Source organism: Nomascus leucogenys, chromosome 7b (genome assembly GCF_006542625.1).
Source record: "Nomascus leucogenys isolate Asia chromosome 7b, Asia_NLE_v1, whole genome shotgun sequence".
NCBI classification, from domain to species: domain Eukaryota; kingdom Metazoa; phylum Chordata; class Mammalia; order Primates; family Hylobatidae; genus Nomascus; species Nomascus leucogenys.
In genome coordinates this window covers 51,582,488-51,654,576 of record NC_044387.1, presented here as the reverse complement: position 1 = coordinate 51,654,576, position 72,089 = coordinate 51,582,488, and the positions used below count along the sequence as shown (strand labels likewise).

General features: G+C 42.5%; 1 protein-coding gene across 1 annotated transcript; it reads right to left on the bottom strand.

Annotated features, from left to right (window-relative positions):
- Positions 1–56,828: 56,828 nt before the first annotated feature.
- LOC100586938 (DNA topoisomerase 3-beta-1-like) lies at positions 56,829–67,489 on the bottom strand. Its single transcript, XM_030815203.1, is given in 11 exon segments — positions 56,829–57,139; positions 57,284–57,408; positions 57,410–57,428; positions 58,462–58,567; positions 58,700–58,854; positions 59,814–59,904; positions 62,437–62,550; positions 63,457–63,613; positions 65,025–65,221; positions 66,651–66,725; positions 67,388–67,489. Coding segments are annotated over 11 exon segments (1,368 nt in total). The 5' UTR covers positions 67,406–67,489.
- Positions 67,490–72,089: the final 4,600 nt, after the last annotated feature.

Genomic DNA, 72,089 nt, shown 5'->3' with positions numbered 1-72,089 from the left:
TTAAATTTAACATCACTGAGGGCATCCTATCCATTTCATTTCATGATTCCATTACATCATTTCAGTTAGATGAAATGATCAGATGACTTGAGATGAGATGAAATGATGAGACGAAATGACGAAAAGATGAGATGAGATGAGATGAAGTGTTGAGATGAAATGGTGAGTTGCAATGACAAGATGAAAGGACAAAATTGAAAAGAAATTGAAAGGAGATGAGATGAGATGAAATGAGATGAAATGAGATGATGGATAAAATGATGAAATGATGAGATGAAATGATGAGGTGAAATGAAATGAAATAATGAAATGATATGAAATAGTGAAATGAAATTGAAATGAGATGAGATGTAATAATGAGTTAAAATGATGAGATGAAATGAGATGAATGACGAGATGAAATGATGAGATGAGATGAGATGATAAGATGAAATGATGAGATGAAATGAGATGAAAAATGAGATGAAATGAGATGAAATGAAATGAAATAATGAAATGAGATGAAATGAAATGAAATAATGAAAGGAAATTATGAAATGTAATGATGAAATTGAAATGAAATTGAAATAAGATGAAATGATGAGATGAAATGATGAAATGAGATGAAATGAGATGAAATGATGAGATGAAATGAAATAATGAGATGAAATGTAATGAGATGAAATAAAATGACATAATGAAATGAAATAATGAAATGAGATGAAATGAAATAATGAAATGATGAAATAATGAAATGGAAATGAAATGGAAATGATGAGATGAGACGAAATGATGAGATGAAATGATGAAATGAGATGAGATGAAATGATGAGATGAAATGAGATTAAATGATGAGATTAAATGATGAGATGAGATGTGATGAAATGATTAGATGAAATGATGACATGATATGATGACATGAAATCAGATGAAACAATGAGATGAAATGACAAGATGAAATGATGAGATGAAATGATGAGATGAGATGAAATGAGATGAGATGAAATGACATAATGAAATGAAATAATGAAATGAAATGATGAAATGGAATAATGAAATGGAAATGAGATGAGATGAAATGAGTTGAAATGATGAGATGAAATGAGATGAAATGCTGAAATGATGAGATGAAATGAGATGAGATGTGATGAAATGATGACATGAAATGATGACATGAAATGATGAAATGATGAGATTGAAATAAGATGAAATGAGATGAGATGAAATGAGATGAGATGAAATGAAATGGTCAGATAAAATGATGATATGAAATGATGAGATGAATGATGAGATGAAATGATGAGATGAAATGAAATGAAATGATGAAATAATGAGATGAAATAATGAAATGAAATGAAATTGAAATAAAATTGAAATGAGATGAGATGAAATGATGAGATGAAATAATGAAATAGAATGATGAAATGAGATGTGATGAGATGAAATGAGATGAGATGAAATAATGAAATGAGATGAAATAATGAAATGAAAAAATTAAATGAAATTGAAATGAGATGAGAAGATATGAGATGAGATGAAATGATGAGATGAAATGATGAAATGAGTTGATGAGATGATGAGATGAAATGATGAGATGAAAAGAGATGATGAGATGAAATGAAATGATGATATGAAATGAGATGAAATGAAATTAGATGAAATGTAATGAGATGAAATGAAATGACATAATGAAATGAGGTGAAATTAAATGAGATGATGAAATTAGATGATTAAATGAAATAATGAAATGGAAATGATGAGATGAGATGAATGATGAGATGAAATGAGATGAAATGAAGAGATGAATGATGAGATGAAATGAGATGAGATGTAATGAGAGGAAGTGATGAGATGTAATGAAATGAGATGAAATGAAGTGAGATGAAATAATGAAAGGAAATTGAATTGAGATGAGATGAGATGAAATGAAATGATGAGATAAAATGATGAGATGAAATAAGAAGAAATGGTGAGATGAAATGATGAAATGCTGAGGTGAGATGAGATGAAATGATGAGAGGTAATGATGAGATGAAGTGATAAGATGAAATGATGAGATGATGTGATGAAATGAGATGAGATGAAATGATGAGATTGGTGAGATGAGATGAAATGATGAGATGAAATGAGATGAAATGGTGAAATGATGAGACGAAATAAGAAGAAATGATGAGATGAAATGAGATAAGATGAGATGAAATGATGAGATGAAATGAAATGAAATGAGATGAAACGAAATGAGGTGAAATGAAATGAAATAATGAAATGCAATTGAAATGAGATGAGATGAAATGAGATAAAATGATGAGATGAAATGATGAGAAGAAATGAGATGAAATGATGAAATGATGAGATGATGAGATGAAATGAGATGAAAAATGAAAGATGAAAAATGATGAGATGAAATGAGATGAAATAAAATGAAATAGTGAACTGAGATGAAATGAAATGGTGAAATGCAATGATGATATTGAAATGAAATTGAAAGATGAGATGAACCGATGAGATGAAATGATGAAATGTTGAAATGAAGTGATGAAATTAAGAGATGTGGTGAGATGAAATGATGAGACGAAATGAAATGAAATGAGATTAAATGATGAGATGAAAAATGATGAGATGAAATGATGAGATGAAATGAAATGAAATGAGATTAAATGATGAGATGAAAAATGAGATGAAATGATGAGATGAAATGATGAGATGAAGTAAGATGAGATGAAGTGAGATGAGATGAGATGAGATGAAATACGAGATATACCTAATGCTAAATGACGAGATATACCTAATGCTAAATGACGAGTTAATGGGTGCAGCAAACCAACATGGCACATGGATACATATGTAACAAACCTGCACATTGTGCACATGTACCCTAAAACCTAAAGTATAATAATAAAGTAAAATAAAATAAAGAAATAATGAAATTAGGTGAAATAATGAAATGAGATGAAATGAAATAATGAAATGAGATGAAATGATGAGATGAAATGTTGAAATGAAAGGATGAAATGATGAAATGAGGATATGAAATGATGAGATGAAATGAATTGAGATGAAATGAGATGAAAAATGATATGAAAAAGATGAGATGAAAAATATGAGATGAAATGAAATGAGATGATATGAAATGACACAATGAAATAATGAAATTAAATTAGATAAAATAGTGAAATGAAATGAAATAATGAAATGGAAATGAGATGAGATTTGATGAAATGATGAGATGAAATGAGATGATATGATGAAATGAGATGAGATGGGATGAGATGAAATGATGAGATAAAATGATGAGATGAAATGATGAAATGAGATGAAATGATGAGATGAAATGATGAAGTGAAGTGATGCACTGTGACATGTGTGTCTATTCATTTTCCAAACCGAAAAAAATTATAATTCATTAATTTTAATTTTATTATTTAAGAATATTCTTAAGAGTTGAAGGAAAAATAATATCTGTACATTATGGGTTACAATCTAAGTGTAAATAATACATAAATATATTAAAACATACACAGAATATGTTTTGGAATCGAATATACCATGCTTCTGTGATGACAGTTATTTCATGCTGGTTGTCACAATTTTACATGAAAAACTAATGAAAAAATGTTTTTAACTGTTTCTAAAAATAACAGTTTCCAAAACAGTTTTACATCCGAAATATGAAAAAGATGACTTTGTGTTCCTTAATCTGATGAGATTTTCACACTCTGCACAAGATAATTGTTAGATTTTTATTGTGTTGATAAATCGTATATCAAATAAAAAATGTTATTACCTCTTAAATTAGGATTTTTAGGTGATATAGGCAGAATGGAAGGCAAGTTTTTATAACTTTGTCTAAATGAACTTTCTAAATGCCTGAGTATTAAAAGATAGCTTGTCTATAAATCACAATGTATATATTACTGTATGACCTAGGACCAATCAAAACTGTTATCTCTGATAACAATATATTGTGCCCAATATAAAATAGATATAATGACACCTCAAACTTAAATCCAGGCATTGTCATTGAGTATCTTAAGAATACGCAGCGAAGGTGCTTTTAATAATACAAGCTAGTGATTGTACTAAATTTGTAAATCACATAGGATAGTGGGTCATTTTAAGAATATTATTTCAATCTATAAACGTGGATGTCTTTCCTTTTTTGTGCTTTCTTTAATTTCTTTCATTAATATTTGTCATTTTTGTTGTAGAAATCTTTTACTTCCTTGGCTAAATTTATTTCTAAGTACATTTTTGTAACTATTGTAAAAGGAATTGCTTTCTTGTTTCAGCTAGTTTACTATCAATATATAGAAATGCTACTGATTTTTGTATGTTGATTTATATCCTGCAACTTTATTCATTTCATTTATCACCCTAAGAAGCTTTTGGTAGAGTCTTATTTTTTTCCATGTATAAGATCGCATTGTCTTTAAACAGGGACAATTTGACTGTCTCCTTTCCAATTCAGATATCCTTTATTTCTTTCTCTAACCTAATTGTCCTGGCTAAGACTTTCACTATGTGAAATATGATTGGTGAAAACAGGCATCCTTTTCTTGTTCCAGTAAAATCTTTTTCTTGTTCACAGTAAAATCTTTCACCTTTTCCACATTCAGTATGATCTTAGCTGTAAATTTGTCTTTTATGTCCTTCTGTGTTAAGGCATATATTTTCTATACTAAATTGTTGAGAGGTTTTTTGTCATGTAAGAATATTTAATTTTGCCAAACGCTTTTATTGTGTTTATTAATTTAATCATATGGTTTTCAGTATATATCCAACGGAAAGAAAATCAGTATATCAAAGAGTTACCTGCACCCCCATGTTTATTACAGCACTATTCACAATAGCCAGGATATGGAATCAACATAAGTGTCCATCAACAGATGAATGGATAAAGAAATGTGACATACATATATAATGGAATATTATTTAGTCATAATAAAGAACAAAATCCTGTTATTTATGGCAACAAGAATGCAAGTGGAGGGCATTATGTTAGGTGAAATAAGCCTGGCATAGAAACATAAACACCACATAACTACATGTTCTCACGTATGGAAGTTAAAATTTTTAATCTCGTAGAAGTAGATAACGGTAGAGTTCTGGTTACCATATCCTGGAAAGAGTAGGAGAAACAAGAGTATAAGAAAAATGTGGTTAATATGTACAAAATTACAGCTGGAGAGAAGGAAGAAGTTCTAGTTCTCTACAGCACTATTGGGTGAATGTAGTTAACGGGAACTTATTTTGTGTTTTCAAATAACTAAAATAAAAGAATATTTGAATATTCTCACTGCAAAGAAATAATTCATGATTTAGGGAATGGATGTGATAATGACTCTGACTTGATCTTTACGCATTGCCTAAATATATCAAAATATCACTCTGTACCCCATGAGATGTACATCTATTATATGTCAATAAAAATAAATTTAAAAGAGAAAAAATGAGGTAAAGGTAAATGTACATAATTTAATTATGTTTTCTTCTATAAAACCCAAGAGTCAGTACCAAGAAGAGTCAATTTATTAGTTTTCTAAAATAAAAAAAATGACCAAGAAAGAGCAATATCCAAGAAAACGTTGAAAATGAAACACAACATTTAGTAAGGATAGAAAACTTGGCAACTGTATCACCCTGTTCCTAGATACCGATTTACTGATGGCCATTTAAATAGAATTTTATTCCATCTAATTCATATACACTCTCAGAGTTCAAAATTATGTTTTACCTACAATAAATGAGATAACATGTGTAAATAATATGGTACTCTACCTAACACACATTAATAACTCAATACATGTTAGCAATAAACTTTTAGTATAGTACTAAATAGCACTTTTAGTATAGTACTAAATAGCACTTTTAGTATAGTACTAAATAGTACTTTTTTAGTATAGTACTAAATAGTATAGTACTAAATAGTACTTTTAGTATAGTACTAAATAGTATAGTACTAAATAGTACTTTTAGTATAGTACTAACTAGTACTAAATTTACTGAATTTAGTCAAAGTACTAATTTCTCACATTGCAATTTCCTTCAAAGACATGAAAACAACCTTCTAATGACTCCTTGCTCATCAAGATACCTTTTCAAATTATTCTGTTTGTTTCATTCAGTTTATTATCTGTGTATACCGATATTACACTTTTTTTTTGAGATGGAATCTCATTCTGTTACTGACGCTGGAGTGAGGTGGCATGATCTCCGTTCACTGCAACCTCCACCTCCCAGGTTCAAGCGATTCTCCTGTCTCAGCCCCCCAAGTAGCTAGGACTACAGGTGCACACCACCATGCCTGGCTAATTTTTGTATTTTTAGTAGAGTCAGGGTTTCACCCTGTTGGCCAGGCTGGTCTAGAACTCCTGACCTCAGGTGATCCACCCACCATGGCCTCCCAAAGTGCTGGGATTACAGGCATAAGCCACCGCACCCAGCCTGATATTGCACTCTTGGATTTTGAACACTGAATACCTTTTTGAAAGATTGAACCTCTTTACCTCTTTGTGCTCCAGAAATTATTTTCCTTCAAGTGTTGTAAGAGTCTAATGAAGAATGAAGGTCATGTTTTATCACTTTTGTCCTTACAGATTTCAGACATGCTGAAACTGATTGAAGTATCATTTGCTACCAGATAGATTAATTATCTCTAGTTGTAGGAGTGGATACATCTTTAATGGTATATTTTGGGTTATTGTCTTATTTTTGATGCAGTATTCTATAAATAATTTATTAAACCTGGCATCCTTGGGTGAGCATAGATTTTTCAACTTTGGTGTTATATTGTGTTTGCTTTTAAAAACTGCTTTTGAGGCCGGGTATGGTGGCTCTTGCCAGTAATCCCAGCACTTTGGGAGGCCAAGGTGGGCGGATTACCTCAGGTCAGGAGTTCAAGACCAGCCTGGTCAACATGGCAAAACCACGTCTCTACTAAAAGCACAAAATTAGCCAGGCATGATGGTGCATGCTTGTAGTCCTAACCACTCGGGAGGCTGAGGCAAGAGAATCACCTGAACCTGGGAGGCGAAGGTTGCTAGGTTGCTGTGAGCCAAGTTCACACCATGGCACTCCAGCCTAGGTGAAAACAGCAAAATTCTGTCTCGAAAAAAAAAAAACCACCAAAAACTGCTTTTGAATGGAGTTGTAAACACAATTTTTTATGAAAAAAATTAGCAAGTGCATAAGTTCATAATAGAAAAACCAATAATATTCCAGGCACAAGTTAGTACTAAAAAAAATTAAATTATGTTGAATATTCTGTAATACAACATGCTTTTTCCCTTCATGAACAATTTGTGTTTTACTGAGAAGACTCACTGTTTATGGTAGACATTACACTACAGATGAATATGTACTTTAAACACTCTTAGTTGCTTTCTTAATTTTATATCTGCTGCTTTATGCTTCTGTTTATTTTCATTTTTCCAATGTCCACATTCTAGTAAATTTGAATATTTTAATCCAAGTTTATGTAGTATTTAATATTGCTTGTATAGTTTAGTATTTTTAAGACTCAAAAAGGTTTACAGAAAGAAGAAAAAGATCAACATGTTATTAATCATTTAAAAATCATTTTAATATCTTTGACCTTTATATTTTAATGAATAAAATGTTAGTAGTTATTAGTATAAAATAATTTATGTCTTTTGGACTTAGCCTCCAGCATTTCTTTTTTAATAAAGAAAATAATTATTCTCTTGCAATATACTATGTTTATCTGGGTTTTGAAAAATGATGTTTCGTAATATGAGAAAGCCATTTACATTTTTAAATCTACAAAGGCAAATGGAATGGTACTAAATTATTTCCATAATAATGTTTAGATGGTGGCCCTTATAACATTCTTTCTATACTTCCTACAGAGTTGGGGATATGCAATCCTAGAATATTTCTGGGAGCTAATCCTTTAGCTTGATGAATGAAACAAGACTTTTAAATAAAATTAAACTTTCAAATTATCCAGGTAATGGGCCTGTCTTTTAATTCAATGGATATGGAGCCTAATGAATTATCCCCTGTTCATTGGGTAGTAAGTTCTCATTCTTAACCTATAATACTCAAAATGTCCTTTAATTTTTAATTTTTGATAGTCATATCATTATCCCTAGGTATTTTAGCTTCTATCTTAAATTCTAAAATAATGTCGAAACAGGAGAAAGTATTCTTCATTACCATATGTATTAAACATCATGGTTTTCAAATTTAACTGCAAATGTATCTTTTCATTGCTTCTTGATGACACCCTTCACCCTATCCATATTGTCACTACCAAGTGGTGATTACTTTTCAGGTTCACATACTTGTTCTTTGGAAAAATATCTGTGCCTTATAAAGAATATGACTGTTGGCATTCAAAAGCCAGTGAAGTATACATTATTAGCCTGTTGCCTAACTCATTTCTTTAAAACTACACTAATTACCCACATACTCATGCTTTTATTTCCTCATTATTTCTGGAGAAAACAAATACTGCTAACACGATATTTGTAAGACAGAAAAAAGTCTTTTCTTGAAAAGTGCTGTCATTGTAGTATTAACTTATAGTATCAACTTCTTTATAAAATCATTATACACTTTTTATTCTGAGAGAAATAAAAAAGCTAAAAGTGAAATGAGTTTTTCTACTCTCCATATTATAAGCACCCATCTTGGTAATTTAGGGTCTTTATAGTTAGGGTAAGTTGTGTCATACCGAGGTTACAAAATAAAAAGTATTTTGTCTGGGCCTTTCCTTATTCAGTAATACTGTCAGTTTGGCTTTATTTGTAGGTCAACTTATTGATCTCAGTATTCTGAAATAATATGTTTCCTATCCTTTGATAAGCATTTAAAATATTAGATTTATTGTTACTCTTCTGCCTTTATTGGGCTGGAAGAATAATTGTTTCTCTCACTCCACAAAAGCCAAGTTGCAGAGAAAAACACATAGACATTCAACTACAAAGCAGAGAAACTTGACTATTTTCTGCAATTTTAAAGTGTATATTGAATAAATTAAACCATCTTTTTATCTTCTTTTTTGCTCACTGGCAAATATTAACAACATCAAGTGTGTTATTATAATGTTATCTAGTTAAAAATCTCAAAAAGTTTTCATAATTACCATTTTAAAATATATAAATAGGTGACCGAATGTTAATTTTTATTGTCTGAGACCATGTCTGTTATTTCACTCTTTAAATTCATTTGGTAATGCAGAACCTAGTACTTAGTAGATACTCAAAAATTATTTGCTGAATAAAAAAGATTAAATATGTAATATATACAAAATGTACCGGAAAAATATGCACCAAACAATTTTGCTACACCTGTTTAATGTAGAATATTGCCTTTAAAAGATATTACAGTTTTCAAATGTCTACAGTGACTTTGTAATATCTGTGCACATATAAAATAATATTTCCAAAAATGTAATCCAGTGACGGAATATAGTTTGTAAATTCTAGATTTATAATTTGGGGTTTAAATTATAAAATCATTAAATAAGATGCAAGTGAAATGTAGTCAAATATCCCCTTGGAAAAAATTAAGTGGCTTCTAAAGTGACGTATTGATATATGTAATTTTGCAATCATCTTCAGTTTGCTTTTGCTCTAACATTAGAACAGATTCTTGTTGTTTATTTGCTTTACATCAAAGGTAGATGTTTTTGTTCCTTTAAGGACATATTTAAAAATAAATTCAAATGTTTTACAATAGAATCATATTTAGTGATAAGCACATAGGGCATGAGGCCATCCGAAGTAAATGCAGAACCAAATCTCATTCATCTGCACTCAATCACATATGTTTATTGACAAAAGGTTAAGTGGAAAAACCTGAATTATGTAAATTTATCTCTCTCTTTTGCCTTTTTAAATATACATACAGTCAAACTCTTTGTGATTTACTAATGAACAAGTAATACTCCATTGCATATGTAATGAACTATGTGGCATAAAATCAATATTAATTGTAAAAAATCTATGGCAATAAGGTTAGAAGGAATGTGATATAGCAGTGATTATCCCATAGCCAAAAAGTATAGGTATTTTTGCCTTCTGATTTTTTCATTGTCTACATTTTCTACAAATAAGACAGATAGCTTTTGTAACATTTCATTCCAAATCCTTAAACATGAAAGATAAATTTTAAAATACTCATTTCATATACACACTGATTTTAGAAATATTTATTATGATTTCTCATGGAGTTTAGGAATATTCAAAATCTACTAAAAGTTATCGTGTCCTATGATAACTCTGTGTTGTTTTAAAAAGCAATCTTGACAATTTACAAGTATGCAGTGGGTATCCACCTGGGGCCTAGATATCCTCTTGGGGACCAATGTCAACCTGGAGGCTGATGTCCACCTGGGACTAGCTATTCAACTGTGGCAAGGTATCCACCTTGGGCCGAGTTTCCATTGGGACCTGATGTCTACCTCTGGCCAGGGTGTCCATCTGCGGCCTGATGTTCACCAGGCACCTAGGTATCAACTTGGGGCTTGATGTCTACCTATCTTCAGACTATTGGCCCCTAGGGGTCAGTGACCACGAGATCATTTTCAATACCATACGCTGGGCCCACCAGGGCACCTGGCACACAGGACTAATGCTAAGGGCAGAGTTGCTGAGTGAATAAATGGGAGGATGTCAAATGCCCTTTCCTGCTTATGGCCACCTCATAATGTGGAGATTATTCACAAGAACAGGAAATGCATGACCTCAGCATGACTCCCCTGGCTCCAGATGCATGAGCAAAGCTCAGTGGGTGCCAGGAACACAGAAGGCTGTCCTCCACCCACCCAGCCAGCATCAGCACCGCAGCCTCAGGCAGGAGCATCACAGAACAAAACAGGAAACTGCATTTAGGAGTCCTCAAGTTGGTGGCTCTCCAGGGTCCTAGGAGGCAAAGGAGCAGGATCTGCAGGCTCCAAGGGCAGTAAGAAGGACCTCAGCAGCCTCTCTTGTCCCCTCTTTGCCTCCAGCTCCTGGGGTGTGCAGTTCACTCTCAAGGCATCCTCACCTCAGCCAGGGCAGCAATTTTCCCCAACTTCCAAATGACGTTTGATCTTGTTCTAGGACTTTTGACACAGGGTCCAGTGCCTGGGCACATTCTGTCGTATCCCAAATCATTTACCCAAACCTCCAAGCCTCTCTCTGCCCTGAAGGACCCCCAGGAGTGAATAGCTTTTTACAAGTGTCTCAGCACAAATGGGATCATTCATAAAAAATCAAGGTCAACAGACACTTTCTGAGCATGTGGAACCCTGTAGTTTCATGCTCTAAGCACCTCACATTATATACAGGAGAAAAGGGAGGCTTATTTTCCTGTAGCCCCTGTCTACACTAGGGTAAGTGGGACTGTCCTAGTTCCAGGTGCCCACAGAGGTGGACTGCAGGACCCCAGTTCCGTCCTTTCAAGACTGTGCTGGGCAAGGCCCTGGCCCAAGCAGAACCCTGGGAAGCTTGTGGAATCTCCTGCACGTGCTCTGGTCCCTTGTCTGAGCCTTTCTCTAAAACTCAGCACATTGAATAGGACTTGCTGGCTACACGTAGGTCAAGGATGTAACCCACATATCTCTAATGCCTCTTAGAGTTCTCGCTATATTCTCCCACCCGCCCTGTTCTCAGACCTCTAGACTCAGAGAGGTGATGGGCTACTGCCTGGTAACTCTATCTGGATATCTAAGAGCATCCCCTACATAGCAAATTGTGCCAACACTCTGTACATCCACCACCCACAAACCCATGCCAGTCATAATGCACATATGGAGATTGAATACTTGGATTGTCATGGCTGGTGTGTTCTCTCCGCAGTTCCATATGCAGAAAAAGGCAAATCATAAGCAAAAGATTATTAGGTTGGTGCAAAAGTAGTTGCAGTTTTTGACATTACTTTTAATGGCAAAAACCAGAATAACTTTTACACCAACCTAATAGGAGAGCGTGAAATGAACAGGTCTGGTTTGTTGTGCTTTTCTATTTTCTATTTGTTCTTGTTTGTTCCTTTCTGTTTATCTTTGATAGTTTGGAGGAATTTGTGAAAAGAACAGAAATAAACCTTTTTTCCTGCTATTTTAAGACCAAATTTTTTTATCTCTGTTACATCTCTAGTAATATCTTTTTCAAAATTCTGTGTTTCACTTATGTACCTTATGTTCTTAATTAGTGTTGCTGCTAATATCAAAAATTATTTTCTTATTTTAATTTTTGTTTTACGTTATTTCTTTAAGTAGTTTATATTTCTTAAATTTGTTATGCTTTTTGTTTATGCTTTTTCTAGGTTTTCAGGTGGATGATTTAGTCGTTTAATTAGATTTTCAGTTTTCTCTAAAAAACATACTTAAAGTTAGAAATATACCTCCAACTGGTGCTGGCTTTGAGGAATACAATATGATGTTGGTTATTTAGAAGTCATTGATTACTCCTTGGTTGTCTAATTCATGACCTACTTTTGAAAACATGACTAAATTCATATATTTTGTTGAATGTACATTTGTATACTTCTAGATAAAGCTTATTGACCATGTTATTTATACTTTTTTCAGCTTTTTTACTTTTGTCTTTCAATATTTCGGTACTAGTTAACTAAAGAACTAATTAAAATTAATTTTCCACCTATTTTCCCTATCCTATTTGTTTAAATTAAAATTTCAAAGTTATACTTTTAATTATATTTCTGTTACAGATTTTGATATTTTCTGGTCAATTTTTCTTTACCACTGTTCCTTATAAAGTCATTTTTGGTATCCTGTGATTGACCCTTCAAATGGTGGTGAACAGAAATAATAAAGCAAATGAAGCACGATGATAAGAAAAAATGAGAAGACAGAAACAAATCAATGTGTCCATTTACTTGAAACTTAACTGCATAAGAACAATGATAACAAAAAAAACCCCAGAGAGTTATTTTTCAAAACTATATAGAAAGTGAGATTACACACATGCACATACACACACACACACACACACACACACACACAGAGATACAGGCCCCAGGTAAAGACCAGGCTCCTCAAGAACTCAGGCCCTGGGTGGACACTGAACTCTCGGTGTATATCAGGCCCCGGGTTGACTCTCAGGCCCCAGATGGACACCAGACCCCAGGAAAGTAACCAGGCTCATGGTATATGGCTACCCAGGATCCAGGTAGAAATCAGGGACAAGTGGGCACCAGGCCCCAGAAGGATACCTAGGCCCCTAGTGACCTCAGGCCCCAGGAGGACAGTAGGCCACAGATGAACTCCAGTCTTCAGGTGGACATCAGGTCCCAAGGGAAATACAGGTCTTAGGTTGACCCCTAGGCCACAGGTGGACAGAGATCTTAGGTTTACCCCAAGGCCCCAGGTGGACACTGGCCCCAAGTGTCCAGTATACTTAAAGCTAAGGTGGGAAGCCCCACTGGGCACTGTGGCCAGGCCTGCCATGTCTCCTTGTTCAGCTGCCACATTCTGAGGGGGATGGTGGGAGGTGTTAGCCTACAATCTAGGTTTTTGTTACTTCATTTTGTTTCACCTCCACTGAGTGCTGACTCTCCTCTCACCTAACAGATTTACTGTCATCTGCAAGTGGTCCAAATGCGAAGGTTTATGGAAGATTTAAAGTTTTTTATCACAGTTGGGATGATATAAACTAACAGTACATGTTGCATTTTAAAACAATAACTCCCAGAGGATGTGTAGGTTGTGGAACAATGATAAATTTTCTTTGTCTTTTTTTTTAAATTTTATTATTATACTTTAGGTTTTAGGGTACATGTGCACAATGTGCAGGTTTGTTACATATGTATCCATGTGCCATGTTGGTTTGCTGCACCCATTAACTCGTCTTTTAGCATTAGGTATATCTCCTAATGCTGTCCCTCCCCCCTCCCCCCACCCCACAACAGTCTCCGGAGTGTGATGTTCCCCTTCCTGTGTCCATGAGTTCTCATTGTTCAGTTTCCACCTATGAGTGAGAACATGCGGTGTTTGGTTTTTTGTCCTTGCGAGTTTACTGAGAATGATGTGACATTGCCTCCCCTGTGTGCTGTTTCCAAATAAGAGATTTTTGATTCCCTACTGATGTCGGATGAAAAGTCTTGAGTGTGCAAGCGAAATATCATTTTTTTAAATAGGGGCCCGTTAGTGTCTTAAATATGCAGAGCTGAGTCTGCAGATGGAGGGTGAGGGGTTTTTTCAAAGCATGGTGGAGAGTGGTCTTGGATCTGACCTTCCGGCCCGTCCATCCTGTACCCTCTCAGCCCGGGTGCCCAAGCCCTACCTTAGGGTGCACCCCTTCACAGGGCCACATAGGCCCCAGTCCTCACCCATGGGGTCATCTCCAAATGCCGCAGCAACACCTTCTGTCCAGACCGAGGCCAGGGTCCCAGTATCTCCAGGGGAGCCTGGCATCCAGGCATTGTTGAGCCCCGGCCCGATGTCAGGGTCCAGGCTACCCTCTAGGACCTGGACATGGGGGACAGCTGCACGAGGACTCACGCCTGGCTTTATGTGTAGCACCAGGAAAGGCACTTTAATCATATTCATTTGTTGCTACACAAAACCTCTAAGGTGGGTGACTTCCCCATGTCACAGATGGGAACAACAAGACTTAATAAAGTTAAAGAGCATGCTGATGGTTGAATCCTGGTCAGGAAATCAGAATTGGAGTCTGTAGACCCCTATCTGTGACCTCTGTGGCCTGAGGACCCTCTCACACTGGGTTTGTGTTTGCAGCATGTCCTGTCCTTCCCTAAGGGTCTCAGGTTCTGAGGCATGGTGAGGGTGGCTGGAGCCCATCACTGAGCTGCAGAAGGAAATACTAAAGCTAGCCATGCCACCCTCCAGGCAGACACACGTGGGGTTGAAAATCGAGATGGGGCAGGGCTGCCAGGAGCAGAGGGAGGCAGGTGGAGAATAAGCCACCGAGGAGGGGCTTCCCTGCTACCGCTTTCCAAGGCCATTTCCACTTTCTGGGTGGCATATTGGGGCAGCTCACACAGTCCACCCACACAGCCAGTCCCCAGGGACACAATCCCCAGAGATTGTTCATCTTGGTGACAGGCCCTGTGCCTCTCCAGGAGTCTCTGTGTGTGGGTCCTGCCCAGGTAAGTGTGATATGTCCTTGCTGTCCTCAGCCCAGGGCCCTGCCAGCATCTTCCTTTCTGGCCAGGGTCAAATCTTTGTTGACCACCTGCAGGATAGGGTGGCCAGCTGGCCATTGGAGAGCCAGTCATTCCAGGTGACATGCCTTGGCTCTCCTGGCTGGGTGAGGGTTATTGAGGTGACCCACTGGCCCATCTAGCTCTCCTCAGAGATGCCTCATGTGCCTCTGGTGGAGGGCAGAATGCTCCATCCCCAGGCTGCTACCCTAGTCCTCCAGGCAGTGCGTGCCCTGGGCTGGCTGGAATACAGGTTGGCCTGGACCATCCATCTAGAAGGAGCACAGGCTAAGGGAACCCCTCTCGTCCTGCTGATTCCTGCCTCCACGATTCTGGGGGCCCCATCTTGTCAGACCCTGCATTGCCAGCTCTTCTCTAACAGGGACAGGACAGACAGCTCTCTCCTTTAGCCAATTCCTAAAGGGGGGGTTCCAGCACATTTTGAGGAAGGGGAGCAACCCCTGCCCTGGCTGCTGCTGGATCACCCTCCAAGAGAGATGGAGCGGAGCCCTTCTGTCTGGCACCCACTGTGGCAGGAGTTCCAAAAGCTCTAGCATCCGTGCTGCTTACTTACTCTGGGCTCTCCATTCAAGGAAGCAGCTCCTGCAGCAGGGAGGTTTGGGGGGTCCACTAGGTTCCTCCTCAGCCTACACCCTACCAAAGCTTCAGAAGCCAGTTTGCCTGGCCCTCTGTTCATGGTAAGGATGAAGGGATGAAAAGCAACATTTTTCTAACACCTTCCCACAAATGGCTGCCCAGTGGGAATAATTCTTTCTGGTAATATACTTGTAAAACATTTGGACATTACCACCCAGATAAGAGTGGATGGCAGGTCACAGACTAAAAATATCCACACCTGGGCCGTCAATTGTCTGGTGAATTGCTACCTTGGGTGGGCGTGTCCTGCCAAGAGCTTTATTTGTGGCCAACCTGCGGGCGCGTCCTTCATCCTCCTCCCTCTGCAACAGAGCAGCCTCATCCTTTGGCAGGGGCTGGGTGTCACATGCAAGGTGGGCTCCTAATCCCAGCACCCATGAGGTCCCCCCAGTTGTTCGAGGTGAGTGCATGCTTAAGGCAAGCTGGCCAAGGTGCGCTATAGCCAGGGGAAGCTCCTTTGAGGACTGGGCATGCCAGCTCTGCACAGGGTCCACTCATGACAGTGATATGACCCTGCTGCAGATGGACTAAGGACGCCTTCTTGAACAGAGGTGCCCCAGCCATCATCTTCCCCCAGTCACTGCATCCTGACCCCTCTGCTTCACTGAGCAAGGTCTTCTCAAAGAGGGTCCCTTGTCATGCAGGGCGGGGGTGTGACTCTAGCTCCTACTGGGAGGCCCTTTTTGGTGTCTGGTGCTGAGATATGGCCAGAGTTGATCTTTCTGGAAGGATGGTGTATGGAGACGCTGAGGGACCTGCAGCAGTGGCCGTTGTAAAAGCCCTTCCTTCAACAAGAACATCCACATCACAAGAGCTCAGTGCCTCCAAACTGCTTAGCCCACGTAGATAAAGTCATTTACTCCCACAGTCACTCTACAGGAGAGGAAACGGAGGCAAGGAGAGACGGTGTCTCATGTCCACCCTTGAAGGAAGGGGATGGGGATCTTAGCCCAGCCTTGACTTTGCTCTGACAGTGCCGGTCAGGGCTCAGGGCCCCTGGACCTCATTTCTCAGCAGTTTCTGGAGGCAGCCTCTTTGGGGGTCCTGCCTTGGACCCTGCTGAGAGATTTTCCAGCTGCTCCATTGGGAGGAATCTGAGCCAGTTCTCCTGTGTGGACAAGAGCCATGAAATGTGTGCTGAGCTCACACCCTGGGGGTGGGAGGCCCAGCAGCCCAAGACTCCAGTTCCCACCCAGCGTGCCTGTGTCCTGACACACGTCTCAGCTCCTGGGAGATCCACAGCCACGTCGAGCCCCTTTTCTGTCTGGCTGCCTGTGAACATGTGTCCCATACCCCATAGCTCTGAATCTCTTGGGGCCCAGTGAGCCCGGGGCCCTGGGGCTGTGTGGGTGGCCTTGATTTCCAGGTGCCTAAAGGATGAGATCCTGATAGGGAACTTCCTAGGAGGAGCTGCATAAGCTGAAGCCTGTGGCCATGGACAGTGGGGCCAGAGCTGAGGGAGAGGATGAATGGGCTACATCAGCCAGGCTGACCATTCTAGTCTTGAAGCCACAAAATAGAATGGAATTTTGCCATCCAGTGCACCCTGTTTAGGCTTTTCCTCTCCCTAGGCCTGGGGTATTATTTACTCTTCTCCACTGGCTCTCAAAGCCCTCAGCCCCAGGCCGCTCCCAGGAGGATGTGAGTAAGGCCCAGGCACCATGTGGACCCTGAAGGGGTTCTGTTCCCCTGTGCTGGGAACTTCACCTCACAGGTGTGAAAATCAAGGACCTCAGTGGACAGAGATCCCCAACACCTTCTACCGAGGGAAGGAGAAAGGCCACACCTGGGCAGTGTCTTCCTGGGCCCCGACAGGTAGCTGCTATTGTCATCCAAGTTTAAGTGAGCCACCGCTGTGTGGTGAGTGGGCTACAGACTCATGTTCAATCTGTGTAGGATTCAGCCCTGGCTGCCTCCCCGAACCTCTTAGCTGTGGCCACACTGCCTCTCAGCAAGACCAGGGCTGCCCCCAGACAAAACCACTGAATACCTGAATCACCAGGTCTCAGGCACAGCCCAGGACTCAGGCACTTGCTGGCCTCCTTCTTGGGGGACCGCCCCAGGGAGGCTGGTGTCAGCAGGAATTTTCCACCCCAGGGAGGGTTGGCCTGGGTGAGGTTTGGCTTGTCTATTGGTGCTGCCAATCAATGAAAAGCCTCTCCCCAATTCATGACGGGTGGAAGCTGAGGCTCAGAGGGTACGTCTGCTACAATTGTTGGAATTGCAAATGACAGAAACTACAACCCAAACCGGTTTAAGCCGAGCTGTACCAATGTACATAGGCAGGAAGGAGCTAGGGCAGATGTGGATACCACAGGGCTCCATGAAGCCGTGAGCACCCACCAGCTCTTCCCTTCCTACTTAGGTTCCATCTCAGTTCCATCTCAGTTCCAAAGGCAGCAAGAAGGTGGCTGGCCTCAGCCCCACCCTACCCAGCCTCCAGGCCCCTAAGGAACAGCAAAAGGCCTGGCAGATCTTGTCGGCCAGCCAGGGACCTGAAGCAGGCATTTGCATTGGCGTAGTCAAGGCCTCTGCCCAGGGAGTGGGGGCAGGGCCCGCTGCCCCAGCTGGAGGGGCTGGAGAATGAGTGAAGAACCTGCTCAGAGGGCAGCCGTGCCCATCTCAAGAAGGGAAATGGATGCTAGGAGGCAGGAAGGCCACATCCTCCTGAGATTGTCTGTATTGAGCACCCAGGCTTTCTGGCTCCCAAGCCAAAAGACTGGTTATGAACTCGTCTGCCTCCCACTCTCCAAAGTCCCAAAAACCCAAATGCCACAGAGACCAGGCCCACATGACACTGGGAGACACAGGCCTCAGAGTCCCGGTGCCCCCTGACCAGCAAGGCCCAGTGCCCCCTGACCAGCAAGGCTTAGGTCCTCAAATGGGAAGTCAGACACCGTAGTTACCCTGGGGGCAACCCTAGGACCAAAGCACTGGAAGGAGAGGCTCACAATCATTGGCCTGCTGCGTGATCACGGCATGGTGCACCCACTGTACCTGTGCCTGGATCACAACCCTCTGAAGAGACTGGATCTCCATAATTCAGGAGAGTCCTCTCCCAAGTGGGGCATTGGAGCAGTGTCCATCTTGGGCCCTGCTTCAGTCAGCCCTAAAGTATTTTCTGAGACCTCCTCACACCAGACCCTGTGGAAATCCACTGAGGGTCACTAGAGGAGGCCATGGGTTGTGCACGGGCACACGTCCCATGCCCCACACAGGGCAGGCACATGGTGGACCATAGGCAAGTGTCTGAACAGCCAGCCATAGGGCCACCCTGAGGACTGCAGGCTGCATCTGTGACAGCCCAGTTTTCGCCCACACCCTAGGCAGGTGGAGCACAAGGTGCCTGCATGGCCATCACAGAGAAAGGGCTAAAGACAGGAAGGGGTGAGGTTGGGCTCCCAGGTCTCAGCCTCTAGAAATACCCTTTGCAGACCTTCCCACTCTGCTCAGCCCCTATCCCCTACCACACCTACCATGTGAAAGGGATTTATAAGAAATTGCTCTGTGTGGTGGAGCCAAGATGGCCGAATAGGAACACCTCCAGTCTACAGCTCCCAGCGTGAATGATGCAGAAAACGAATGAGTTCTGCATTTCCAAATGAAGTACCGGGTTCATCTCACTAGTGATTGTTGGACAGTGGGTGCAGGACATTTGGTGCAGTGCACCAAGCCTGAGCCTAAGCAGGGCAACTCATCACCTCACCTGAGAAGCACAAGGGGTCAGGGAATTCGTTTTCCTAGCCAATGACAGACAGCACCTGGAAAATCGGGTCACTCCCACCCTAATGCTGTGCTTTTCTGATGGTGTTAGCAAGTGGCACAGAAGGAGATTATATCCCGCGCCTGGCTCAGAGGGTCCTACGCACATGGAGCCTCACTCATTGCTAACACAGCAGTCAGAGATAAAACTGAAGATAGCAGAGAGGATCGGGGTGGGGTTCCTGCCATTGCCGAGGCTTCAGTAGGTAAACAAGTGTCTGGGAAACTCGAACTGGGTGGAACCCACTGCAGCTCAAAGAGGCCTGCCTGCCTCTGTAGACTCCACCTCTGGGGGCAGGGCATAGCCAAACAAAAGACAGCAGAAACCTCTTCAGACTTAAATGTCCCTGTCTGACAGCTTTGAAGAGAGTAGTGGCTCTCTCAGCACACAGCCTGAGATCTGAGAACAGACAGACTGCCTCGTCAAGTGGGTCCCTGATCCCCGAGTAGCCTAACTGGGTGGCACCACCTAGTAAGGGCAGACTGACACCTCACATAGCCAGGAACTCCCCTGAGACAAAACTTCCAGAGGAACAATCAGGCAGCATCATTTGCTGTTCAGCAATATTCACTGTTCTGCAGCCTCTGCTGCTGATGCCCAGGCAAACAGGTCTGGAGTGGACGTCTGGCAAACTCCAACAGACTGCAGCTGAGGGTCCTGACTGTTAGAAGGATAACTAACAAACAGAAAGGAGATCCACACCAAAACCCCATCTGTACCTCACCATCATCAAAGACCAAAGGTAGATAAAACCACAAAGATAGGGAAAAAACAGAGCAGAAAAACTCAAAATTCTAAATATCAGAGTGCCTCTCCTCCTCCAAAAGAACGCAACTCCTCACCAGCAATGGAACAAAGCTAGATGGAGGATCACTTTGACGAGTTGAGAGAAGGCTTCAGACTATCAAACTTCTCTGAGCTAAAGGAGGAATTTCAAACCCATGGGAAAGAAGCTAAAAACCTTGAAAAAGGATTAAACGAATGGCTAACTAGAATAACCAATGCAGAGAGGTCCTTAAAGGACCTGACGGAGTTGAAAACCATGGCATGAGAAATAGGTGATGAATGCACAAGCCTCAGTAGCCAATTCGATCAACAGGAAGTAAGGGTATCAGTGATGGAAGATTAAATGAATGGAAAGAAGTGAGAAGAGAAATTTAGAGAAAAAAGAATAAAAAGAAAAGAACAAAGCCTCCAAGAAACATGGGAATATGTGAAAAGCCTAAATCTACGTCTGATTGGTGTTTCTGAAAGCGATGGGGAGAATGGAACCAAGTTGGAAAACACTCTGCTGGATATTATAAAGGAGAACTTCCCCAAACTAGCAGGGCAGGCCAACATTCAAATTCAGGAAATACAGAGAATGCCACAAAGATACTCCTCGAGAAAAGCATCTCCAAGACACATAATTGTCAGATTCACCAAGTTGAAATGAAGGAAAAAATGTTAAAGGCAGTCAGAGAAAGGTCACTTTACCAACAAAGGGAAGCCCATCAGACTAACAGCTGATCTCTCAGCAGAAACTCTACAAGCCAGAAGAGAGTGGGGGCCAATATTCAACATTCTTTTTTTTTTTTTTTTTTTTGAGATGGAGTCTCACTCTGTTGCCCAGGCTGGAGTGCAGTGGCGCGATCTCGGCTCACTGCAAGCTCCGCCTCCCGGGTTCACGGCATTCTCCTGCCTCAGCCTCTCCAAGTAGCTGGGACTACAGGCGCCCGCCACCACGCCCGGCTCATTTTTTGTATTTTTAGTAGAGACGGGGTTTCACCGTGGTCTCGATCTCCTGACCTCGTGATCCGCCCGCCTCGGCCTCCCAAAGTGCTGGGATTACAAGCGTGAGCCACCGCGCCTGGCCTCAACATTCTTAAAGAAAAGAAATTTCAACCCAGAATATTATATCCAGCCAAACTAATCTTCATAAGTGAAGGATAAATAAAATGCTTTACAGACAAGCAAATGCTGAGAGATTTTATCACCACCAGGCCTGCCCTAAAAGAGCTCCTGAAGGAAGCACTAAACATGGAAAGGAACAACCAGTACCAGCCACTGCAAAAACATGCCAAATTGTGAAGACCATCAATGCTAGGAAGAAACTGCATCAACTAATGAGCAAAATAACCAGCTAACATCATAATGATAGGATCAAATTCACACATAACAATATTAACCTTAAATGTAAATGGGCTAAATTCTCCACTTAAAAGATACAGACTGGCAAATTGGATAAAGAGTCAAACCCAACAGTGTGCTGTACTCAGGAAACCCATGTCAGGGGCAGGGACACACATGGGCTGAAAATAAAGCGATGGAGGAAGATCTATCAAGCAAATGGAAAGGAAAAAAGGCAGGGGTTGCAATCCTAGTCTCTGATAAAACAGACTTTAAACCAACAAAGGCCAAAAGAGACAAAGCAGGCCATTACATAATGGTAAAGGTATCAATTCAACAAGAAGTGCTAACTATCCTAAATATATATGCACCCAATACAGGAACACCCAGATTCATAAAGCAAGTCCTTAGAGACCTAAAAAGAGACTTAGACTCCCACACAATAATAATGGAAAACTTTAACACCCCACTGTCAAGATTAGACAGATCAAAGAGACAGAAAGTTAATGAGGATATCTAGGAATTGAACTCACCTCTGCACTAAGCATACCTAATAGACATCTTCAGAACTCTCCACCCCAAATCAACAGACTATACACACTTTTCAGCACCACACCACACCTATTCCAAAATTGACCACATAGATGGAAGAAAAGCACTCCTCAGCAAATGTAAAAGAACAGAAATTATAACAAACTCTCTCTCAGACCACAGTGCAATCAAATTAGAACTCAGGATTAAAAAACTCACTCAAAACTACTCAACTACATGGAAACTCAACAACCTGCTCCTGAATGACTACAGGGTACATAAGGAAATGAAGGCAGAAATAAAGATATTCTTTGAAACCAATGAGAACAAAGACACAATATGCCAGAATCTCTGTGACACATTCAAAGCAGTGTGTAGAGGGAAATTTATAGCACTAAATGCCCACAAGAGAAAGCAGGAAAGATCTAAAATTGAAACCCTAACATCACAATTAAAAGAACTAGAGAAGCAATAGCAAACACATTCAAAGGCTAGCAGAAGGCAAGAAATAACTAAGATCAGAGCAGAACTGAAGGAAATAGAGACACAAAAACCCTTCAAAAAATCAGTGAATCCAGGAGCTAGTTTTTTGAAAAGATCAACAAAATTGATAGATTGCTAGCAAGACTAATAAAGAAGAAAAGAGAGAAGAATCAAATAGATGCAATAAAAAATGATAAAGGGGATATCACCACTGATCCCACACAAATACAAACTACCATCAGAGAATACTATAAACACCTCTATACAAATAAACCAGAAAATCTGGAAGAAATTGATAAATTCCTCGACACCTACACTATCCCAAGACTAAATCAGGAAGAAGTTGAATCTCTGAATAGACCAATAAAAGGCTCTGAAATTGAGGCAATAATTAAGAGCTTAACAACCAAGAAAAGTCCAGGACCAGACAGATTCACAGCCGAATTCTACCAGTGGTACAAGGAGGAGCTGGTACCATTCCTTCTGAAACTATTCCAACCAATACAAAAAGAGGGAATCCTCCCTAACTCATTTTATGAGGCCAGCATCAACCTGATACCAAAGCCTGGCAGAGACACAACAAAAAAAAGAGAATTTTCGACCAATATCCCTGATGACCAATATCCCTGATGAACATCGGTACAAAAATCCTCAATAAAATACTGGCAAACCGAATCCAGCAGCACATCAAAAAGCTTATCCACCATGATCAAGTGGGCTTCATCCCTGGGATGCAAGGCTGGTTCAAAATATGCAAATCAATAAATGTAATGCAGCATATAAAAAGAACAAAAGACAAAAACCACGTGATTATCTCAATAGATGCAGAGAAGGCCTTTGACAAAATTCAACAACGCTTTATGCTAAAAACTCTCAATAAATTAGTATTGATGGGACGTATCTCAAAACAATAAGAGCTATGTATGACCAACCCACAGCCAATATCATACTGAATGGGCAAAAACTGGAAGTATTCCCCTTGAAAACTGGCACAAGACAGGGATGCCCTCTCTCACCACTCCTATTCAACATAGTGTTGGAAATTCTGGCCAGGGCAACCAGGAAGGTGAAAGAAATAAACGGTATTCAATTAGGAAAAGGGGAAATCAAATTGTCCCTGTTTGCAGATGACATGGTTGTATATCCAGTAAACCCCATTGTCTCAGCCCAAAATCTCCTTAAGCTGATATGCAACTTCAGCAAAGTCTCAGGATACAAAATCAATGTGAAAAAACACAAGCATTCTTACACACCAATAACAGACAATCAGAGAGCCAACTCATGAGTGAACTCCCATTCACAATTGCATCAAAGAGAATAAAATACCTAGGAATCCCACTTACAAGGGATGTGAGGGGCTCTTCAAAGAGAACTACAAACCAATGCTTGATGAAATAAAAGAGGATACAAACAAATGGAAGAACATTCCATGCTCATGGGTTGGAAGAATCAATATCGTGAAAATGGCCATACTGCCCAAGGTAATGTATAGATTCAATGCCATCCTCATCAAGCTATCAATGACTTTCTTCACAGAATTGGAAAAAACTACTTTAAGTTTCATATGGAACCAAAAAAGAGCCCGCATGGCCAAGTCAATCCTAAGCCAAAAGAACAAAGCTAGAGGCATCACGCTACCTGACTTCAAACTATACTACAAGGCTACAGTAACCAAAACAGCATGGTACTGGTACCAAAACAGAGACATAGATCAATAGAACAGAACAGAGCCTTCAGAAATAATGCCACATATCTACAACTACCTGATCTTTGACAAACCTGACAAAAACAAGCAATGGGATAAGGATTCCCTATTTAACAAATTGTGCTGGGAAAACTGGCTAGCCATATGTAGAAAGCTGAAACTGGATCCCTTCCTTACACCTTAGACAAAAATTAATTCGGCCGGGCGCGGTGGCTCATGCTTATAATCCCAGCACTTTGGGAGGCCGAGGCTGGCGGATCATGAGGTCAGGAGATCGAGACCACGGTGAAACCCCGTCTTGACTAAAAATACAAAAATAAATTGGCCGGGCATTGTGGTGGGCGCCTGTAGTCCCAGCTACTCAGAGAGGCTGAGGCAGGAGAGTGGCATGAACCCAGGAGGCGGAGCTTGCAGTAAGCTGAGATTGCACCACTGCACTACAGCCTGGGTGACAGAGCGACACTCTGTCTCAAAAAAAAATTAATTCAAGATGGATTAAAGACTTACATGTTAGACCTAAAACAATAAAAACACTAGAAGAAAACCTAGGCAATACCATTCAGGATATAGGCATGGGTAAGGACTTCATGTCTAAACACCAAAAGCAATGGCAACAAAAGCCAAAATTGACAAATGGGATCTAATTAAACTAAAGAGCTTCTGCTCAGCAAAAGAAACTACCATCAGAGTGAACAGGCAACCTACAAAATGGGAGTAAATTTTCGCAACCTACTCATCTGACAAAGGGCTAATACCAAGAATCTACAATGAACTCAAACAAATTTACAAGAAACAAACAAACAACCCCATCAAAAAGTGGGTGAAGGACATGAACAGACACTTCTCAAAAGAAGACATTGATGCAGCCAAAAACACATGAAAAAATGCTCATCATCACTGGCCATCAGAGAAATGCAAATCAAAACCACAATGAGATATCATCTCACACCAGTTAGAATGGCCATCATTAAAAAGTCAGGAAACAACAGATGCTGGAGACGATGTGGAGAAATAGGAACACTTTTAAACTGTTGGTGAGACTGTAAACTAGTTCAACCACTGTGGAAGTCAGTGTGGCACTTCCTCGGGGATCTAGAACTAGAAATACCATTTGACCCAGCCATCCCATTACTGGGTATATACCCAAAGGACTATACATCATGCCGCTATAAAGACACACGCACATGTATGTTTATTGCAGCACTATTCACAATAGCAAAGACTTGGAACCAACACAAATGTCCAACAACGATAGATTGGATTAAGAAAATGTGGCACATATACACCATGGAATACTATGCAGCCATAAAAAATGATGAATTCATGTCCTTTGTAGGGACATAGATGAAACTGGAAACCATCATTCTCAGTAAACTATCGCAAAGACAAATAGCCAAACACTGCATGTTCTCACTTATACGTGGGGATTGAACAATGAGAACACAGGGACACAGGAATGGGAATATCACACTCCGGGGACTGTTGTGGGGTGGTGGGAGGGGTGAGGGACAGCAATAAGGGATATCCCTAATGCCAAATGATGAGTTAATGGGTGCAGCACACCAACATGGCACATGGATACATATGTAACAAAAATGCAAATTGTGCACATGTACCCTAAAACTTAGAGCATAATAATAAAAAAAGAAAGTTTTGATAGATATTGCTAAATTGACTGTCATAGACATTTTTCTGGTTTATATTCGGCAACATGTAAGTGAACCTATTTCTCACTCTAACACAGACTTTTTGTTCTTTGATGATCTGAAAAGACAGAAAACAGTATCAAAGTGTAATTTTAATTTGCATGTATCTTCTTGAAATGAGACTAAAAATCTTTTAGTATTCATGAGCCACTTGTATTTTTAGTGTTGTGTTTATATCATTCATTTTCCTTTCTATGCAGTTAGATGTCCTTGTAAGAAATATGTGCCAGAGCGTAGGAAATAAACTTCATGAAAATTCAGATGCATGATACAGTGATAAAACTTTTAGGAGTACAGTCATCCGAGGCACGCTGGGACATCCCCACAAAGGAAAAAGACAAGTTTTTGTCCCTCCTTCCCATAACACCTACCACTATGAAAAGTCAAAGAACTTGGTGAGCCCCTTTGAACTTAGGAAGACATACTACACTCAGGAATATTTATTGGGTCACACAGAAGGCTGCCAGTTTAAAGTAGGACCCAAAGCAGTAAAGAGATCAGTGGCAGTCCCATGTTCTAGTGTAAGCTTTACTGCCTCTTTTGCCACATGGCCTAGCAAATAAGATAGTAGTTTATGTATCTGTGGTGGTTAAAAAGCATAGGTGAAGTCTTCTGTGAGCCCTCACAGGATCAGTATAGCACTTATCTCCAGAGTTTTAAAGCACCTAGTAAAGATTGAGACAATGGGATAAGACATGGCAACCTCACATGCTCATCACGATCTATGCTTCATGAGATCCACTGAATCAAAATGTCAGGCAGGCACAGAAGCAACACTTTTCATAAGTGGAAGTGCTACATCCCGGGTTGGGCTCTAACAGATGGTTCAGACTTGATTACATGTACTGCTGGTACCCCAAAGCCTTTCTCTCAAGTCACAACCATAGCTTGAGGAAAGGGACAAGAACATGTCCCAGGCCTATAAATGAGTTCTATTTGCCCTAGTAAGAAATGGGCTACAGCCATATTAGAGCCTCAGTGAAGAGGGTCCTTGAGGACAGTGTTAAGAAAATCCTTCCAATAGGCAGAAACCTGGGTTTTCCCTGGAGAAAGCCACACTTGAGTTCTGTACAGTGAATTCTGGTGAGTGGTGAGTAGCCTTGCTTGTTTGTTCAGAAGCCTAGAAAAAAGATTCAAGAACTGGAACTGGCATTACAAAGTTGAAGAGACCACAAACATTGCCAGTTGTGTCTCATATCAATGTTGCTTAGAAAGCATTCACATCAGAGAATGCTGTCAGTGAGCAGATAGAGTTAGTGACTTAGCCTTCTGTCCTTAACCACACCAGTGCTCGGATAGTTGAGATAAGACAGCGGCCGTGGTGGCAGAGATAAAGGATATACGTGGTATCAATAACATGGCTCTTTCACATAAAGATTAACCTAGCTGCTAGCACTACCGAGTGCCCAACTTGCTATGGGCAGAGACATGCTGAGCTCCCATGCCAGACATCAGGAGCCTGTTGAGTACATCAGGCCCATTCCACGTTAAGTGGTAAAATAATTCTCACATACCAAAATGATTCATATTCTAAATATGGGCTTGTCTTCTAAGCCTCTAATATCTCCAAGAGCAGTACCATCTCTGGGCTTACACAATGCCTTCTGCGTTAATACATCTCACACAGATTGTCTTAGACCAAGGCATGCAACAATGAGCCCATTACAGTGTGTAACATCATTCAGATAAGGCTGACTTGACAGGATGGCTGAATGGAATACTGAACAGACAGCTAAGGCTCAGTGCAGGCATATCTTACATTGTCGAAGTGCTCTTCTACAGGATAAAACACAGTCACTCTATCAATGACCAGAATATGCTGCTGTGTTACTAGAATATGCAGGTCTCAGAACATGTAGCAGAAACACCTTGCCTAAACATGTCTAATTTCTTATTCTCTTCTACTTATTCTTAGGATATGATAGATTTGCGATTCTAGTTTCTGGTGATGGCAGTAGGGTAGGAGGAATAGATAATTTGGCTGAGAAAGATAGTAAGGGTTTTTCTTAGACTATGACTATTAGCAGGGAACCAGAGAATGAAGAAAGGAGTCATTGCTCTTCCTGGGATAATCAAACCCATTTATTAGGAGCTAGGTCTGCTAATATGCAGAATAAAGGGAGAAATACGTCTGGAATTCAGTAGATTCATTGAATATCTCTTGATGTTTCCAATTTCAGTGATAACTGTGAATAGGGCAATTCAACAACTGCAACCTGACAAGAGCAAGGCAACTAAAGCTTCAGAAACCATGAGGATGAAGTTCCACGCTATCCTACAAGACACACAACCAGGAGAGACTAAATGATACCAGCAGGTATGGTGAATGTAGAACGGTTTCTGGAGGCAGAGATGATAATTTGTAGGCCTGACCGAGCTGCAGCAGTGAAGACTGTACCTCACTTTTTAACCATTGTTAACCATTTTTATTGCTCCTTTCAAGGATGAAGTGAGAGTACCTCCTTCTAAGATATTCATATAATATCAGATATCATAGAGGACACTAGTTCTGAGTAGTGAAAGGGATTGACTTTTTGCACTTAATTTATGAGTCTTCCCAGATTTATCTGGCCATACCTGCCTTCCAGGCTTTGACTTTGTGACATGCCCATCTATTAATGCCTGTGGTTATCTCATCATCCCCTGAGAGGATGGCCAGCTTCCCTTCCTGTGGCAATAATAGGTTGAAGGAATTCCCATATATAAGCTCAACCAAGTGGATCCATGAAAACTGTTTCCTCTTATTCCTCCCAGAGTCAAATGAAATGTCTGCATCGTAAGATGTGCAATCCAGCTTGCCCAGAGGCTTCTTGGTGGGGTCATGTAGCATAAACCAGAAGGGAAGAAAAGTAAATATCCCATGAGCCTAATTTGGCCAACAAGGAAAGAAAGATTAGAAAGAACCAGCAAATCAATTTCTCTTTATCTTTCTCCTTGTCAGAATGTTCTCAGTCATAGTATTCTCAGACAGCCTTTCTGTAGATGCCCTATACCTTCAAACAACCAGTTATGTTTTATGTGAAACTCAGTAGTTCATTATCATGTATTTTCTTTTTATCATACTCTAGACCCAAGTTCTTTTGTTATCCTGAAATATACATGACAAAGTATTAGCACATATTTTCCCCATTAGGTTTTATTTTCTATGGTACTTGGACTAAGAAAAATTCTTTTACCATAATTCCAGCCATATCTACACTCAAATGGTTAATTCATCTTTCATTTGTAGAATATATTTTTCATTTTCTTAGCCATCAATTATTTTGTCCTCTCTTTAGGAAGCTTTTCTATACCTACTTTGTCTTCTCATATTAGAAATAGTTTTACTTTTATTTTTTTTATATATTTTTATTCTTGGATAGATATTTGGTCAAAGTTTTTACCCACTTGATAGCAACATTTTTGTTCTGATGATATTCCTAATCTATTTGGTTTTGTGTGTGTATATGTATTCGTGTTATTTTCCTACTTTTATTTTGTAACACCTCTGCAGAGCTTATGTGATGGTTCCCTTTTTCCCTTTTTTTAGCTTTATTTTAAAAGTTTCGTTCTCCCTCATGTTAATGAGAACCCAAGCTGACATGTGTGTTCAATATATTCCAAGTACTGTGTGTTACATATGTTATTTTAACCCATACTTCTCATCTGCAGCTCTGAGTATTGACTGTGAACTGAGCACAGTGCAGAATTCATCCACAGCACCTTCCCACTTCACCAATCAATTGTTTAGGTCAAAAATTGTGTATGAGGCTTATCACTTGATTCTGTAACCATTGATTCTTTTAAATTCCAAACCAGGTCCTATAGAAAAAAAAAAGTACTGTCTGTTCGCATTACATGGGAAAAGAGTGTTCTTGAGACACTTTTTAAAGATCTGCAACTGCAGGCAACTTACTTACACCGTGTCCTTCACCTCTATATCACTTCATCGATTTTAGAAACCCTTTATTTTGTTTGGCAGTTCTATGTTTCATATAGTCCTAATTTAATTGAGGGTGGAGTACACAGTCCTGTTTTCTATTCTCCTTACTGCCTTGGATATGAGAGTGAAAGCCAAAAACAGGTGAAAGGTCCATTCTCTAGACCTTACTTTTTAATAACAGAATCTCAGTTGCTGAAAGTTCTCTTTTTCAAATGGAATGTTTGATTGTGCACATTTGGGGAATCTGGAGAGCTTTAGGGGAGGGGCTAGAAAGCCTACCTTCAAGTTGCTCAATCCAAAAGACACCAGAAAAGAAGAAGAAAAAGCAAACAAAACAAAAAGACAAAAGTCTAAATAGTCTAGAGATCATGTGTACCTCCTTGTATTTGCATACCATCTTGTTTCTTGTATGTGTCTCTCATATTTGACCAAAATATGTTTTACTATTTCCATTTATCATATTATTATCTCTCATTTATTAAAAGAAAGCAAACTTCAGAGAGCTTAAGATGCCTGATGTAATTTATTGCTGATGACATTAATGACATTTCCTTGAAAATCAAAAGTGATAGTTAAAAGAATAATAATTAAATATTCATGATTGAATATTAAAAGACAATGAAATGTGAATGTGAGACTACTTGGCAAAACAACTTTTCCAGGAAAAATAGGGAGGTAAATGTGATAGTTTTGTGTGTCAACTTGGCTAGGCCATAGCACCTAGTCATTTAACACTAGTCGGATGTTGCGTGAATGTATTTTGTAAATGTGATTAATATCCACCATCAGTTGACTTTGAGAAAAAAACATTATCCTCATCCATTCGATTGAAGGCCTGAAGAGTAAATATACAGCTTCATAAAGAAGAAGGAATTCTGCCTCACGACTGCAGCATGAACACATGCCTGTGTTTCCAGGCTGCTCGACAGATTTGAGACTTGCTAGTTCCCACAATCTTGGGAGCTAATTCCTTAACATAAAAGAAATCTCCCTCTCATTCTCTTTCTATCTCTCTCTGTTTATATATGTATATTATGTGTATATATATATATACTACATATATAAATATGTAATATATATAATACATATATAAATATGTCTTTATATATAATATACAATATATAAATAACATAAATTAAAATATAATATACACATATATGTGTATATAATATAGATATGTGTGTCTCTCTTATACACATATATACTATATGTATATACAATATACGTTTGTGTATATGATATATGTTTATATATGTACATATGTACACAGAGATGTATATGTGCATATATAATATAAATGTGTGTATATATGTGTGTGTGTATGTGTATATATGTGTGTGTATACATATATATATATATAATTGATTGGTTCTAGTTCTCTGGAGAACTTTGACTAATACAGTGAGATATGCTCATATTAAGGTAGTTTTATCATCCTATTAGAAGAGAATTGTACAGGATGAATGGCCAAGAATCTTGTGCCACTTGATTCGAGTCCTGTTACAAGTCAACTCTGCACTCACCCAAAAGAATCCTCCAGGCCACCACAATTACATTAAAAAAAAAAAAAAAACCTCCCATAGAGTCATGTTTATAGTTTGAAGAATTACGGATAAAGAACTATTATCTTACATGGTAAGAATCTCAACAATAGAGACATCAGATGTGTAGAAATAAATTATGAGGAGACAGAATATAGATTAAACTGAAAGTAGAAGAAAATCTAGGAATGATCCGATTACTGCCCATATTTAATGATTAAATGGATAAATATGACAAAGCCAGAATTTTTTAAAATTAGGCATGTCGAATGTATCATATAAAGGGGAAATTGAACTTTATATGATAAAAAAGGATCATTATATTATGAATGTATAGAATTAATTAATTTTATAATAATTAATAATTACTGGTTCAAATCTCTGCCTTTTCAGGGTAGCTTTGGAAATGATAGAGCTGAAGTGGAGAAATCAGGCAAGCGTTGAACCTACATGTTAAGACACTGTTCACGTGAGTCTTAGGAAAGCTCTAAAATGAGTGAAACCAAATATATTACCCCAGGTAACTAAGAACTTATTAACATAGTTTAGCAGGATTAACACATAGACAAAGGAACCTTATTCCAAATTGTAAGGTGAAGATGGAATGAAATCAGCATGGACATATGCAATGTTCTCGGGGTGTAGTTAGTATTTAGAAAATGCACAGATCCGTAAAACCACAGGAGATCTTGAGACATCCAGGACTCTGAGTATCATCATTTGAAGACTGTGATGAGCATTTTGAGCGATTCCAAAGTTTAAATAATAAACCTAAAGTTAATTACAAAGTTGTGACATTAGAACCAAAATAAATGAGATATGAATAAACTTTCTTTATAAATAGTGATGGTATTTTTTGTTTGCTTTTGTTATTTTTTCAAAAAATATTAAAGACATGAGAACTGTTTTAAGCTGAAGAAAATAATTTTAGTTTCAAATTAGAAAATTTGAATTTTTGCAGGGAATATTATAACCCACTTTTGTTCAACTGTAAGTCAATATACATTTGCATTTTTCAGAGTAATATAAACTAATGAAAATTGTGTATATTTCCAGGTAAGTTGAAGTGATGGGAAAATCTAATTCTTCTTTTGGATTCTTTGCTGATTTTCTTATTGAAATGTTATTTGTTTTTTGCTACTGACTTACCACAGCATGGCACCCTCTAGCCTGAGGGAGGTTAAGTAAGACAATCATTCTTTACAAACTCATTTTTAACTTTGAGATACACACCAGTGGATTTCCAATTCTGCAAGGCAAGGTCTCTTATAAGGTTTGAAGTAGAGGAAGATCATTGTTTCAGGAAAAAAATTAGATCACCTGGGATTTCATTTCAAAAAGCAGACTTCTAGATTCAGAAGCTGTGGGGGGTAAGGGAAAAATACATTATTAATGACAAAGATATCAGGTATTGCTCCTGCTGCGGACAGAGTTCTATCGTTTCTCATCCAAAGCTTGTTAACTGACTGAATCTTGTTACAGAGAGAAGATTTGTGGTATATTATCACCACAGGACATTGACAAATCTTAAGTGTTCACTTGAGCACACATAAAAGAATCAAAATGTGGAATTTCTTCTAAAAAGTCCTCAGACAGTAAATTTCATCTTAGCCCTGGTTCACTGATATTAAGGGAAGCCTCAAGACCCATGTTCTCAGCTGGTTTTCTGTTTGTTTCTAGAAATAATGTTTTGATAGAGATCTGGATTTGTCTTCACTTGAACGTCTTTAAAAAATATTTTGGATTACAAAAAAGTTTTTTAAACAAGCAAAGATTTATAGACTTTGAATTATTACCAGTAATGTCACAATTATTCCATTCACGTGTAAAAGTTCTTGCAGGCCAGGCTCAGTGAGACAGATTGTCAGTTTCAGTTCTCATTATAGTCCTAAATATTTAGGCACAGCACTGTTATCATCTCCATGTTATGGATGACGAAGAAGAACCAAGGAAGCTAACCAGCAAAAGTTTGTAGAACTGGGTAGTGGAGTTAAGTGAACTCAATTTATGTATCACAAAAGATAAAATTTTAAAATATGTCTGACTGATGATTAAGAGAAGAGCATTATTATATATTTCCAATATGTATAAAGACAAGCTAAATGTATATTTTACCTGAAGATCTTTCTTCACTTATGGAAAACTTCATAATGTCTTGCCCAGTAATTTCTGCTCACCTGTACTCTTGTTGCAGGTAGGATTGTCTAATACTTATTTTTATAGGCCCCCATGCGTTTACAGGACACACACTTGTTTCTGCTGGATAGTTGAAGAAAGTTAATTTCATGTAAATACTTGTCTACTAAGTACATAGTATGTGTTGGGCTTTCCTAACTCTGACTTCACCCCTAAATGCTCATTCATCCCAATGTGTGAGTGTGTAGCCATGTAAAAGAAGATAATCTATTTGGACCATAGTTCCTTGATTTTAACTAGGGATACTTGTAGAACATCCATATAAGTTTGCTATGCTGATCCAATAAGAAAATAAATGTAAAGTGCTCAGATCAGGGACTGAAATATACTAACTAGGTGCAGTATCAGCAACATTAGAAAAATCAGGGGTAGCAATGGTGGTGGTAATAGACATGGTGGTAGTTGTGAATAAAGTATCTGCTTTAGTATAGTATTTTTGGTTTCTAATTATAAAGATAAGAAAAGATCATGGAGCAAAAGTGAAAAGAGGGATAAAGTATTTTATTTTGTTTTTCTTATTTAAAGGGAATAGAGGACACAGTGCAGTTTACTGTAAAGTTCTCATTGTTTGATAATCTTATTCAATCTGTTTCCCTGGGATGTCTTCAGGTACAGAAGTAAAGGATTTTAGACTACTTAAATATAGGTGTTAGGAAATGAGGGAGGGACTGTTCAAAACCAAGAGTTGGTTGTGAAAGAAAGTAAAAAATCAGTATTGCCGTTCAACCTCTATTCAGGTGAATATAGTGGTAACAAGAAGGTGGTTTTAAGTTAATGTGTTACCGGTGGAGTTACACTGTTGAGTAGCATTTTGTATAACAATTTTCAATCTTGAAAGTGCTTTATTTATATGTTATCTCCTTTATTCTTTGCAACACAGCTGAGAGTCTCAGCAAAGATTGTATAACCATTTTACAGCAGAAAATTCATACTTAAAGCATTGAGTCATTTATGCAATATCAAAGAGGCAAAGCATACCTGACTAGTGCTATAAAATTTTTATCTTAATGCGCACTGAATTTTGTTCTATGTTGTTTTATACTCTTCCACTCATATTATAAGATTACATGATTAAAGAATACTGAGATATCTTTTCTATAGTAGACCAATTCTTAACCTTATAAAAGATAGGATAAATGCAAAAATACATCTAAGGCGAAATCATCACTAGATATTAAAATCTCTATTTTTACTTTCCTGAGAGGTGGTGAGGGTTTTCCAACTCTGACATATTTCTGCTTCATAAAAATGAAACCAAATATATATTCAATGACTTAAATGTATAATTAAATAGATTTCAAAAGAAGTCAAATGCATCTTTACAAATCATTACCGTGTATCTTGTTTTTTAGACTCTATCAGTAAAGGACCTACTGAAAGATGAAGTACAAAAAACCTGACTTTTAAAGACTAATTGGCATACAGTTTTAACTTTAAAATATCAATTGCGTGTGTATGAGTGTGAATATATGTATATAAATCAACATTTTATAGTCAGCATTTTTTAATTTTCCTTTTAATTCAATTCATTTTTCAGTTAAGAACAGCTTATTTTTGGTACTATCAGAAGTATCACTAGAATATACAATGCAGAACTTCTATTATAAGCATGATAGACATATATATATGAAATCAGCTTTGAATCTAATCAAAGTATTGATCTTCAAATCTAATTAAAATGTTAAACATTCTACAGCCTTCTTATATTTTCTTTCTTTGTATGTGGTAACAGGGATCCAAAATGTGTACTCTGATTTAGGGATGTCACACATTTTAAGAAACCAATGTGTCTATATTTTCTGATGGACAAAAATAAGCGTAATACTGAAAGAGTGGTGTTAACTGAAAAGTTAATCCATGTAACTAATCCCAGAAACTTTACCTGGCAGATCCATGGCTATTTCTAAAAGACTTTGACCATCGTTTTATGCTTCCTTATGTGAGTTTTGGTAAATTATTAGGTGCTGCTGACACTGAAAGTGAAGAAGTTTCTTTTTCCTGTGCTATATTTTCTTCAGTCATGGTAAGAACTTATTGCTTAAAGTGTCAACATTTACCACACAATGAATAGAAAAGGTGTTTCTCACAAACCTGCACATTGTGCACATGTACCACAGAACTTAAAGTATAATAAAAAAAAGAAAATGTGTTTCTCAATTTTAGTTGCATCCTTGTGACTCCAAAATTATGAAATAATATATATTCTACAGACATATTTCTAAACATTTCTTGATTATTTTTTCATTGTCATAAAACCATAAGAACAATAGATTTGAAAAATTATCTACAACCCAGTCATCAATTGAATCAACTTGAAAAGTGTTTTTGTTTCAATCACATTCAAATGAATAAAAAATTAAATAGCTATAGTTATAGATAGCTTAATAGTTTTCTAAATTTTTAGTATTTTGAACAATTCAGTTCTCAAATGACAGAAGAATCTTTTAAAAGCAAATTCCAGTGAAATAGCAAAATTAACATTGTTTTGGGTTTATATGTGGTTCTTCTTTAATAATAAAAATAAAATAAGTCTTGTTGGTTGGACCCTAGACTGGTTCCTTCATTTGACTTTCGCCTATACTCTGGCATGATATGCCATGCAGAAATATAAGCCTTTTTCATTTCAAAATAAAAATATAATTAAGCATCACTGCTCAGTAAAAAAATAGCTATAACTCCAGCCATACCTCTAGTGGTAATAAAATAAGCAGTTAGGATACAAATGCATCCATTTTATAGCAAAGTAAAATAAGGATTCTCAAGTGACCATGCAGCAATGGTGAGCTGTATATCTCAACTAGCATTTCAGCAGGTCAATCAATGATTAATTAACTTTTGTATCCTAACCGAAGCCCTTTTCTGTTGACTGATATCTCGGGAGATTCTATTTTCAATTTCACAGGATGCCAAGTATCCAAATAGATTGTTTATCTGAATTCAGTACTCAGAGGCTTCTGTCTGAGATGCAGAATGCATTTTCAACATCATAGTTAGTAAGAGTATGTTGTCCCATTTTGAAAATGTTTGTTGCCTAGGCAGTCAAGCATTGTCAATCAAAGGTAACTTAGAACATTAATTATTTTAGTATATGCTTTTTCTAAATTTGTCCAAGCTTTTTCATTTCTTCCTCATGTACCACCAAATGCTAAGGCAGAGTTTTAAGTATCATATATAACATACCTACCCAAGCCTCTAGAATCTCAAGTTATTCTATAAATCGTTTAGCAATCAGAGTCTCCACGAAATTGTCTTAGTTTCTTTCCTTTTTTGAATTACTCTTGTTCTCAGTTCTCATAGATTTAAAATTATTTTCCAACTAATGCACATTAAGAAATGATAGAGAGACCAGTGATTAAGAACATAAAATTTGGAGATATATCTGTGCAGGGATTCTAGTTCTTCTGCTGCCTGGATAGAAAACCTCAGGCCACTGGGGCAGATGCTATTAATCTCTATGAATATGTAGTTCTCTTCTTCTCTAAGCAATAGGAGAAAATTGTGATTCTTATCCCCTTGAAGGTAAGAATGAACTTGAACCTATCTTTGACTAATGAAACGTGAGTAGACATGATGTGTATTACTTTTTAGTGGGAACTTTTAAGACGCAGAGGTTGATTCTTTAGGAGCCCACATGCTTATAAAGCTCCAGGCTTTGGAATCTCCCTTAGCCTGAATAATCGGATTGCCATAGTGAGAACAACTGCCCTGTAGAATCACTAGAACCTGGAGCTTTTCTTAAATAAGCAAGGTAATAAACATTTATTTTACTAAGACACTTGGATTTTAGGGTTATTTGTTATCACAGCAGAGCCTTCTCTGACCTGAAAGATACTGTAGGTTACTTAAACTTTCTAGTCTTCATTTTCTCATCCATAAAATGATGATAAAAAGACCAACCTTCAAAGGGCTATTGTGGATATTAATTTAAACATTTGTATTTCAAATACTTAAAAATTGTTTTATAAAGCAGTCAAAAGTAGCTACCATTCTATCATTATGTATCATTTTATAGATAGATAGATAGATAACTTTAAGATGAAGACTCTGTTATCATGCTTATTAATTTTCTGAGTATTAAAAATGCCCTCATCTTTCTGAGCTCTATTTTGAATAATCTACCACTTAGGAGCTATCCCTGTCTTGTTCCTAGAATTTCTGAAATATTCTTCAGCCGGATTGACACTTCCAGTATGTTTAAATAAATAAAATTTTGTTATCCCAGTGGAAATATTGATTGATCCATGCATTCGCTAACTAAACAAATGTAACTGAAAAAATAATTATGTGTAAATTAGTTTTGGGTGAATTGTCAATTCCAGGTGCATTGTCAAGTTTACTTTTACCATTGAACACATTTTCTACTATGTTGCCTGTTTCTCCACATAAAAAATAAGGGCAGTAATAAGAGTTAGCTTCTGCCTAATTCCTGAGTAATTCATGGTAATTTATATTATTATTGATAGTGCTAGTAAGTGAGGATAAGAGTGAAACGAAAAAATCTACTGCTACTACGAGAGAAAAGTGAGTGTAAGAAAGAGATTATTAGGAGGAAATGGTTAAATCTGATGGCGATGTTCCAAGAAATCATAGTACTCCCAAAATATAGTATTGCCAGAAAGTGGGCACAAATACCATCGTAAATTGAAAGCAAGGAAATTTGAGAATGGCACGTGACCTGTTGGATCCACACGTGTTTGTTTTGGATCCACATGCTTTCTATTTAACTATACATAGTCTTCAAGCTCTGAATTTATAAATAAAAGATTTGGTCAAAATAAATTTAACAGATATGTAAATATTAAAATATTATATTCCAGATCATAAACATAAGTGAGAAGCAGGGTGTGATTTTATGAAGAAAGAGAAAAAAGTAATCAAGAGGAAAAATGAAAAACGTAAGATAAATGTTCAAAAAAGAGAACCATACAAGACAAAATGGACAAGAGCATGATTAGACAGATAGATAGATAGATAGATAGATAGATAATAGATAAATTGATTTAGACCTCAGTTGTATCACTATTTTCACAGTAATACTAAATAATATACCACTTCAAAACTCAGTCTTATACAAGTACTATTTCTATACTCAAAATATGTTTTGCTGGGGAACCTCTGTTTCAAATTGCATGTTTAAAAGTTGGCTAGAGTTGGCAGATCAAGGCTGGCTCATCCAGGTTTGGCCCAAGGCTGTGGGTTTAGTACAGTCTGCTTTAATATTAATCACTTTAAATTCAAAGCTATTCAAGTCACGATTTTGTTGTTGTTGTTGTTGTTAAGAAGATATTGCCAACTCCCACAGGGGTGAATGGTAACACATAATGCCTCTAACTAAGGCCATGGCTGAGAACTGACACATGTCACATTTTTCAATATTCCATTGATTGCCAAAGGAAAGTCATATGGCTAAGACCAACATCATTGAGTTAGGGTTATGTCCTTCTTTCATATAAGTTAGGGGTCAGTATGAATATTTGCTGAGCAATAATATAATCTACCATATGAGGCAAAGCTATTATTTAAATATGCCACCTTATGTACCAGAGCATATATTCAATATGACTCAAAAAGAAAACTGGACAAGATTACAAAGTATAGGAACAGAATTCACTTCAGATTCACAGTAGATAACACAATGTCAAACTATTCATTCTTGGATATGTAATAAGGGGTCTGACTCCAGGATTGATGCTGGATCCTGGCAGCCTTATTTGTTTTTGTTTGTTTTTAGATGGAGTTTTACTCTGTTGCCAAGGCTGGGGTGCAGTGACATGGTCTCAGCTCACTGCAACCTCTGCCTCTAGGGCTCAAGTGATTCTCCTGCTTCAGCCTCCCGAGTAGCTGAGATTACAGGTGCCTGCCACGACGCCTGGCTGATTTTTTGTATTTTTAATAGATACAAGGTTTCACAACGTTGGCCAGGCTGGTCTCAAACTCCTGACCTCGTGATCTGCCTGCCTTGGCCTCCCAAAGTGCTGGGACTACAGGGATGAGCCACTGCACCCAGCCAATCCTGACAGCTTTTAAGCAACACTCTTGCCTCTTTCGCTTTGCCCCAACACTGGATAAGGTGATAAGGAACTCCAGATACTCCATCCATTGGTACAAGCAGAAAATTAAAACACTTACCCCAGTTCCTCTTCCTAAATACCATTAAAAACCTGAGGCCTTTCCTCACTCTCTCAAGCTATGTTTTAATCAACTTGGAAAGCATCCCCTTCTTGCCTGAGAAAGGCTCATTGTGGCATTTTTGCACCTTCTTGGTGCATCTGTGACATCATTAATCATTTAGATGGGGATCCCGTCTATAGCTACTGTGATTAAAGCTAGTGGTTTTTCAAAGTACCGTCCAAGAACTATTTGTGGACTTGTTAAAAAATTTGGATTCTGGATCGCTATATCAAACTAAATTAATCTGAACTCTGGATTATGAATAATCTCCATCAATAAATTTAATAAAAAATAAAGTTAGAAAAATATTGGTGAACTCAGATGAACAGAGGACCTCTCAGCAGAAACTCTACAAGCCAGAAGAGAGTGGGGGCCAATATTCAACATTCTTAAAGAAAAGAATTTTCAACCCAGAATTTCATATCCAGTCAAACTAAGCTTTATAAGTGAAGGAGGAATAAAATCCTTTACAGACAAGCAAATGCTGAGAGATTTTGTCACCACCAGGCCTTCCCCAAAAGAGCTCCTGAAGGAAGCACTAAACATGGAAAGGAACAACCAGTACCAGCCACTGCAAAATCATGCCAAATTGTAAAGACCATCGAGGCTAGGAAGAAACTGCATGAACTAATGAGCAAAATAACCAGCTAACATCATAATGACAGGATCAAATTCACACATAACAATATTAACTTTAAATGTAAATGGACTAAATGCTCCAATTAAAAGACACAGACTGGCAAATTGGATAAAGAGTCAAGACCCATCAGTGTTCTGTATTCAGGAAACCCATCTCACGTGCAGAGATACACATAGCCTCAAAATAAAGGGATAGAGGAAGATCTACCAAGCAAATGGAAAACAAAAAAGGGCAGGGGTTGCAATCCTAGTCTCTGTTAAAATAGACTTTAAACCAACAAAGATCAAAAGAGACAAAGAAGGCCATTACATAATGGTAAAGGGATCAATTCAACAAGAAGAGCTAACTATCCTAAATATATATGCACCCAATACTGGGGCACCCAGATTCATAAAGCAAGTTCTGAGAGACCTACAAAGAGACTTAGACTCCCACACAATAATAATGGGAGATTTTATCACTCCACTGTCAACATTAGACAGATCTACAAGACAGAAAGTTAACAAGGACACCCAGGAATTGAACTCAGCTCTGCAGCAAGCAGACCTAATAGACATCTACAGAACTCTCCACCCCAAATCATCAAAATATACATTTTATTCAGCACAACACCACACCCATTCGAAAATTGATCACATAATTGGAAGCTCTCCTTAGCAAATATAAAAGAACAGAAATTATAACAAACTGTCTCTCAGACCACAGTGCAATCAAACTAGAACTCAGGATTAAGAAACTCACTCAAAACCACTCAACTACAAGGAAAATGAACAACCTGCTCCGGAATGACTACTGGGTACATAACGAAATGAAGGCAGAAATAAAGATGTTCTTTGAAACCAATGAGAACAAAGACACAACATACCAGAATGTCGAGGACACATTCAAAGCAGTGTGTAGAAGGAAATTTGTAGCATTAAAGGCCCACAAGAGAAAGCAGGAAAGTTCCAAAATCGACACCCTAACATCATAATTAAAAGAACTAGAGAAGCAAGAGCAAACACATTCAAAAGCTAGCAGAAGGCAAGAAATAACTAAAATCAGAGCAGAACTGAAGGAAATAGAGACACAAAAAACCTTCAAAAAGTTAATGAATCCAGGAGCTGGTTTTTGGAAAAGATCAACAAAATTGATAGATTGCTAGCAAGACTAATAAAGAAGAAAAGAGAGAAGAATCAAATAGATGCAATAAAAAATGATAAAGGGGATATCACCACCGATCCCACAGAAATACAACCTACCATCAGAGAATACTACAAACACCTCTACGCAAATAAACTAGAAAATCTAGAAGAAACGGATAAATTCCTCGACACATAAACTCTCCCAAGACTAAACCAGGAAGAATTTGAATCCCTGAATAGACCGATAACAGGCTCTGAAATTGTGGCAATAATCAATAGCTTACCAACCAAAAAGATTCCAGGACCAGATGGATTCAAAGCCGAATTCTACCAGAGGTATGAGGAGGAACTGGTACCATTCCTTCTGAAACAATTCCAATCAATAGAAAAAGAGGGAATTCTCCCTAACTCATTTTATGAGGCCAGCATCATCCTGATACCAAAGCCTGGCAGAGACACAACCAAAAAAGAGAATTTTAGACCAATGTCCTTGATGACCATTGATGCAAAAATCCTCAATAAAATACTGGGAAACCAAATCCAGCAGCTCATCAAAAATCTTATCCACCATGATCAAGTGGGCTTCATCCCTGGGATGAAAGGCTGGTTCAACATAGGCAAATCAATAAATGTAATCCAGCATATAAACAGAACCAAAGGCAAAAACCTCGTGATTATCTCAATAGATGCAGAAAAGGCCTTTGACAAAATTCAACAACACTTCATGCCAAAAACTCTGAAGAAATTAGGTATTGATGGGACGTATCTCATAATCATAAGAGCTATCTATGACAAACCCACAGCCAATATCATACTGAATTGGCAAAAACTGGAAGCATTCCCTTTGAAAACTGACACAAGACAGGGATGCCCCCTGTCACCATGCCTATTCAACATAGTGCTGGAAGTTCTGGCCAGGGCAATCAGGCAGGAGAAGGAAACAAAGGGTATTCAATTAGGAAAAGAGGTAGCCAAATTGTCCCTGTTTGCAGATGACATGATTGTATATCTAGAAAACCCCATTGTCTCAGCCCTAAATCTCCTTAAGCTGATAAGGAACTTCAGCAAAGTCTCAGGATACAAAATCAATGTACAAAAATCACAAGCAATCTTGTACACCAATAAGAGACAGAGAGCCAAATCATGAGTGAACTCCCATTCAAAATTGCTTCAAAGAGAATAAAATACCTAGGAATCCAACTCACAAAGGACGTGAAGGACCTCTTCAAGTAGAACTACAAACCACTGCTCAATGAAACAAAAGATGATACAAAGAAATGGAAGAACATTCCATGCTCATGGGTTGGAAGAATCAATATCGTGAGAATGGCCATACTGCCTAAGGTAATTTATAGATTCAATGCGATCCTCATCAAGCTACTGATGACTTTCTTCACAGAATTGGAAAAAACTATTTTAAGGTTCATATGGAACCAAAAAAGAGCCCGCATTGCCAAGTCAATCCTATGCCAAAAGAACAAAGCTGGAGGCATCACGCTACCTGACTTCAAACTATACTACAAGGCTACAGTAACCAAAACAGCATGTTACTGGTACCACAACAGAGACATAGATCAATGGAACAGAACAGAGCCCTCAGAAATAATGCTGCATAACTACAACTATCTGATCTTTGACAAACCTGACAAAAACAAGCAATGGGGAATGGATTCCCTATTTAGTAAATGGTGCTGGGAAAACTGGCTAGCCATATGTAGAACGCTGAAACTGGTTCCCTTCCTTACACCTTACACAAAAATTAATTCAAGATGGATGAAAGACTTACATGTTAGAGCTAAAATCATAAAAACCCTAGAAGAAAACCTAGGCAATACCATTCAGGACATAGGCATGGGCAAGGACTTCATGTCTAAATCACCAAAAGCAATGGCAACAAAAGCCAAAATTGACAAATGGGATCTAACTAAACTAAAGAGCTTCCGCCCAGCAAAAGAAACTACCATCAGAGTGAACAGGCAACCTACAAAATGGGAGAAAATTTTCGCAACCTACTCATCTGAAAAAGGGTTAATATCCAGAATCTACAATGAACTCAAACAAATTTACAAGAAAAAACGAAACAACCCCATCAAAAAGTGGGTGAAGGACATGAACAGACGCTTCTCAAAAGAAGACATTTATGCAGCCAAAAAACACATGAAAAAATACTCATCATTGACCATCAGAGAAATGCAAATCAAAACCACAATGAGATACCATCTAACACCAGTTAGAATGGCAATTATTAAAAAGTCAGGAAACAACAGGTGCTGGAGAGGATGTGGAGAAATAACAACACTTTTACACTGTTGGTGGGACTGTAAACTAGTTCAACCATTGTGGAAGTCAGTGTGGCGATTTCTCAAGGATCTAGAACTAGAAATACCATTTGACCCAGCCATCCCATTACTGGGTATATACTCAAAGGACTATAGATCTTGCTGCTATAAAGACATGCACATGTATGTTTATTGTGGCACTATTCACAGTAGCAAAGACTTGGAATGAACCAAAATGTCCAACAACGATAGACTGGATTAAGAAAATGTGGCACATGTACACCATGGAATACTGTGCAGCCATAAATTATGATGAGTTCATGTCCTTTGTAGGGACATGGATGAAACTGGAAACCATCATTCTCAGCAAACTATCGCAAGGATAAAAAAACAAACACCGCTTGTTCTCACTCATAGGTGGGAATTGAACAATGAGAACTCATGGACATAGAAGGGGAACATCACACTCTGGGGACTGTTGTGGGGTGCAGCGAAGGGGGAGGGACAGCATTAGGAGATATACCTATTGCTAAATGACGAGTTAATGGGTGCAGCAAACCAATATGGCACATGGATACATATGTAACAAACCTGCACATTGTGCACATGTACCCTAAAACCTAAAGTATAATAATAAAAAAAGAAAAAGAAAAAGAAAAATATTGTTTTCAGAACGAATGACTTTGGGATCAGAAAGCCATCATTCTGATTGATGGTTCCACGACTACACAGGCTCACACTCCCAGGAGCAAAATTAAATCATCACAAAGGTGCTTCCTGATAATTCTAGAGAATGGAAAATTACTGTAACATCTTTCTGATTTTAGGAGAGGTAGCATTTCCCTTTTTAGCCTAAACGCTATTTTTTTAAAGCTCAGTCAAGGGACTCCATTATAATTTTAAAATGTGTGTAACTTAAATTCTCATATTAAATACCACTATGCTTAAATTAGTGAAAACTTTTTCCCCATCTACAACTCTATCTTTTCATTGCAATAATTTTCACAAAAGTGACTGCAGCTAACAGACCCTAAAAGGTGAAAATCTAGGGTAGGTTATCTGATGTAGTTAGTTTTGAAGACAGGATCTAGAGATTATTTAATATGAAATAGGTCACCTGAAATGAACTGTTTACTGAAAACAGCTTGGATCAGCCCAGTTTTCTACCACTGAACCATGCATTTGGTTTAAAAAACACAACTCTGAGGAATATTGGTTGCTTCCAACTGTGTTGATGATGTTAAAGAAAAGAGCCTAAAATTATAAATGATCATCTGAGGCCTTTATAGTCTCTGCTCAAGAAACTAGAGTCTTCCATTCTTAATGAAACACCCAAATATCTTAATAATTGGGCAAAATCTAAATATCAGAGAGAGAATTTTATCTTGAAGATTGTTAAATTATAATGGTGTTTCACTACCTTGCCACGTCTCTGAGTCAAAAATTAGATCTTTGTTTAGGAATCAATGGTACTCTGCAACTTGGAAATAGGAAGATTTTAGAAGACTCAAACATTGACTTTCTTATGTGCAAAAAAGGACGTATTGAGGTAAGACAAGTCTTTCCTTGCAAGGATACCTCTAATGCTCATACACCACCTCCACTAACGTTAATATAGCTTCCAGATCACTAACCAGTGTCAGAGAGCAGCCTAGGCAACTACAAATTCAAAAGATGTTGAACACAGGGTCAAGCCTAGAATAAGAAGTCTTAGCTAATTAAGTATGCTTTTTTCCCCAAATTCATATTAACAAAAACTTGGATATGTCAGAGAATGCATTCTAAGTTCACTCAATCTAGGAGGGAGAAACATAATTTTAAATTAAGAGCTGAAGCATTCTTTTCCTAACAAAAAGCAAGTAAAACGAAATATCACACCACAGGATGGATTTCACAAATTAGTGTCAACATCAAAACCTTAAAATAGGCAAGGGAAATGCAGATTCACAGTTAACTCTTCTACTTGTTTTGTTCAGAGAAGAGATGGTTCTGAGAGAACGACAGTGAATTAACCCCAGCTGGTTTAGTTGGTGCTTTCAACTGCTGCTTCTGATGAACTCCTTTAGCTAGAATAAATTTATGAGGATTTTGGCATGTGGTATTAGAGATGGTTATTAATTTTTTCCTCTTATTTGCATTGCTCAATGTAGTAAATACTAGCTGTATATGGCTACTTAAATTCAAATTAATAACAATGAAATATACTTAAATATTGAATATTTTAGTCACTGTTGGTTCATGATTGAATATCTTCAGCTAAGATTTCCCAGCTAAACACACTAAGAAGTGGCTTAGTTAACTGGTTGTCCACAAATATTGAAGCTGTTGTTAACACCTGATATATTCTCTTCAAATAGAATATTCATGAGCCTCCTCCTGAAACCAGCAGCCTAGAGATAATTTTATAAATTGGATATGAGGTGGAAATCTATACTTTTTAAGTTTTTGAAATATTAGCTTCCCAGGGAAGAAAATCAAATTCGTAAGATACGTTAGGACAATTTAACTCAAGATGTTCAAAACTGAAATGACATATTCTACAATATGTGACAAAACCACCCCCTAACAACTTAAAGAAAAACAGGGATTGACCTTAAAGACCTGCTTTTCCTCAGCCTCCAGCCAATCAGTTTTCAAATCTTGCATTTTATTATGAAAGGCCGTTATCCCTCTAGTCTCTTGTTTCTAGACTTGGCACATATCTAAGTTTGTTACCTCTATCTACTGACTGTTGCTGGATTCTGAGTGTTTCTCCCTCACATAGGATTCTAGAACACTGATGCTGGGTTCTTAGTGTGTCTTCCTCACATAGGATTCTAGAACACTGCTACAACGTTGTGAATGTTTGTCCATCACAAAGTATCCTAGAACACTGCTTCTGGTTTCTGAGTGTTTGTCCGTCTCAAATTATTCTAGAACACTGCTGCTGGGTTCTGAGTGTTTGTCCCTCACACAGGATTCCATACCCCTGCTGCTGGGATCTAACTGTTTGTCCCTCACATAGGATTCGAGAACACTGCTGCTGAATTCTGAGTGTTTGTCCCTCACATGGGATTCCAAAACACTGCTGCTGGGATCAGAGTGTTTGTCCCTCACATACGATTCCCAAACACTGTCAAGAGATTCTTAATGTTTCCTCCTCACAAAGGATTCAAGAACACTGCTTCTAGGTTCTGAGTGTTTGTCCCTCACATAGGATTCCAGAACACTGCTGCTGGTTTCTGAGTGTTTGTCCCTCACAAAGGATTACAGAAGACTGCTAAAAGTGTCTGAATGATTGTCCCTCAGATAAGATTCCGGAACACAGTGCCTGGGTTCTGAATGTTTGTCCCCCACATAGGATTCCAAAAGACTTCTAAGAGTGTCTGAATATTTGCCACTCAGGATTCTGGAACACTGTGGCTGGGTTCTGAGTGTTTTTCCTTCTCATAGGATTCCAGAACACTGCTGTTGGGATCTGAGTGTTTTTTCCTCACATAGGATTCCAGAACACTGCTGCTGGATTCTGAGGGTTTGTCACCCACATAAGATTTCAGAGCACTGCTACGAGGGTCTGACTGTTGGTCCATCACAAAGGATTCCAGAACACTGAAGCTGGGTTCTGAGTCTTTGTCCCTCACAGGGGATTCCAGAACACTGCTTCGAGGGTCTGAATGTTTGTCCCTCACAAAGGATTCTAGAACATTGCTGCTGGGTTCTGAGTGTTTGTCTCTCACATAGGATTCCAGAACACTTCTACGAGTGTCTGAATGTTTGTCCCACGTATAAAATTCCAGAACAGAGTGGCTGGGTTCTGAGTGTTTGTCCCTCATATAGGATTCCTGAAGACTTCTACGAGGGTCTGAATCTTTGTCCCTCCGATAGATTCCAGAACACTGCTGCTGGGTTCTGAGGGTTGTCCCTCACATAGGATACCAGAACACTGCTACAATCATCTGCATCTGTGTCTATCACAAAGAATTATAGAACACTGCTGCTGGGTTCTGAATTTTTGTCCCTTACATGGGATTCCAGAACCCTGCTGCTAGGTTCTGAGTGTTTGTCCCTCAAATAGGATTCCAGAACACTGCTGCTGGGTTCAGAGTGTTTGTCCCTCACATACGATTCCACAACACCGCTACGAGTTTCTTAAAGTTTGTCCCTCAGAAAAGTTTCTAGAACACCGCTGCTGGTTTCTGAGTGTTTGTCTCTCACAAAGGATTCTGGAGTATTGCTGCTAGGTTCTGAGTGTTTGTCCCTCACATAGGATTCCAGAACACAGCTACTGTATTCTGAGTGTTTTTCACTCACGTAGGATTCCAGGGCACTGCTGCTGGGAACTGAGTGTTTGTCCCTCACAGAGGATTCCAGAACTCTGCTGCTGAGTTCTGAGTTTTTGTCACTCACAAAGGATTCTAGAACACTGAAGCTGGGTTCTGAGTGTTTGCCACTCACAAAGGATTCTAGAACACTGCAGCTGGGTTCTGAGTGTTTGCTCCTCAAAAAGGATTCCAGAGCTCCACTGCTGGGTTCCGAGTGTTTGTCCCTCACATAGGATTCCTGAACACGTGTACAGGTTACTAAGGGTTTGTCCTTCACATAGGATTCCAGAACAGTGCTATTGGGTTCTGAGTGTTTGTCCCTCACAAAGGATTCGAGAACACTGCTGCTGGGTTCCGAATGTTGGTCCCTCACAAAGATTACAGAACAATTCTAAGAGTGTCTGAATGTTTGTCCCTCAGATAGGGTTCCAGAACACAGTGGCTGTGTTCTGATTGTTTATCCCTCACATAGGATTCCAGAACACCTCTATGAGTGTCTGAAAGTTTGTCCCTCAGATAGGATTCCAGAACAGAGTCTCTGGGTTCTGAATATTTGTCACTGACAAAGGATTCCAGAACACTGCTGCTGGGTTTTGAGTGTGTGCCCCTCACATAGGATTCCAGAACCCTGTTGCTGGGTTCTGAGTGTTTGTCCCTCACATAGGACACCAGAACAGTGCTGTTGGGTTCTGAGTGTTTGTCCCTAACATAGGATTCCAGAACACGACTGCTGGGTCTGAGTGTTTGTTCCTCAGAGATTATTCCGGAACGCTGCTGTTGGTTTCTGAGTGTTTGTCCCTCACATATGAATTCAGAACACTGCTGCCAGGGTCTGAACGTTTCTCCATTAAAAAGTATTCCAGAACACGGCTCCTGGGTTCTGAGTGTTAGTCTCTCACATAGGATTCCAGAACCCTGCTAAGAGGTTCTGAACGTTTGTCCCTACCAAAGGATTCCAGAACACTGCTGCTGGGTTCTGAGTGTTTGTCCCTCACATAGGATTCCAGAACACTGCTACGAGGTTCTGAATGTTTGTCCCTCATAAAGGATTACAGAGCACTGCTGCTGGTTGCTGGGTGTTTGTCCCTCACACTGGATTCCAGAACACTTTTACGAGTGTCTGAATGTTTGTCCCTCAGATAGGATTCCAGAACAAAAAGTCTGGGTTCTGAGTGTTTGTCACTCACAAGGGATTCCACAACACTGTTGCTGCGTTTTGAGTGTTTGTCCCTCAGAGAGGATTCCAGAACACTGCTGCTGGGTTCTGAGTGTTTGTCCCTCACATACGATTCCAGAACACTTCTTCGAGTGTCTGAATGTTTGTCCCTCACAAAGGATTCTAGGACACTTCTGCTGGGTTCTGAGTGTTTGTCCTTCACATAGGATTCTAGAACACTGCTACTGGATTCTGTATGTTTGTTCTTCACATGTGATTCCAAAACACCGCTGCTGGGTTCAGCGGGTTTTCCCGCACACGTTTCCAGAACAATGCTATGAGGTTCTTCATGTTTTTCCCTCACAAAAGATTCTAGAACACTGCTGCTGAGTTTTGAATGATTGTCCCTCACAAAGGATTCTAGAACACTGCTGCTTGGTTCTGAGTGTTTCTCCCTCACATAGGATTGCAGAACACTGCTACTGGGTTCTGAGTGTTTGTTCCTCACATAGGATTCCAGAACCCTACTGCTTGCTTCTAACTATTTGTCCCACACATAGGATTTGAGAACAATGCTTCAAGGGTATGAATGTTTGTCCCTCACAAAGGATTCTAGGACACTGCTGCTGGGATCTGAGTGTTTGTCACTCACATAGGATTCCAGAACACTGCTACGAGGTTCTGAATGTTTGTCCATCCTGAAGGATTCCAGAACACTGAAGCTGGGAGCTTAGTGTTTGTCCCTCACATGGGATTCCAGAACACTGTTTCGAGGGTCTGAATGTTTGTCCCCCACTAAGAATGCTAGAACAATGCTGCTGGGTTCTGAGTGTTGGTCTCCCACATAGGAATCCAGAACACTGCTGATGGGTTCTTAGTGCTTGTCCCTCACATGGGATTCCACACGACTGATGCTGGTTTCTTAGTGTTTGCCCCTCACATAGGATTCCAGAACACTGTTACGAGGTTCTGAATATATGTCCCTCACAAAGTATTTCAGAACACTGCTTTTGGGTTCTGAATGTTTGTCCCACATAAAGGATTACAGAACACTTCTATGAGTGTCTGAATGTTTGTCCCTCAGATAGGGTTCCAGAACACAGAGGCTGGGTTCTGAGTGTTTGTCCCTCACATCGGATTCCAGAACACAGTGGCAGGGTTCTGAGTGTTTGTCACTCATATAGGATTGCAGAACATTACTGCTGGATCTGAATTTTTGTCCCTCACAGCGGATTCCAGAACACTGCTGCAGGATTCTGAGTGTTTGTCTCTCACATAGGATTTCAGAACACATCTAAGAGGGTCTGAATGTTTCTCCATTAAAAAGGATTCCAGAACATACCTGGTAGGTTCTCAGTGTTTGTGCCTCACATAGGATTCCAGAACACTGCTACATGGTTCTGAATGTTGTCACTCCCAAAGGATTCCAGAACAATTCTGCTGGGATCCGAATGTTTGTCCCTCACATGGGATTCCAGAACACTGCTACGAGTGTCTGAATGTTTGTCCTCAGAAAGAATTCCATAACAAATTGGCTGGGTTGTGGGTGTCCATCACTCACAAATGATTCCAGAAAACTGCTGCTGCATTTTGAGTGTTTGTTCCTCCCATAGGATTCCAGAAATCTGTTGCTGGGTTCTGAGTGTTTGTCCCTCACATAGGATTCTAGTACAGTGATGCTGGGTTCTTAGTATTTGTCCCTCACATAGGATACCAGAACACTGCTACGACGTTGTGAATGTTTATATGTAACAAAGGATTCTAGAACACTCCTGCTGGGTTATGAGAGTTTGTCCCTCACATAGAATTCCAGAACCCTGCTTCTGGTTTCGGAGTGTTTGTCCCTCACATACGATTCCATAACACTGCTATGATGTTCCTAATGTTTGTCCCTCACAAAGGACTCTAGAACACTGCTGCTGGGTTCTGAGTGTTTGTCCCTCACATACGATTCCGGGAAACTGTACTGGGTTCTGAGTGTTTGTCCCTCATATGGGATTCCAGAACACTGCTTCGAGGGTCAGAATGTTTGCCCCTCACAAAGGATTCTAGAACACTGCTGCTGGGTTCTGACTGTTTGTCACTGACATAAGATTCCAGATCACTGCTGTGAGGGTTGGAATGTTTGTCCATCACAAAGGATTCCAGAACACGACTGCTGAGTCTGAGTGTTTGTCCCTCCCATAGGATTCCAGAACACTGCTGCTGGATTCTGAGTCTTTGTCCCTTACATAGGATTTCAGAACACTGCTACGAAGGTCTGAATGTTTCTCCATTAAAAAGGATACCAGGACACTGCTGCTGGGTTCTGGGTGTTAGTCCCTCACATAGTATTCTGGAACACTGCTACAAGTTTCTGAATATTTGTCCCTCCCAAAGATTCCGGAACACTGCTGTTGTGTTCTGAGTGTTTGTCCATCACTTAGGATTCCAGAACACTGCTACAAGTTCTGAATGTTTGTCCCTCTCAAAGGATTCCAGAGCACTGCTGCTGGTTTCTGAGTGTTTGTCCCTCACATAGGATTGCAGAACACTTTTACAGGTGTCTGAATGTTTGTCCCTCAGACAGGATTCGGGAACAAAGTGACTGGGTTCTGACTGTATGTCACTCACAAAGGATTCCAGAACACTGCTGCTGGGTTTTGAGTTTTTGTCCTCATATAGGATTCCAGAACCCTGTTGCTGTGTTCTGAGTGTTTGTCCCTCACATAGGATACCAGAAGACTGCTGCTGGGAACTGTTTGTTTGTCCCTCACAAAGGATTGCAGAGCACTGCTGCTGGTTTCTGAGAGTTTGTCCCTCACATGGGATTCCATACCACAGCTGCTGGGTTCATAGTGTTTGCCCCTCACATAGGATTCCAGAACACTGCTACGAGTTTCTTAGTGTTTGACACTCACAAAGGATTCAAGAACACTGCTGCTGGGTTCTGAGTGTTTGTCCCTCACATAGGATTCCAGAACACTGCTACTGTTTTCTGAGTGTTTGTCCCTCACATGGTATTCCAGAATACTGCAGCTGTGTTCTGCGTGTTTTTCCCTCACATAGGATTCCAGAACACTGCTACAAGGTTCTGAATGTTTGTCCCTCATGAAGGATTCCAGAACACTGCTGCTGGGTTCAGAGTGATTGTCTCTCACATTGGATTCCAGAACACTGCTGTTGGGTTCTGTTGGTTTGTGCCTCTCAAGGGATTCCAGAGCACCACTGGTGGTTTGTGAGTGTTTGTCACTCACATAGGATTCCAGAACACTGCTTCGAGGGTCTGAAAATTTCTCCATCACAAAGGATTCTAGGACACTGCTACTGGGATCTGAGAGTTTCTCACTCATATAGGATACCAGAACACTGTTACGAGGGTCTGAATGTTTGTCCATCACAAAGGATTCCAAAACACTGTGGCTGCATTTTGAGTGTTTGTCCCACACTTGGGATTCCAGAACACTGCTTCTGGGTTCAGTGTGTTTCTCCCTCACATGAGATTCCAAAACACTGCTTCTGGGTTCAGAGTGTTTGTCCCTCACATACGAATCCAGAACAGTGCTACGAGGTTCTTAATGTGTGTCCCTCACAAAAGATTCTACAACACTGCTATTGGGTTCAGAGTGTCTGTCCCTCACAAACGATTCTAGAATACTGCTGCTGGTTTCTTTTTTTTTATTTTTTTTTTATTATACTTTAGGGTTTTAGGGTACATGTGCACAATGTGCAGGTTTATTACATATGTATCCATGTGCCACGTTGATTTCCTGCACCCATTAACTCGTCATTTAGCATTAGGTGTATCTCCTAATGCTGTCCCTCCCCCCTCCCCCCACCCCACAACAGTCCCCGGAGTGTGATGTTCCCCTTCCTGTGTCCATGAGTTCTCATTGTTCAATTCCCACCTATGAGAGAGAACATGCGGTGTTTGGTTTTTTGTCCTTGCGATAGTTTACTGAGAATGATGTTTTCCAGTTTCATCCATGTCCCTACAAAGGACACGAACTCATCATTTTTTATGGCTACTGCTGCTGGTTTCTAAGTGTTTGTCCCTCACATAGGAATCCAGAACACTGCTACTGAGTTCTGAGTGTTTGTCCCTCACATGGGATTGCAGAACACTCCTGCAGGGTTCTGAGTCTTAGTCCCTCACAGATGATTCCAGAACACTGCTACCAGGTTCTGAGTGGCCCTCACATAGGATTGCAGAACACTTCTTGGTGTGTCTGAATGTTTGTCCACAGGAAGGATTCTAGGACACTGCTGCTGGGGTCTGAGAGTTTGTCACTCACCTGGAATACCAGTACACTGCTACGAGGGTCAGAATGTTTGTCCATCACAAAGGATTCCAGAACACTGAAGCTGGGTTCTGAGTGTTTGTCCCTCACTTGGGATTCCAGAACACTGCTTCAAGGGTCTGAATGTTTTTCCCTCACAAAGGATTCCAGAACACTTCTGCTGAGTTCTGAGTGATTGAGCCTCACCTAGCAGTCCAGAACACTGATGCTGGGCTCTGTTTGTTTGTCCCTCACTAAAGATTGCAGAGCACTGCTGCTGGTTTCTGAGTGTTTTTCCCACACTTAGGATTCCAGAACAGTTCTACGAGTGTCTGAATGTTTGTCCCTCAGATAGGATTCTAGAACATGTGGCTGTTTTCTGAGTGTTTGTCACACAGAGAGGATTCCAGAACACTGCTGATCGGGTTTGAGTGTTTGTCCCTCACATAAGATTCCAGAACCCTGTTGTTGTGTTCTGAGTGTTTGTCCCTCACATAGGATTCCAGAACACTGCTACGACGGTCTAAATGTTTGTCCATCACAAGGGATTCTAGAGCACTGCTGCTGGGTTCTTCGCTTTTGTCCCTCACATAGGATTCCAGAACCCTGCTGCTGGGTTCTGAGTGTTTGTCCCTCACATGGGATTCCAAAACACTGCTGCTGTGTTCAGAGTGTTTGTCCCTCACATACAATCCCAGAACACTGCTATGACGGTCTAAATGTTTGTCCGTCTGAAAGGATTCCAGAACAATGAAGTTGGGTGCTGAGTGTTTGTCCCTCACATGGGATTCCTGAACACTGCTTCGAGGGTCTGAATGTTTGTCCCTCACAAAGGATTCTAGAAAAATGCTGCTGGTTCTGAGTGTTTGTCTGTCACATAGGATTCCAGAACACTGCTGCTGGGTTCTGAGTGTTTGTCCCACACGTGGGATTCCAGACCACTGCTGCTGGGTTCATAGTGTTTGTCCCTCACATAGGATTCCAGAACACTGCTACAAGCTTCTGAATGTTTATCCTTCACAAGGGATTCCAGAACACTTCTGCTGGGTTCTGAGTGTTTGTTCCTCACATAGGATTCCAGAACACTACTGCTGGGAGTGAGTGTTTGTCCCTCTCAGAGTATTCCAGAACACTTCTGCAGGATTCTGAGTGTTTGTCCCTCACATAGGATTTCAGAACACTGTTAAGAGGGTCTGAATATTTCACCATTACAGAGGATTTCAGAACAGTGATTCTGGGTTCTGAGTTTTTGTCCCTCACATAGGATTCCAGAACACTGCTACGAGGTGCTGAATGTTTGTCCCTCTCAAAGGATCTGAGAACACTGCTGCTGGGTTCTGAGTGTTTGTTCCTCACAAAGCATTCCAGAACACTGCTAGGAATTTCTGAATGTTTTTCTCTCAGATAGCATATCAGAACGAAGTGGCCGGATTCTGAGTGTTTGTCAATTACAAAGGATTACAGACCACTGCTGCCGGGTTTTCAGTGTTTGTCTCTCACATAGGATTCCAGAACACTGTAGCTGGGTTCTGAGTGTTTGTCCCTCACATAGTATTGTAGAACACTGATGATTTTTTTTCTGATTGTTTGTCCCTCACATAGGATATGAGAACACTGCTTTGGGGGTCTGAATATTTTTCCTTCACAAATGATTCTAGCACACTGCTGCTGTTTTCTGAGTGTTTGTCCCTCAGATAGGATTCCAGAACACTGCTGCTGGGTCCTGAGTGTTTGACCCTCCCAAAGGATTACAGAACACTTCTATGAGTGTCTGAATGTTTGTCCCTCAGATAGGATTCCAGAACACAGTGGCAGTGTTCTAAGTGTTTGTCCCTCACCTAGGTTCCATAACACTGCTAGAAAGTTCTGAAGGTTTGCCTCTCACAAAGGATTCCAGAACACTGCTGCTGGGATCTGAGTGATTGTCCCTCACATAGGATTCCAGAATACTGCTGTTGGGTTCTCTTTGTTTGTCCCTCACAAAGGATTCCAGAGCACTGCTGCTGGTTTATGAACATTTGTCCCTCACAAAGAATTACAAAATACTTCTAGGAGTGTCTGAATGTTTGTCCCTCAGATAGCTTTCCAAAACAATGTGGCTGAGTGTTTGTCACTCACAAAGGATTCCAGAACACTGCTACTGGGTTTTGAGTGTTTGTCCCTCACATAGGATTCCAGAACACTGCTGCTGGGTTCTGAGTGTTTCTCCCTCACACAGGATGCCAGAACACTGCTGTTGGGTTCTGAGTGTATGTCCCTCACATAGGATTACAGAACACTGCCTCGAGGGTCCGAATGTTTGTCCCTCATGAGTGATTCTAGGACACTGTTGCTGGGTTCTGAGTGTTTGTCACTCACCTAGGATTCCAGAACACTGCTAGGATGGTGTGAATGTTTGTCCATCATAAAGAATTCCAGCACACTGAAGCTGAGTTCTGAGGGTCTGTCCCTGGCAGGTGCTCCTGAGAGGAGCAAGCCCAGAGCTCTGCTCTCCAGCCAAGGTTGCCATGGTCACCAGGACCCCAGCCTGGGAAGAGGCACTCCCTGAGAGTCCACCTATATGACCACTGCTGGAGCAGAGCCTGGACACAGTGGCTGTGACATCCCACAGGCCTCCAGAGCCTGTCAACCAGGGGTAGTGCCCCAGGGAACAGGCAGTGCCCGGCGGTGCAAGCGCCACCTGGGGAGAAGGCTCCGGCAGTGAGGCTGGCCCCTAGCATGTGAGACATCATTCACAGTGCCAGGCCTGGGGACTTGTGAGGCCACCACTCCTGTGAGGAGTGTGCACTGGTGACTACACTTTTGCTTTGATAAACTCCCCTGGGCTGCCTGTTCTTGCTTGGAAACTTCCTGGTCACCCTTTGGGGAGCCCTGTCCCTGGGACAGGCATTTCTGTTCTCTCCCAGGGAAGCAGCTCCTGTGAGATCTCATTTCCCTGTCACCTGATTTCAGGACAGACCAGGCTGGCTGTGTGGACTCAGGGGACTGCCAATATGATTTCTATGAGTCACTTGGCATCTGGGCCAATCTTCAGCCTTGTGGGCGTTAGTCGGCGTGTGCACACCCACAGTGCACGAGGGCACATCTGGGCCTTCACAGGGAAGGCCAGGTCCTGAATGGAGGCCTCGGGAGGGGATGCCCGCTGTGGCCCTGCCTGGCTGGCCACACACTGGGTCACCAGTTTCCAGACGCCAGCCCGTGGAGGGGTGCTGGGCTAGGCACACGGGGGTGGCAGGGCAGCTTTGTGAGTAGACTCAAAGCCTGAGTACTGGAGACAGAGCTGGCTCTGGGGCCTGGGCAGGTGCACCCACCAATGCCATGCTTCTCCATGAGCGTGATGAGCTCGGCCTCCGTCAGGTAGTCGGGTGGGCTCGTCTGCTTCTCCAGCATCTTCACCTCGCCCACAGGGAAGGTGTCGCCCCGCTGGCAAGTGGGCAGGCTCTCCTCCAGGGGCACGCTCTGCCAGGGCATGATCTCCGTGAAGCCTGGAGAGATACGCACCGCCACTCAGGGTCCCCAGCCTGGGTAGCCGGGGCCTCAGACCCTGGGCCTCCCATCCCCAGACACGATGTAGAATGTTTGTCTGCCTGTGAAGGCACAGAGGAGGAAGGCTGGGCCCGTGGTGTGACCTGGTGAGAGGACGGTCTTCCCGGAGCAGGTGAAGAGCTCGGGCCCGATTCTGAAGGAGATGGTGCTCTGCAGGTACTTGCAGTCATGGCTGACCGTGGCAATGAAGTGTCTGGTGATGTACTCAGAGCCGCCACGCGTCACCCCCTGCAACAGGCCAGGGCTAGTCAGTTGGGAGCCAGCTGGGGGCTCTGGCCGTGAGAAACCCCCAGTACTCTCGCTTGAGCAGCAAGGTCCTGCTTACAGAGCCGCTGTGCAGGACACGCTGTAAATCCTGGGGAAAGAGGAAAGAAAACACGCAGGAAGGCCGGGCGTGGTGGCTCATGCCTGTAATCCCAGCACTCTGGGAGGCAAAGGTGGATGGATCACTTGAGGTCAAGAGTTTGAGACCAGCCTGGCCAACGTGGTAAAACCCCATCTCTACTAAAAATACAAAGAAATTAGCTGGATGTGGTGGTGGGAGCCTGTAATCCCAGCTACTCGGGGGGCTGAGTCAGGGTGAACTGCTTGAACCTGGGAGGCAGAGGTTGCAGTGAGCTGAGATCAGGCCACTGCACTCCAGCCTGGGTGACAGAGCAAGACTCCGTCTCAAAAAAAGAAAAAAAAAAAAAAGAAAATGCGGAGGAAGGGAACACAAGCCTCCGTGCCTCAGTGGTTCCTTTCTGGCTGCAGCTCCCACCACCCTGCACAACCTCCTGCCCCTGCTTCTGGCAGGACTGTTCTTCAGGCGTTGGCCTGTCCTTCCACTGTCTCGTGACATGACACCATCGCTTCAAATTCAGACTGTCCACAAGTGGCTCCTGTCTCTACCTGCACTGCTCTCCCTTCCTCATTTGCCTTCTCCTGGCACTCGGACCACTGGTACCACCTTAGGCCAGCTGGGAGGTAGGAGGTGTGCTGCCCCCTCCCCCAAGCCGCCACACTCTACCTTGGTTTCATTCATGTCCCCCGTGGCGTCTGTCCCCTTGCCTCCCTGCAACACCACCTGCTGCCACCTCTTCACTCCTGTCCTGGTCCCATAGCAATGGAGCTCATCTTCCAGGTGGCCCCCCCATCCCCACAGCCAGGGCAGGCAGAGGCTGAAGGAGCCCCCACATTGCCAACAGGGCCTGTAACCTTCACCGTTGTAGCTCGCCCTTCCCTCCCTGGAAGCACGTCGGGTATGGGGTGACAGTGGTACCTAATTTGGCCTCTGTGGCAGACTTCATGGGGGTGATGGGGGGATGGTCGCCGGCGTCGTGGCCTTTCCTTGGGCGGTTGATACCTTCTGCTAACAACCGCTTCACCTGAGGGAGAGAAGACAGAGCAGAGTCTGCGGCTGGGCTCGCCTGCCTGCCTGGGTTTGGCTGAAGTACCAGACCTGGTCCCAAGGCCTCAGTGAAACATACACATGCTGGGGCCGGCCTGGCTCCACTCACCGTGTCAGCCCAGTAGGGGTGGTTGGCCTGCTGCCACAGAGAGCCCTTCAGGTCAAAGTTCTCAGGGTAGTGGGTGGTCTCTATCCGTGGGTAGCTGATGTAGCCTTGCGTGTAGAGCCGCTCGGCCGTCTGCATGGCGTGCTGCGGCCCCATGCCTGCGAGAGTCAGGAGGTTCTCAGAGGGCCAGGTACATGGGGATGGCCAGGTGCCTGCCCTGGTCTATGCACTCAGGCTCCCGCACTGTGGCCGGCCTCTCCTGGAGGGTGAGGGTGGCTCTGAGCAGGCACAGCTGGAGTGTAGAGCTGCTGGCCGGGTGGGCACCTATGCCACACAGTCTTGCGTGAGGCTGAATCCTGCACCCGTAAGGCTGAATCCTACACCCAGGATGGGCCTGATGGGGAACACCACTAACTCTACCCCATGGTGCATCCTCATGGGGCTCATGGCCATGGGGATGAGACATGGCCTTCAGAGCACCACTCCCCATGCATTGGCCATGGAGCTATAACCACGCCTCGGGCTGGCTGATCAGCCCCATTCTGCACCTTTGGGTGTTTCTGTCCTCACGGCACTTGGGGCCACTGAGGGGGGCTCATCCTGCTACTCCTTGACCAGCAGAGGCTGGCACTTAGCTAGCAACCACTCCCAGCATTGCTGCCCTCTGAGGACGCTGGAGCCACCACTCAGTGTCCACTGAGAGGACACTGCCTGTAGTTCCGTGCGGGGTGGCACCAATACGTAGGGGCTGACAGCTGCCGGAGACCAGCTTTCCAGCCCAACCCCCTCCTCGCTACTAAGGAGAAAAAGGCTGAGGAGACGAGGCTGAGGGGTGACACTCACACCGGTTCCCTGAAGGTGACATCTGGCTGGGGCCTCTCCCCTCACCAGGGATAGCTGCTCAGGGACTCTAACATCAGGATGTCCCCTCAGGTGGTGACCAACTTTACCACCTTTACAACCTATGGATAAGTGAATTCCTCCTGAGGCTCAGATCCCCTTGAAGCCTCGGGCACCATCCTGCAACCCTGGGCGCTCGCTGCTCCAGGCTGAACCTGCCTCCATGACTCTGCCTCAGGAAGCCTTCTGGCGACTTGAGAAAAATGTCCCTACATACCCAGAGAAGAGCTGGCCACACGCAGCATCTCCATGGTGTTCAGGGCCAGGGGCCTCTGCTTGGCCTTTTCTTTCCTGCTTGTGGCCTCCACCTGGAAGACAGGACAGTCAATGATTTGGGGAAGGAGGAAGACACCACCATAGAGGGAATCAAGATGTGTGGACGAAGGGTCTGATTTCATTCATTTGGTCTCCCTGTTTCTCCAATTCATTCTTCCTAACAGTCTAAAGACTTGATTGAATATTTATTCAGGACCAGGAAAGGAAAAAGAATGAAAATTCTTTTTGAAAAAAAAATTTTGGCTGGGCACAGTGGCTCATGCCTGTAATCCCAGTACTTTGGGAGGCTGAGGCGGGTGGATCACCTGAGGTCAGGAGTTCGAGACCAGCCTGACCAAGATGGTGAAACCCCGTCTCTACTAAAAATACAAACATGGCCGGGCGCGGTGGCTCACGCTTGTAATCCCAGCACTTTGGGAGGCTGAGGCGGGCGGATCACAAGGTCAGGAGATCGAGACCACGGTGAAACCCCGTCTCTACTAAAAATACAAAAAAAAAAATTAGCCGGGTGTGGTGGTGGGCGCCTGTAGTCCCAGGTACTCGGAGAGGCTGAGGCAGGAGAATGGCGTGAACCTGGGAGGCGGAGCTTGCAGTGAGCCGAGATTGCGCCACTGCACTCCAGCCTGGGCAACAGAGCGAGACTCTGTCTCAAAAAAAAAAAACAAAAAAACAAAAAAACAACAATTAGCTGGGCATGGTGGAACGTGCCTGTAATCCAAGCTACTCGTGAGGCTGAGGCAGAATTGCTTGAACCCGGGAGGTGAAGGTTGCAGTGAGCTGAGACCACGCCATTGCAATCCAGCCTGGGTGACAGAGCAAGACTCCATCTCAAAATAAACAAACAAAAAATCAAATTTTTATTTTTTTAAGAGACAGGGTCCTGCTCTGTCGCCCAGGCTGGAGTGCAGTGGCACCATCAGAGCTTACTGTAACCTTAAACTCCCGGGTCGAGCAATCTTCCTGCCTCAGCCTCCTGAGTAGCTGAAACCACAGGCACACATCATCACGTCCGACCAATTTTTTTTTTCAATTTCTTGTACAGACAGGGTCTTGCTATGTCGTCCAGGCTAGTCTTAAATAAACTCCTGGTCTCAAGTAACCCTCTCACCTCAGCTTCTCAAAGTGCTAGGATTACAGGCACGTGCCACCATGCCCGGCTATTTTTAAAATTTTTTTTTTTTTTTAGAGACAGGGTCTCCCTGTGTTGTCCAGGCTGGTCTCAAACTCCTGGCCTCAAGTGATTGAATATTCTTTTCTGGAGAATTTTCTAGGGAAAGAGAAAACCTGGAAGATTGAGGAGGAGTCAGAAGGGCTGCAGATGGAAATCCTACAGAAGCCAGCATCAGCCAAGCTACAGGGATGGCAAGTGGGGCCCGTCCCAGGGGAAGTGCCCCTCCTTGCTGTGGGGAGGGCTGCTGCCTGTACCTGCTGGTATTGCTACCTCTTCTGATTTTTCAAGAGAAGCTGGAAGGCAGAATTTTAGTATGAAATCTCATAATTTTTAAGTGCTGGTAGCTATACTGGAATTTATGTAAATACCATACAGGTTAGTGGAGTGCATCCGTGAGCTGTGCTTGTTTGGGGTCCCACCACTCTCTACCTCTGCTGAACACTTGTTGGAAGAGACAACTCTTTGTTTTGCCTGTGACAAAAACAATCCAAACAACTCAACCCCGGGCCCTTGCCGTTGCCAATCCCACATAGGCTGGTCAGGGCAGTGCCTTCTGCATTCCAGATCGACAGATGTGGGTGCTAACACAGAGGCCAGTTGTTATGTGAAGCTGGGCTCCCCGGCGTGAGGCCTGGAGGTGGCAACAGTGTCTCTGCAGGAATGTGATCAATGCTGACAGCCTGGAACAGCTTTAGAAGTCTCAGATGCCTGAGACGATGGCATGGCGGGCAACAGGGCACTCAAGGAAGGCCAGAGAAGGACAAGGAGAAGGCGGCTAACGTCGCCAGGCTGTGTCTTGATGGATCTCGTAGCTGTCACGCCTGTAGCATGTTTACTTCAATAGCCACAGATGTGTCCCAAGCCTGTGCAGCCACGTCACCTCACCCTTTTCCTAACAGCCAAGGAGAATGTCCTTTCAATTCATAGAAACCCTGAGTAAGAAACATAATCCCATAAAAGCACACAAGCTGACTGAAATTGGAATCCCAAGCCTCTCCCCTGCCAGCTGTAGCCTTGGGCAAGTTCATCTATGTGCACCAAGGTCCCTCTACAGTTGTTAGCTTGAATCTCTGTGTGAAATGGAGTCCTGCCACATGGAGGTAACGCCTAGCAGGTCACGCAGAAAGGGGAGAGTGGAAGGGGTCCAAGGTCACAGGTGTGGACAGTGCCTGGTATGTAGCGGGCATGCAATACACTATGGCTATTGCATTGGGCAGAAATATCTTAGGAGTATATGGGGGAGTAACCATTCAGCTTTCCAAAAAGATGTCTGTGTTTCAGAAAGGGGGAGAAAGACACAGCCTAGGATCACAGGCTGTTCCTCCAGTGGGAGGCATCCAAGGGCCACCCTCACCCAAGGCAACTGTGATAGGTGTCAGTGGAGCAGGCACACCTGGGCTTCCTTCTCCAGCTTTGTCATGTTTAAAAACATCTGTGCGATCTCCCGGTCGAACACTCTTACTTGGTCCCAGTCCAAAAGGAGAGATCTGTCTTTGTCAGTGTTAACCTGCGGGAAAATGGATAAAAGATGAACGCACAAGAAAAAGTCTCCAGGTGAGCCCAACGCCAGGAAGAGCCAGGACAGATGAAGCTGGTCCTTGTCTGGAAGCAAAACAGCCCTGGCTTTAATGGCTCACAGCTGTACCTGTTCAGGCGGGCAGATACGCAAGCTGACATCTGGCCCTCTCCACCCCATGCCCCGAAACCAGGCAGCCAGTCTCAGGAGGGTGGTCCGAAGCTGAGGTTGATGTGTCCTTAAGAAGCACCTGAGCCCCTACTTCTCACGTCACCCCTGCCTATCCCCAGTGCCTGGCCAGTGGTAGGTATGGCCACCACTGGGGTCCCAAGCCCCGTGTCAGCCAGAGCAGCTCCAAGACAGGGTCTCACTGTGTTGCTAGGCTGGAGTGCAGTGGCATGATCGTAGCTCACTGTAGCCTTGGACTCCTGACCTCAAGCAATCCTCTTGCCTCAGCCTCCCAGGCTGTTGGGATTACAGACATCAGTGACTGTGCCTAGCTGTATTAAGTCTTACAGTGAGCTTCTTTGGAGGCTTTTATTTGAAGAAAGGGTTCTAGGAATTTTTAGAAGTTTGAAAGCTAATGGCCTCAGTCCAGTGCTTGGACTTGAACACCACAGCCACTGATCCTGTGGGGTGACCTCACCCTGCAATGCCAGAGCTGAACCCATTCCCAGTTATCCAGACTCAGCATATACAGGCCCAGTCTCTTCCCATTGCCCCCATGAAGGCTGGAGTCCCTCAGCCCTGGGCACCACAGACCACTTCCGGGTATAGTGGTATAGCTGTCCACACTTCTGTCCTCAGCCTGGGGCCTGCTGGCTGATGATGCAAGACTCTCAGAATTCATGCCCCAAACCCAGAAAGCCCCAGCATGAATAGAGAAAGGCAAGGAACCTTGGCCTGCAGCACCCAGTAGGTCTCTGGTTTGAAAGACTGGATTTTATCATGTCTCTCCACGCAGAATCCCAGGGTTGGAGTCTGACACGGCCCAAAGGAGATGAGAGAGCTGTCTAAATCACCATATTTCCCCTGGAAATATTTAGTCTGAAACCTGGAGGGAGTGGAGAGAAAGATATTTTGGTCACTGATTCACTCAAGACACTATTATGGCCACCCATGTGAGTACAGCCCAAGGCCAGGGGTGGTGCATGAGGGAGGTCACACAAGGTGGTGTCCCCGCTTAGAAGCCAGTGGGAGCAGAGTGGGCATAGCCTTAGGGAGGATTCATGTGTGTACATGGGTGACAGAGCCGGTGAGAGAGTAGATGGAGGTTTCTACTGTCTCAGGCCAGGGAGCCTTCTATTCTATTGCATCTACTGCATACTCTCCTTAGGACCCCCAGAGCACAGACAAACACACTTTATCAAGCAGGGCATATGTGACCTCTGCCAGCTAAATAAACAATTTTCTTTAGGTTTTTTTTGTTTTTGTAGAGACAGGGTCTTGCTGTGTTGCCCAGCAGGAGTGCATTAATGGGGATTCACAGATCATTGCAGCCTTGAACTCCTGGGCTTAAGTGATCCACTCACCTCAGCCTCCCAAGTAACTGGGACTACAGGCTCACACCACCCAGCTAATTAAAATGTTTGGACAGGCACAGTGGCTCATAACTGTAATCCCAGCATTTTGGGAAGCTGAGGCGGGCGGATCACCTGAGGTCAGGAATTCGAGACCAGCCTGGCCAACATGGTGAAACCCCGTCTCTACTAAAAATATAAAAATCAGCCAGGAGTGGTGGCAGGAACCTGTAATCCCAGCTAGTTGGGAGGCTGAGGCATGAGAATCACTTGAACCCAGGAGGCAGAGGTCACAGTGAGCCGAGATTATGCCACTGCACTCCAGCCTGGGTGACAGAGTGAGACTCTGTCTCAAAAAACAAACAAATAAATAAATAAATTTTTGTTTAGCCTGGGCGCAGTGGCTCACATCTGTAATCCCAGCACTTTGGGAGGCCGAGGTGGGCAGATTGTTTGAGCTCAGGAGTTTGAGACCAGTCTGGCCAATACAGTGAAACCCTGTCTCTACAAAATACACAAAAATTAGCCAGGCATAGTGGTGCACACCTGTAGCACCTGTAGTAGAAGGCTCAGGTAGGAGGATCTCTTGAGCCTGGGAGGCAGAGGTTGCAGTGAGCTGAGATTGTACCACTGCATTCCAGCCTAGGCAACAGAGCAAGACTCTGTCTCAAAAAATATATATATATTTTTTGTAGAGATGGGGTCTTGTTATGCTGCCCAGTCTCAAACTGCCAACCTCAAGAAATCCTCCCATCCTGGTCTCCCAAAGTGCAGGGATTACAGGTGTGAGCCACTGTGCCTGGGCTTCTTCAGAGTTGGTGAAATCCCTTGTTGCTCATCCTGGCTCGAGGAGGCCTAGGGGCCCCCGAGGGGGACCAGTAGAGGCAGGTCTCTGGCTGAGGGAGAGTGAGGGTGTGCCCAGGACTCCGCGGGTGTGGCCAGCACCTGGTGAATGCACAGCCGATTCGCAGGTCCAGCTCCTGGCGAGCATCCACTGAGAGCGCCTCGTTGTGGTCAGGCTCGCCCAGGCAGGCCATGGCATTACAGATGTCTGTGTCCGTGATGGAGCTAAACCTGGCCTGGAACACGGTCTTCTCGCCACCATGGGCCTTGTTCATGACGGGCAGAACAGCATCAAGAACCTGGGGGTGGGGAGTGGCCCACTGTAACCCACCTCCCAGATTGCTGCCACAGCTCCCCACCCCACTGTGAAGCCTGGCTTCTTCCAGGAAAGAACACGTGGCTCAGCCCTCTCTCCTGCCCCTGCCAGACCCTCCTCTATCCCCCTGGCTTTCCAGAAGTCCTGGGCACTCCACAACACCCCACCACATGGCTTCCTTTACTCCCATCTAGAAACACATTCGAACACTCCCTTCTTACTCCCGCCCTCTCTCTTCTAATCCTCTGCTTTCATCCCCACCAAATCAGGAAATGCTACTGCCAAGTACACGAGGGACCTCTTAGTCCCCAAACCCATTCCACGTGACCCGATTCCCTGCCTTCTAGGAGGGAGAGTTTGGAGGGGTGGGTGGAAATTTTAAGAGGCTGAAGAAAAGACAGGGAAGGAAAAAGAACGAAGGGGAAAGGAAATGGGCAAGAGCAGGAAGGCCATGGGTGGTCCCAGCTTGTGGTGGGGGCAACTCGGACTAAAGCACAGCAGGGGTCCTAGAGCCGAGACTCACTAGGAAGGCCGTGCAGTGGGACTAGGGTCGCCGCCGGAGCCTGGCCACGCAGCTTCCTTACTGGGAATAAGTGGCTTCATTTCTGAAGGGAGAAAGCCCCATGAGCTGCCCCCATTCTCCACTCCCAGATGCAAAGGCCCCCAGGGAGGAGCCACCCTGCAGGGGAGGAGAGGGTATCTGGGAAGAGACAGAGTGTGATCACATTTGCTGAGGGTGCTGTACTGCAACTCCAGGTGCCTGAGCTCTCTGTCTCACTGACCAGCTCTTGAGCCACGGGTGAGAGCTGGGGGTACAGGAGCACAGGGGCGACCCATAGGGAACAACAGTCTGAAGGGCACCAAGTGAGATCAACAGTCATGGCCACTGTGAGGGCACCATGGCCAGGGCAAGCATGGGGCATGGGGTGTGCACAGGGAGCTGCCACCTGCTTCTCTGCAGGGCTCCCAGGGTTGGCTGGAGGCAGGAGGCATCCTGGGTGGGGCAGATGAGCAGAGCGAGACCTGCAAAAGGACCTCAGTGCTGAGGTCGGGAATCAACCAGCATCAACCCAAGGTCCCTGAGAAGTCACGCTGGGCACAAGATGCTGAACCCAAGCTGCCCCAAGACAGTCCCATTCTGAAACCTGCATCCACCCAGACAATTTGGCCCCTCCTATGTTCACTCATACCGTGAGGCCTCAGCAAGCAGATGAACAACTGACCACCTTTAATAGAGCCTATGCAGTTAAAAGTATCTATGGAGTTTCAAAATAAAGAGAGGGGAGAGGTGTTTTTAAACCAGTACAGTTTACTCCCTCCTTTGGCCCCAGGAATGATGTGACTGCTGGTGTCAGTTTGGGGCTGGCGTCAGAAAGGCCAAAAGTGAGGACCAAAGTGAGTCTCATACTCACCTCAAAGCAGATGTTCTCCCCCTCCTTGTCGCAGTCCAGCCACAGCACGATGTAGTCGCAGCCTCTGCCCTCCACCTGCCACACAGCACAGGTTCACACACACCTGCTGCAGACCCGGTCCGTGCCACCCGCCCCCAGTGCTCCCATCCAGGACAGGGCTTGGTCCCAGGCCCTGAACCTCAGTTAGGAGGACTGGTACCTGGGCTGGGTAAGGAGGTGGTGTGTTGAGGCTGGCTCAGCCAACAGAAAAGAATTGAGTTTATAATTGATGTTTTTTAGACCAGAAAAAAAAAGTATAAATGCAACATGATCTTAAACCCCAAAACTGCCCAGAAAAAGGGTTAAAATGAAATAACCCTAAATGATAACAGCAGTTGTCTTGGGTAATAAGATTATGAATAATTTTTTTGTCTTTCCACTTATCTGCACTTTCTAATTTTCCATAATCTGTATGCATTTGTTTTAAAATTAAGGAGAAAAAACCCCCAACCAAACAAGCTATTTTAAAAGCAGAAGGCCTGCTCTCCAGGACTGAGGGTTGGCAATGGCAACTGCCTCGTGTGTGTTGGGGGTGCCTGCAGGTGCCATGTGGGCCAGCAGGGGGCACTCACAAAAAGAGCTAGCAAAGGCCCCCCTGTCCAAGGGGGATTAGGACTCAAGCAAGGGTGAGCAAGGACATTGCAGCTGTGGAGGGTGGGGAGCCCCGGTGTGCTCATGCCTAGGCCAGCCCCACGCACCTGCAGGAACTTCACCATGTTCAGCTTGGGGTTAGCTTCTTTCTTCTCCGTGGGAGCTTGGCTGAACAGTTCTGCGGGGTCCACTTTGTCCCATTTGTTGTATTTTCCTACAAACCAGTCACAGTGACATTGAGTCACACCTCACAGTTCACAGGGGGCTTGGCCTCCAAGACCGTCATAACCCCAGGAGGATGTTGGTTTCACCCACAAATGAGGAGGGGAAAGCTTGGAGAACAATTTGCCCAGGGTCATCCTGATGATCAGAGGCAGAGCCAGGATGTGGGTTCAGGCCTTTGGTAACCCCCTCCCATCCAGCCTCCTTTCTGCTCGGCTGCTGGGCTGACCCACCACACCCCGGCCAACCACAGGAGCCAAGCAAGCTCTTGGGGGGCTGCCGCTCTGGCCTCACTTCTGGGACTTTCCCTGTGGCTGGGAGCACCATTCCTGGGCTGGCTCTCTTTGCCTGAGCACTGGACCCCACAATGGTGCCTTCATTCACACTTCCAACCTGAGTTTCTGGAACTCCGTCCTTCCACCCGTCACTCTGTGGGGGCACACATGTGCGCAGTCATTCCCGTTAAAGGACCCATCTTTTTGAGCCTCATGCCCAGCACAATCACCTACTCATCTACAGAGACCTGGTTCTTGCATGCTCAGCTGTCTGGCTTTCTTTTAGGCCCCACTTCTTTTTTTTCTGAGACAGGGGTCTCGCTCTATCACCCAGGATGAAGTACAGTGATATGATCATGGCTAACTGCAGTCTCGACCTCCCAGCCTCAATCCATCTTCCCATCTCAGCCTCCCAAGACTACAGGTGTGCACCACCATGCTGGCTGATTTAAAAAGAATTTTTTTTTTTTTTTTGTAGAGACGGGTCTCACTATGTTGTCCAGACCGGTCTTGAACTCCTGGGCTCAAGCGATCCTCCCTAGGCCCCATTTCTTGCATCCTGGGAGGATGGGGTCAGACAGAGCCGAATTCAAATCCCGGCTCCCCACCTGCCAGTTGGAGATAAAACTTGGGGTCCAAATGCTCAGCCACACAACTCAGTCACCATCATTGTCATCGCTGTCATCAATGAGCAGCAAGAACAAGGGCTGAGGCTTTGCTGTGTGCCGGGCCCTGTGCTGAGTGCTCTGCCCTTACTGTCACACTGAATCCTTAGTTTTGGGAAGCAGATGGCATTGCTGTGAGACCCATTTCACTATGAGAAGTGTAAACTCAGAGGCCGTCATTGCCCTCGTCTCCAGCCAGTGAGCCGGCAGAGCAGGGGGAAAAGCCTGGATCAGACTCTTGCCAACCACATGGCCCCATACCTACACCCAGCAGGTCACTAATACCAGCGCTTCCAAGGTAATTGATAACAGTAACAATATAGGAATGACAATGACAGCCACCAAATGACCGACAGATGACGGTCAACTTGGCAACAGCAGCAGCCTTTAGACTCCAGATCTACTCTAGGTTACCAGGGACCTTCTAATTATTGAATTCTCACCCTCTCCACTGCCCATACTCAGCTGTACTTTCTCAGCTTCTGGGCACCAGGTACCACTTTTGGGGCCCCCTGTCCCCTGAGGACCATGCCTTCTCAGCTGAACGAGGGTCTCTTCCCCTCTCAACTGCTGGACCAAGGGGAGGCCAGGTAGGTGCCTGTCATTTCTGGGTACCCAGCATCTAAAACTCTTCCTATTTGGAGGGAGTTCAAAGATGGGGGGAAACAGCACCCTACCAACCACCCCAGTGGCCAGGGTTGGGGGTGAGTGGCAGACATTCCCTCTCTAGCTCCCTGGTGTCTCAGTAGTGTCTGTGGCCATAGCTCAGTCCACTGGCTAGTCTGGAGTGACGTGAGGTCCACAGGACAATGGGAGTATCCAGGGGTGACAATGCCTGGGGCATAGCCTCATCAGACCTTGACTGGGGTGTGGTCCTGGCTGTGTCTCCTTCCTTCCAGGGCTGGTTTCTGCTACTTGTACCTAACAGCCCCATCAGGCCCAGCATATGGATAATGACTGTCCTTCCATTTCATTGTAAGCTGTGCCTTGTGCCTTCTGGGAACCCCAGCTTTGGCACATTGCCAGGAGTGGAAGCAAATGCACCCCACTGTGACTTACTGAGATGCTTCATTACCACCTGCTGACCTGAACCAAATCTACCCCAGCCAGGGTGGAATCACATTAGGAAAAAATGTCCTGTAACACATAAACGACTGTGCTTACAGACCAAAGCAGGGCTGGTCTCTCCTACCTCTAGAGAGGATTTTGGCAATTGACTGTGCCAAGGACGGCTTTTCAGCAACCATGAGCACAGTCTTCATCTTCTCTCGGTCCTTCACACTCCAGTTTCGGGGCACTGGCAATGAAAAAGTTTAGACTCCACTCTTCCGCAGCACAGCACTATTACCAATGCTGATTCCTAAAGAGAAGAAGGGACACTCAGGATAGCAATGCTGTCAACAGAACCTATACCACTACAAGGAAACTCACTTTAACAAAGAAAAAACAAGACCAACCTGAGGCAAGAAGAAGAAAAATCACGGAATTAGGGAAACTTGAAGACATCTGAGATTAAACAAACAAACAAACAAAAAAAAAAACTACCAGGTCAGCTGAAGTGGCTGAGATGATCCTGGGAATGTGGCTCCATTTGGGGGAAGGTGAAGTGGCCCCAATTATCTCAGGTCAATTTTATTCCTAAATCCATGCTAGGAAGATGCTGGGGCCTGGGGATCTGGAGTGATGGTCAGGCCAGGTGGATGCCTGGCCCTCCTCTCTGGACTGGCTCTTCCACCTACAGGTGGACTCACCTGGAGAGAGGAAACATCGTGGCCGAGAGCAGCACCTCCCCCTCAGCTAAGCACTTGGATGTCCCAGGACATTTTACAAAATGCAGATGCCCAGGCTGGGTGCCCCAAGTCCTTCTGATCCATGATGGGCCTGAGACCCTCTGGCTAGTCGGTCCAGCCCCAAGCAGACATCAGGGCTCTGTCACATCTATCTCCCACCTATTCCACTCCACCTTTTGCTTTGCAGGCCATGCTCTAGCCAAATTAAATCAAATATCGTCATTTAAGCAAACACGCACTTGAAGCCTCTGTGCCTGTGCTCCCCTGCCTGAGAGAAAGCTGCGCTAGGCCTGGAGGATGCAGCCTCATGGCCCACAGGCCCAGCTCAAGTCTCCTAACACCACCAGCAGGATAAGTCAGCCCTCCTGTGCCCACAGCTCTTGGGCTAAGTCTCCATTCCAACCCACTCACATCATGCCATCATCAGTGACTACCTCACCCCCAAAATAGGACACGATGGGCTTTGTGTCTGAATCACTGTTGGTCTTTGCAACAGCTTTCTGTGCCTGACACATGACATTCAATACCTGCTAGCCAAGTAAAAGAAAACCACGTGAACCCTTTGTTTTTTCAATCATTATAAATGTAGCACTGATGTGTATGAACATAGTGCTGTATTAAAAAAAAAAAAGACTTGTATTGAGACAACTGGAAAAACTTGCTGGGAAAAAAAATAAAGTTAGACTCCTGCTTCCTAACTCCCACTAAAACCGATTCCAGATCTAGTAAAGGTTTGAGTAGAAACAATGCAACCAGAAAAATATTAGGAAAAACATGTGCTTTTAAAATAAATCTCACGAGCCGGGTGTGGTAGCACATGCTTATAGTGTCAGCCACTCAGGAGGCTGAGGCAAGAGGATCGCTTGCTTGAGGCCAGGAGTTCAAGGCTGTTGTGTGCCATGACTGCACCTGTGGATAGAACAGCCACTTCACTCCAGCCTAGGTGACAGCAAGACCCTGTCTCAAAAAAAAAAAAAACAAAAAAAGCAAAATAAAATAATCTCAGTATGAAGAAAAACTACCACCTAGATGGGCACGGTAGCTCATGCCTATAATCCCAGCACTTTGGGAGGCCAAGGTGGGCAGACCACTTGGGGTCAGGAGTTCAAGACCAGCCTGGCCAACATGGCAAAACCCGGTCTCTAATAAAAATACAAAAATTAGCTGGCTGTGGTGGTGGGTGCCTATAATCCCAGCTGCTTGGGAGGCTGAGGCATCAGAATTGCTTGAACTCAGGAAGTGGAGGTTGCAGTGAGCAGAGATCATGCCATTGCACTCCAGCCTGTACAATAGAGTGAGACTCCATCTCAAAAAAGAAAAGAGAAGAAAAGAAAAACAACCACGTAAGTACCTTTGTGGTATCATATCATGTCCAACAACACTCACAGAAGAAACTCAGAACTACAATGAGCTTGTGCTTATCACATAGGGAGAGACTCAAAAGTCATTGCACACACACAGCAGACGAGGGCGTGGGGAAGTTAAATGGGAACAACCTCTATGTGCAGCAATTCAGGGAGCCCTCTCAAAGTCCGAGTGCACATCCCAGCAATTCCACTCCTTGGGATGAACTTAATAGTCTAGTTATTTATTGAGCACCTACTGCATGCTTGGCCTAGTCCAGGATGCAGGGAATACAGCACAAAGCAACACCAGGTCCTGCCTTCCTGGAACTCATGCTGTAGTATGGGAGCGGGCAAGGGACAGGGCAGGGCTGGGTGACACCTGGGAGAAGAGTCCAGGCAGAAGGAGCAGGGAAGGTGAGGTCCTTGGGGAGGATATGGCTGGGCAGGGGGGCTCACGGGGCTGAGGGAGGGAGCAGGGGTGTAGAATATGGGTCTGCTCTAGGGGTGCTGG